The 72089-nt window shown below is 38.7% G+C and overlaps 1 long non-coding RNA gene across 2 annotated transcripts; it reads right to left on the reverse strand.

Moving 5' to 3' along the window:
• Positions 1-11359: 11359 nt before the first annotated feature.
• Positions 11360-22044, reverse strand: LOC101176923. 2 transcript variants are annotated; one of them, XR_177886.2, is made up of 3 exons: positions 12856-12965; positions 11969-12154; positions 11360-11872 (listed from the first exon to the last, which is right to left on the reverse strand). It is a non-coding gene; the product is annotated as an uncharacterized LOC101176923 (long non-coding RNA). The 2 variants fall into 2 exon arrangements; XR_001115225.2 differs by lacking the exon at positions 11360-11872 and adding an exon at positions 21988-22044 and having other exon boundaries at positions 11882-12154; positions 12856-12964.
• Between the last annotated feature and the right edge of the window lie 50045 nt (positions 22045-72089).

Consider the following 72089-nt stretch of genomic DNA (forward strand, 5'->3'; position numbering starts at 1 on the left):
ATGCTAACTGATTTTCCTCTGCTCAATGATCTGGTAAATTGTATTAGGGTAGACTTCACCCAAGGAATCCATTACCATGAGGCACTGGCATAACCCCTAGAAGGTTGATCTGTGACACCATCTTTGAAATCATGAATGGCAAGTTTTTATTTAACAGAGGAAGGGGAAGAAGTGGAGAAGGGAAGTCACAGAAATGTTATCAAAGTCAGAGTGAAGCAGCATGGTTTGGCTGTGATATTAGTATTTTTCCTGTGGTTCCAGAAAGTGTGAAGATCGTGTTCTTATTATTTGATGGAGTTAGTGGGTGCCCCTTGAAGCGGGGGTGACATCCTTTTTTTAATTCCATAACCTTATCTGTAACTGACATGTGATTATAACACCACAATTCTCTTTAATGCAGTCTGTAAAAACACATTGATTTTATAGCTCCCCAAACCGATTACATTAATATCTGTGCATAATTAGTTTACACATTACTAAATTACTGACAGATTAAAAGTGAAATAGTGCAGTTCATACTCAGCCACATAACTGCCAGAAAGGAAATTAATATGGATTCAAATGGTCCTCGGAGACCTACATTGAAATAGCAGAAATCTATAAAGACTGCTTGCATTAGGAAATTTCTATCAGCAACATGTTTGTGGTTGATGCTTTCCTAAGTCTGCTAATATGAGCTGAGTGGTGCAGGAAATGATATGTGAATGATGCTTTGGCTTTTACCAACTCATGACTGTGTTTATTAAAAAGCAAGTTTTTAATTGTGGCATTTGATGTTCAGGAAAGGCTAGCTTTTAAGTTGTAAATAAAAACTTTCTGCCTTTTCTTGCTTTTCCTAATGACCTAAGTTCCAGGATTGGAACTGAGTTCCCTGACAATGCCGTCTCAGAGCAAGGGCACATGTTTTGTGATCTTTTCTCCAGCCCTCATTAGACACACACATAGGATTTGTCTCCAGAGCAATGTTTTCGTTCTCCATGTCCACGGGTGGCCAGGAACGTGTGTGTATTTGTGAGGTGGGGAACTGGGAATAGGAAGGGTGAGGCAGTTTCATGTCCATCCATAGAGTAAACTTGTTTTCTGATGAACTGGTAGGTAGACTAAACCTTTTTTTCTATTTTTTAATTCCTCATATACATTAAAGAAGTTTGCTGCCCTTTGAACACTATAAATTATTTGTCCAACTATGAGTTCAAAAACGAATAATTTTTTTCTATCTGACAAGACACCACATTTGAACTCTTTCCATAGGAAAGACACTTGTACTCTGTTGAATTCTGAAGAATGTTAACACATTTGAACTCTTTCCATAGGAAAGACACTTGTACTCTGTTGAATTCTGAAGAATGTTAACACTGAGGAGGGTGTTGGTTATAAAGAGGTTAAAAATGGTGGAACACTTAGTACACTTTTGGTGGGAGTGCAGATCAGTTCAGCCCCTATGGAAAGCAGTTTAGGGATTTCTCAAAGAACTAAAAATAGAATTATTTGACCCAGCAATCCAGTTACCAGGTGTATACTCAAAGGAAAAGAAATCATTCTACCAAAGAAACGCCTCTTCTCATATGTTTATCACAGCGCTATTCACCGTATCATGGAATCAACCTAGGTGCCCATCAATAGTGGATTTGATAAAGAAAATGTGGTACATATACACCATGGAATACTATGCAGCCATAAAGAAGAATGAAATTATGTCCTTTGCAGCAACATGGATGCAGCTGGAGGCCATTATCCTAAATGAATTAAGTCAGAAACAGAAAATCAAGTACCACATGTTCTTACTTATAAGTAGGAGCTAAACATCCGTAGACATGGACATGAAGAGGGAAACAGTAGACACTGGGGATTCCAGAGTTGAAAAACTCGTAAACTATTGGTTACTATGTTCACTATTTGAGTGATGGGCTCAATAGAAGCCCATACTTCAGGATCATGCAATATACCCACGCAACACACCTGCACATGTACTCCCTGAATCTAAAGCTTTTTAAAAAAAGAAAAAATGTAAAGCAGTCACTAGTAGTTATTAGGAACAAGATCCAACATTAATTGAATACCAGCTGTGTTCCAGATACTCTGTGGGGTATTTTATTCATATATAGGTTCTCATCACCATCACCCTCACAGTAGTCTCATCATCTCCATTTTATTAATGATGAAAGTTGCACAGAGCGACTTGACCAGAATATAGTAACTTAACCAACTTCACATGATTAGTAAAATAAGAGATTCAGGTTTTCAATTATTTTCTATTTGCCTCCAAAACTCAAGTAGGAAGTGGGGAGACAGGCAAAAAGGGAAGAGGAAGATTCTGGAGGTGCCAGTGATTTTCCACGAGCCCGGGGAAGTGGCTTCTCTATCTGAAGCTTGGGTTAAAAAAAAAAAAAATCTCTTCCTGAGTACTCAAAGCATGCTATCATATCTTGTCATCTTTATCATTTTATTAGTTATCAATTGCTAATTGCTGAGTAACAAATAGCTCCAAAATTTAGTAGCTTAAAACAATATTTACTATCTCAATTTCCATAGGTCAGGAGTCTAGATGCAGCTTAGCTGGGTCCTCTGGCTGAAGGATTCTCACAAGGCTGCAATCAAGGTGTCAGCAAGGGCTGCTGTTTTTTCCAAGCCAGACTGGAGAAAGACCACTACCAAACTCACTTTGTGATTGCTGACAAGATTCAGTTCCTTGGGGGCTGTTGGACTGAGGGTTGCCCTCTGTTCCTTATCAAATGAGCTTCTTTACAGGCAGCTCACAACATGACAGCTCACTTCATCAGAATAAGCAAGCAAGAAAGAGAGCAAGATGCAAGAGATTCAAGGGGAAAGTCACAGTCCTTCATAACCTAATCTCAGAAGTGACATCCCATCACTTTTGCTATATTCTATTCTTCAGAGAAAGTCATTAGGTTCAGCCCAACTCAAGAATATAAAAACTAGAAGGCAGAGATCACTGGCAGGCAGATTAGAAGCTGCTCATCACAACCATGAATTCATTTCTTCATTATCTAGGTTTATTTATTATATCAACAACTAATTATTGATTCCTTACTGTGTGTCACGTTTTATATTTGGAACTAGAGATATACTGGCAAGAAAACAATAATATTATTACAAAAACTTCCATTAATAATAGAAATAACAAACACATATACTGCCTAGTATGTGCCGGGGACATTATAAGTGCTTTGTATGTATCAGCTCAATCCTCATATGAGTCCTATTAAGTAAATACTATTATTATCCCAATTTACAGATGAAGATAACTAAGATGCAGAAATGTCAGGTAATTCTGCAAGGTCATGAAGCTAGCAAGTGGCAGAGCAGAAATGCAATCCCAGGCTGTGCGTATTCAGATCCAGTTCTTTTTTTAACCCACAAGCTATATCCCTTCCGTCATTTTAATATTATCTGTGAAGGATTCACAGGAAAGTAGATAGGAGCTGATTGGCTATTGCAGCAGAGAAACCAGCCTCAGGTTATTGCAGAAGCTCAGGTAGAGAATATGGGAGACTGGAATGAGGTGGTGGCACAGGATAGGGAGAGATGTGACTTTGTCGAAATAAATGTGAAATGAGAAACAACAGGATTCTTTAAGGACTTGGAAGTTGGGTTGTGGGAGAAAATAGAATGAAGTATGGCACATGGGCATCTGGTATGAATAAAGGCACACAGGAAGAGAATGGCCTTTGAGAGCATGGTGGCCATTTCCTCCGCAGCAACAGGAGAGAAGAGAAGAAGGAGAAGGGATGTTATCTTCTGCTCCCACCATTGAACAGATGGGGAAACTGATGCCCAGGTATGCTAAGTCACTTTCTAAAAATCACAAAATCAATATGATCAAAAAGATCGCTTTGACTTCTTGGTTCACATTTCCTAACCAGTGGAACACATCAGTAGAACAAAAGGTGTCACTCATATCTACCCATGATTGGTAGTCATTAGGCTGTTCACCAAATATTTCCCTATTTCCTTCTTCCAAGCACTTGGCAAGATTGCACCTTCTTGCCTCCTTTGAAGTTAGGATAGCCATGAGATTTGCTCTGACCAATGAAATGCAAGTGAAAGTAGTAGGCATCACTTCTGGATGGAAGCTTTAGGAGCCACTGCGTGATTTACCATGACCCTCTCCCCCTGCTACAGTGATCATGGGAGCACAGGTTGAGGTGAAGCTTCCTTTAGCTCTGACCCCTGAGTGATTAATTGATTAATATGACTGAAATATATATAATATATATACATATATATATATAGAGAGAGAGAGAGAAACAGATTTATTTTGAGGAATTCACCCATGCAAATATGGGAGTTGACAAGTCTGAAATTGTAGGACAGGCCAGCAGGCTAGAAATTCCAGCAGAAGTCAATGCTTCAGTCTTGAGTCTAAAGGCAATCTAGATGCAAAACTCTTTCCTTATTGTGAGACCTGTCTTTTCTCTTAAGGCCTTCAATTGTTTGGCTGAAGCCCACCCACATATGGACCTTGAGTTTGACCAAAACCATAGTCTACCCATAAAATTAACCATCAGAGGGACTGTTTGCTACCATGGCACTAGCCTGTCACTTTTGACTAATACTTGCTCCTTTGCCTCCTCCCCTCCAAAGGGAATGGAGTTTAGCCTCAGTAGAACTGTCATTATGAGGATTCTGGTTTTTAGAGTATTAATTTAGTTCTTCCTTAAAAGTATGAGTTTTCATTTGTCCTCACCCAAGGAACTCTGGAAGGATGCTGGAGAATCACAAGACACACACTCAGCAGGAGACAGATATCCAGATGTCAGTTGATTCTGGTCACAGAATCCAAGTGCCCTCTAAAAACAGTAAACTGACATCCCAAATGATAAATAATCAGCCCGAGAGCCTTCTGCAAAAGAACACTTGGTCCATAAATGGGTTAATGATGATTCAGGTTCTCAGGAGAGTGCTAATGAAATAGTCACAGAAAGGATGTTCAAAAGGATCTCACTGGGCTGTGGTTGCCATGGAAACCCATTTCCCTTATTTGTGTTTCTCTTCCCCCTCCCCAAATTACTAATAGTAATAATTTGGTCAGTTATTAAAAAAGACAAGGTATGGGCTGTGTGAACCCCGGCAAGAAATGAAAAGTGAAAGTGAGAGAAAGGAGTGTTAAATAGAAAAATGGATGCATCACTGAAACAGTTTCAATTAGGTAGTAGGTTAATTCCTTCTCTTGGATGGGAATGTTTGGTTGATGTTGCAGAGAAAGTGCAGGAAATGCTTATAATTCAAGAAGGGAGGTCTTTTTTTTTTTTAAGGCTAAGGTCTCTGCTGGGTGTGCTGGCTCGTGCCTGTAATCCCAGCACCTTGGGAGGCTGAGGAGGGCAGATCGCTTGAGCCCAGGAGTTTGAGAACAGCCTGGGCAACATGGCAAAACCCCATCTCTACAGAAATTAGCTGGGCATGGTGGTTTGCACTTGTAGTCCCAGCTACTCAAGAAGTTGAGACAAGAGGTTCACTTGGGCCCAGGAGATCAAGGCTGGAGTGAGCCATGATTGCACCACATTACTCCAGACTGGGCAACAGAGCGAGACCTTGTCTCAAGAAAAAAAAAAGATGACTAACCCTTCAAAATAAACCTTCCTCATGAAAGATACATACATCTATTTGAATGCGTAAAACTCACTTATGCCCACAAATCATACACACAACCTTATCCATGACCACACCCTCCTGAATTCCATATCAACACACCACTATCTAACTGTGTCTTTCTTGATGTCAGCATGTATGATTTGGATAGTAAGCTTCTAGCCTAATGGATCTTAGATATTTCAGGCAAATAGACTCCCTTGAGAATTTCAGAAAATCAACCATCTCCTCAAAAAATGCACATTTTTTGGCTAAGGTCTCTGCTGGGTGTGCTGGCTCGTGCCTGTTATCCCAGCACCTTGGGAGGCTGAGGAGGGCAGATCGCTTGAGCCCAGGAGTTTGAGAACAGCCTGGGCAACATGGCAAAACCCCATCTCTACAGAAATTAGCTGGGCATGGTGGTGTGCACTTGTAGTCCCAGCTACTCGAGAAGTTGCATATGCATATAGAAGTTGATCTCATGGGGTTTATGGGCCTCCTGAAATCGATTCAGTGACTCCAAGTCGAAAATCAGTGTCTTAAAGGAAATAGTGTAGATATACAGATGTTAGACTGATGTGAGGTTGGAGATAATTATATTTTCTGGTGAATGGCTTTCACTTTGCTCTGAAACAACTTTCCTACCTTAATAAACACATTAGTTATTTTTCTTGGGTGATGATGATGGTAACGAGTTCAGACTCTAAATGCACTTAGTAGGAACATTAGTGGGAGCATTTTAACTAAGGTTCCAAAGGACAGTAGATGATGTAAGTGTATACGGTTGGGCTGTAGGTGATCTCAGCCTGGTAGAGATGACCTCCAGGAGCTGTGAGCACAAAATTCCCTAATCTTTCTCTCCTCTACTCCCCACAGTGTATCTTTTTCTCCTAAAGTTACATTACAGAGGCAAACTTTGTTTCATAGATCTCTTAGGCCGATGTTAGAGTGACATAAACAATGTGTAATAACGTTCCTCAGGGGAAGAGAAATGACTAGTATTTATTAAGCCTCCACTTTGCAGGAGGCACCTATCTCATCCTCAGCCTCAGAATGAGGTTGCATTTTTCCTATTTTATAGATTAAGAAACTGGACTTCTGAAAAGTGAAGTAACTCATTCCAACTCACTTGACTGATAAGAGCGAGGAGTGGTATTTGAGCGGAAGTGTTCCTGGGTCCCATTCTGAGGTGCCATCACACCACACTCCCTTCGGAAAAAGAGGTATAATATCAGCATGGAAGGTGCTTTCATAGGGGAAGGCAGGCTTCTTTAGACCCCTTCTGGAAAAAGTTGCAGACACGAAGATAAAGAATGAGTGGAAAGGCATTAGGTAGAACATAAGATTTGTAGTCCAACAAAAAGAAGTTCTTACTACCATATACATTACTTACCATCTATAAGCCTCAGTTTCTGTAACTATAAAGTAGCAATTATAATAGTACCTAGGTATAGGATTTTTATAAGGTTTATGGAAAATAATGTATTACAGAAAATAAGGTGCCCAGCACCATGCTTTGTTCATAATAAGGATTCAAATATTGATTCATGTTTTTGTTTCATATAGAAGCCTCCTCTGCCAAAGCCATCTCATTAGGATACACTGAAGTCTTGAGGTGAGAGAGATATAGAGAAGGGTGATCTTTGTCTTGCTGAGTTCTGCCGTGGGCAGCAATTGAGGTCCTCTGGCCGTGTGGATTAAACTCAAAAGTACTCCCCAGATGGGGTGTGGTGGCTCACACCTGCAATCTCAGCACTTTGGGAGGCCAAGGTGGAGGATTACTTGAAGCCAGGAGTTCAAGACCAGCCTGGGCAACATAGCAAAACCCTGTCTCCAAAAAAAAAAAAAAAAATTAAAAATTAGCCAGGCATTGTGGCATGTGCCTGTAGTCCTAGCTACTCCGAAGGTTGGGATGGGAGGAACGCTTGAGCCCAGGAGTTTGAGCTAGGATTGTGCCACTGCAAGTTAGCCTGGACAACAGAGCAAGACCTTCTCTCAAAATAAAACATAAAAGGTATTTCCAGCTAGTTGGTAGTAACATTATCCACAACCGCTCAGAATAAGTTTGGAGATTTTCTATATTTTAAAGAGCTATAACTTAATTTATTTAACATGTATTTTAAACATAATTTCCTCTTATTATAAAAGTTATATTTGTTCAATTTTTAAATTAGCTGCCAACATATAAAATTGAGTATTTTATAGAACATAGTCAAATTTCAGGTTTCTGTCCAAAACTTAGAATTCTAAAACTAACCCAGACTTCATTCCCTCAACAAATACATACCCGGAGCTAGTGCCATCACTCCCTACTACCTCTTAGATGCAGTCCACATCTCTCATTCATATTGTCTGCTGGAAATTACAAGAATTTGAATCCTTGCAATTTGAGAGTCACAATTCTTGATTATCAGCCTGATCTTTTTAAAAAATAAATATTCAAGTTACTTGATCAGTAAAAAGAGACATTTGGAAATTTCAGTTACATGCAGGAAAAAAAAAAGTTATTTTATACTTATCCATCCCTGATTTTCTCTCTTGTTTAGCCCAGAAGAAAGTAAAGAAGTAAAGAAGGCTGCTCCTAGTATTCATAAAGTTAAATGTAAGCAATTATATTTTGCCTTACAAAATATACCTAATACATTGTAATGGATTGAATCATTAAAATATGTATAAAGTCATAGAAAAAAGACCAGAAAATAGACACGCATCCCACTTTTGCTTTAAGTTAGGTCATTCCTAAAAGATGCTGCAGGGCTGAGGACAAGTTTCTGCTTTAGGCAACTCTGTATCACCTGAGTTGGGAGGATCACTTGAAGCCAAGAGTTCAAGACCAGCCTGGGTAACAGCAAGATCCTGTCTCCAAAAAAATTAAAATAAATCAACTTAAAAAATTTAAAATTAGCCAGGCATGGGGTTTTTTGGGAGGCTGAGGTGGGAGGATCACTTGAGCCCAGGAGTTCATGGCTGCAGTGAGCCATGATCAAAGAACTTTAGCAATTTCTTAAAATGTTAATGAAAAAAAGTTAAAAGACTTCCTGTTAAAGAGGGCAGAAGAGAAGTATCTAGACACTGTGTCATCTCTGAAATCAACTGAGAACAACAACAAAGAAATGCAAAAGAAGAATCTGCTTCTGTGAAATTATAACTCAGATGACGGTCACCAGGTACTTGGAAGAGAAGGAGGAGGTGGGAGGAGGGATACCACTAGAAAAATCAATCCTCTACAAATCTTGAATGCAATAAAGAGAATCCAGGCCTTGCCAAGGTAGGGGACACACACACACACACACACACACACACACATGAATTTTTTTAATATAGAAAATGTTGGATAGAGAGAAGCAAAAAGAATAAATAGAATAAATTACAATTACTATCTTTAGTAAGATTTTTATTTTGCTTTCTTTTTTTCATTTGGCAAAATATTATGACAATACTTATTAAATATTATTTACTACAGAATCATTTTAAATAATTGCTTAATCTTCTTGTATACATGCAGGATTATTTTTTAATGTTTTGAATGTTGCAAACAACAGTTCGCAGACATCTTTATAGCTAAATCTTATTTATATCCAGGGTTATTTCCTTAGCAAAAACTTCTAGAAGTGGCATGGCTGGACTAATAATCATGCCCGCATCTAAGCTATTATCTGTAAAAAGTTCTACCTATTTATATTGTAATCAGCAGTGTGTGAGAATTCCCATTCTTCCACATCCTAACTATTACTGAGCATTAAACATTTTTAAATGTCGTCTGGTTAGTATGATGGTTAATACTGAGTGTCAACTTGATTGGATTGGAGGATACAAAGTATTGATCTTGGGTGTGTCTGTGAGGGTGTTGCAAAAGAGATTAACATTTGAGCCAGTGGGGCTGGGGAAGGCAGATCCACCCTTAATCTGGTGGGCACAATTTAATCAGCTGCCAGCGAATATAAAGCAGGCAGAAAAGGAGAGACAGGCCTAGCTTCCCAGCCTACATTTTTCTCCCATGCTGGATGCTTCCTGCCCTCAAACATTGGACTCCAAGTTCTTTAGTTTTGGAACTCGGACAGGCTCTCCTTGCTCCTCAGCTTGCAGACAGCCTATTTTGGGACCTTGTGATCATGTAAGTTAATACTTAATAAGCTCCCCTTTACATATATATCTCCTATTTTTTCCCTCTAAGAGAACCCTAATGCAGGTAGGTAAGTTATTTGTCATTGTGTTATTTTTCTTTTGTAAATTATCCGTGTTAATATTTTTCTTACAAAGTTGTTAAAACTTTTTATATATTAAGCATATTGTATGTATGTGTGTGTGTATATATATATATATGTATGTATATGTATATTTAAATAGTTACCCAATTTGTCCTTTCTTCGTAGTCATAATTTTTGGTATGTTTTGATGGGCAGACACTTTTAGTATTTACGTAGTAAACTTCTTTCATTTATTTTATGATTATTGCCTCAGGACTGATGCTTTCCCAATTCAATGTTGTATAAATATCCACCAGCATATTCTTAGAAAATAATCATTTCCTTTTTTATATGTATAAATATATTACATCTAAAATTTATTCTTGGTTTTTCATACTCATAAATATATTACATCTATATAATTGTTTCCTTTCAATACTTATTATTAAACCTCAAATTTATTCTTTCACTTTTATGACTCAGAGACTACCTTTTGTCTCCTCCCCTAAATGAATAGGCAGTTGCCACAATACCAAATTATTGAATAATATACTACATCTTCCTTATATTTTAAATGCCACTTTTATCATACACAAACTTCTTATATTTACTTGGGAATATTTCTAGGACTTCTATTCCGTTTCATTAATCCTATGCCACCATTACCATAAGATAGTCTCGCTCTGTCACCCAGGCTAGAGTGCAATGGTGCCATCTCACTACAACCTCTGCCTCCTGGGTTCAAACAATTCTCCTGCCTCAGCCTCCAGAGTAGCTGGGATTGCAGGCATGTACCACCATGTCTAGCTCATTTTTATATTTTTAGTAGAGATGGGTTTTCGCCATGTTGAGCAGGCTGACCTTGAACTCCTGGCCTCAAGCGATCTGCCGGCCTCAGCCTCCGGAAGTGCTGGGATTACAGGCGTGAGCCACCACGCCTAGCCGACTTTGTAAGATATTCTAATGGTGGTAGTGAAACTGGAACGTTTCCTTTGTCCCCACTGCAGGGCATGGGCTGGGGGTGTGGCTAGCTTCTTCAGTGCCCCACTCCTCAAAGCTCCTAGGGGACATAGACATGGGCAGACTGTGGGCCTCCGACCCAATGGCAGTGCCTAGGGATGAATGTTTACAGCCGAAACCCGAGTGGGCGTGTGTTACAAGGTGCTCTTTGGGTTTGCTGTCTATAGGCAGCTTGTGTTAACCAGTTCAATTAGACCCCCTTCTTTATCACAAGGACAGAGGGCTTTCTGTATCCCGGGAATGGATCACACATGGGCTTGGAGAATGAGTGTAAGGTTTTATTGAGTAGAAGTAGCTCTCAGCAGACGGGGGAGCAAGAAGGGAGATGGTTTTTCCCTGGAGTCGGGCCCTTTGGCGGCCTGCTCCAGCAAAACTCTGCGTCATTCCGCCGTGTGCTCTCCACTACCAGCTGCTTGTGTCTTCTGCCCATGTGTTCCTCATGAGGTCCAGCCACTTTTGTGTCTGCCTGCTAGGGTCTCGGGTTTTTATAGGCCCAGAATGGGGGTGTGGCAGGCCAGGGTGGTCTTGGAAAATGCAACATTTGGGCTTGAAGGCAGAAGGGCCTGTCCTCACCTAGGTCCCTGGGGGTGGAGCCCTAGCCAGAGACCACGCCTTTCTCTACCCAGCACTTCCCTGCCCCACTTCCTTATCATTTAAAGGGACCACACTCTTCCCTTCCCAGCACTGCCGGATCAGTAGGAGAAATTTCCCTTTTTCTTCCTCTTTTCCAAGCATTCTTGATTATTCTTAAGCATCTTTTCTTCCTCCTGAACTTTAAGATTATTTTGTAAAGTGAAAAAATCATGAGAAATCAAGATTCATTTGTAGTCTGATTTGGGGAGGGTGTAATGATTAGTGTAATTAAATGATCTTTCTCTGGCTCTGGACAAAGGGGAGTGCTCTTCTTCAAAATCATCCATGTTGGACAGATGTTTCTTTAAATTAAAAAACTATATTCTTCTCTTGAGTACTTTTTAATGTCAGAGAAACTGTGAATATAGAATTGTTTTAGTTTTAGATTTCTTCCTTTTTACGAGCTTTCTTATAGCAAGGCATGAGGAAGCGGCAGACACCCACTGGAAAGATTAGCGAGAGAAAATTAAGTTTTATTTAGGAAAGAGAAACTTTAACAAAAAGACCTGGAAAGAGATCCCATTTGGTGCGACAGCTACCTGGACAATACTCTGTTCTTAGGATGTGGCCGTCTGGTCCTCTCCCTTTCTTCTTGCTATGCTCCAAAGAGCAAATGTTTGGCATTTAGGAGTCTTTTTTTTTTTCCTTTTTCTTGAAAAGGCGTACATCAATGATTTTACCATCGCTTTGAAAACTAATCTTCTAAGGCCAGAGAAGAAATGCTTCTGAAAAAAAAAAGCAAATTAAATTGTACTTTTAAAGATTTTATTATTTAGGCTGTTATTTAAGAATGGTGAGAAAGTTTTACAGCCTCGTGGAAAAGAGATGTAGCATTTCTTCCACAAACTATCAAAAGTAGTGAATCTATTTAAATCGTAACATGATACTTTCATAATTGTGTGGATGTGTGTGGAGAGGAGAGTGGGTAAGGCCGCTTTGAATCTGTAAAAGGAGTGGAAACCTTCTAAGGCATAGATAAAGATGTATCACATGTAATAACGTTATATCCTGTGGTAAAAATCTATTATGAAAAAAATTACAAATAATACTTCTGGGAATAAAATGATTGAGAATGCAACCTTTAGGTTTAAAATCAATTTTCCACAGTTATTTTAGAATAGATCCAATTAAAATGCAAAATTCTTCAGCCAAGAGAGATGGTTTAGTATTAAACCGAATGCTAAAAGCTCTTACAATGCATTTTATTTATTCAGTTTAAGAAAACTCAGAAATGTCCAGAAGGTTGCATTCTTGATCCTGTCATCATAATGGAAGTCTGATGCATTCTTTTTCAAATCATTTTTTACATATCAACAGGAAGACAGATGCCTTCTTGGTCCTCCCCTGGAAGTTCTAGCCCTACTATGGATGTTTCTGTTTGCTCTGTTTTTCTGAGTGAGAGTAAGTGTCTGACTGTGAAATGTACCTAAACAAAATGCCAGGCATGTCCATCAAGTGATCCCTTTTTCAGTCCAGTAATGATGCCTGATACAGTGTTCACAGGATCATCTTCTGTTTTCTTAAATTGAAATGGCCTATGTAAGAGCAAGAGAGAGATTATGTTTAAGACATTTTGGCAACCATAGTGATGGGTTTGCAATACAAGTAACACTGTACCAATTAGGTTTCTCCACTAAGAGCTGGTTGTGTTAGCATATCAGATTTCCTGGAGTGGGACCAGCCACATTAGAAAGAAACAATCTCTACAAGGTTTTGACATGAGATTTTCTTTGATAAATATATGGGAGGAAAGGACCCTTCTGTAATTTTTCTCTGATGTTTACAGGTATCGCTGGTTTTGAAAGTAGAATAGATATGCAAATAGGAAACACCATCGCTGAATTTGTTTCAAATGTCCCCTGTTTATAGAAATGCAGCATTCGTTTGTTGTACCTGGTGGCTATTAACTGCTGTAATTGTGCTGTAGACTCTTTAACAAGTTTGTTGAAGTTGCACATTATAATTTTAAAGGAGTTAATTGAATACTAATCCAATGAGCAGCACAAAAATTATTTGAACCATTCCAAGGAAAGCCGAAAATCCCACCAGCTGCCTTGGTCCTAGTAAATCCCTACCCCTGTGAAACTGAGAAAATGAATATTCAATATTTTTTCTATTTGAGTCTCTTGACATTCTATTGATTCACTTTATTTTCCCAACAATGTTCTGACAGGTTTCCCAATGTGCATTGTGCACATTCTTTGATATTCATCTTGTGATTGCCTTTGAAAATGAGCACCGTGGCCAACTTTGGGCTAGGGCTTAGAACTCAGGAGCTCCAAGCCCCTTGCATCCCAGAAGCCAGCATATTCATAGAATTTTACTGTATTACCATGCAATCCTCACATCTGAGACACAGTCAAACATCAGAAGAGGAAGGAAGTTTGAGAGTGCATAAAACCTAAAATATGTTTGTGAACCAGGTTACTGCTCTGGGGGACTTAGAGGAGGGGACCAGGAGAAGTGGGAAATGTCTGAACCTAAAGATTGTGCTAGTGGACTGGGCAAGGTGGCTCAAACCTGTCATCCCAGCACTTTGGGAGGCCAAGGTAGGAGGATTGTTTGAACCCAGGAGTTCGAGACAAGCCTGGGCAACATAATGAGACCCCATTTCTACCAAAAATATACAAAAATTAGCCCGGCATGGTGGCAGGCACCTGTGACCCCAGCTACTTGGGAAGCTGAAGTGAGAGGATCACCTGAGCCTAGGAAGATCAAGGCTTCAGTGAGCCATAATCACGCCACTGCACTCCAGCCTAGGTGACCGAGCAAGACCTTGTCTCAAAAACAAAAGAGAGAAAAGAAAAGATTGTGCTAGGAGAGGAAAGTGACAGAAAAACAAATCACTTAGAGATGAAAAAGCAGGAAGTAAAAGTAAATAGATGTGGCAGGAAGGTAGCACCCATTTCAAGCATTTTTGTGGAAGGAATAGTCCATTGGTTGTCAGAGAAGTGGCCTGACTCATATAGAAGAAAGAGAGCACAGGAACAGGTGAATCTCCTGTTGTTGCAGGATCTAAATGCCAGTTGGTCGATATCATCAGTCTGGGGGTGCCACTACCACACAACTAGGTGACGCAGGCTCTTTCTTTGCATTAAAATGGTGTCCTTTGTTAGAAGAGGGGCCTTGCCTCTGTAAAAACTAGATGTTGACCAAGGTTCTTCAGAGTAATGAATGGGGTGTGCGGATTTTCCCCAGAGAGCCTCCTGATCAGCAATATGGTCTTCTCCATATGCTCTGTCTAAGTATTTTGTAACAGGAGCTTAAGTTCATTCATGTTTGCATTTCTTAGCCCCAAGCTATAAGCAATGCATATAGTATACTCTCAATAATATCTGTGAAATGAGTGAGTGAATGAATGAAAAGTACATGGTCTATAATGTAGAAAATGTCAGTTTGGTTTATCTCTCAAACATGATTCATTTCTTTTCAGATGACAAGTAGCTAAGTTAAGCAACTGCCTCTCTATCTGTGTGTAATTAATCTTATTGACTTTAAAGATTAAGTTGCAGATAGATAGATAGATAGATAGATAGATAGATAGATAGATAGAGTGCTAGATAGATACACATTCTTTGACATATCTGTTAAACCCAAGATGTGTTTAAACGATATCTTTGGAATTGCATCTTGAAGGTAGGATATTCTGTCCATTTATCTCCTAACCATTTTAGCAGCTAAGATCTCAGACTTCTCCACAATTTAGGTCCCTGGGTAAATTAAGGAGCCTGTTCAATCAAAAAATATCAAGCTGGCTGTTTTGACTGCTTGAGTACTGACTTCGGCAAATGGGCTGTGAGCTGAAACAAAACCTATCCGATGGCTTTCCTTTCTGCTGAATGTACTTAAAGCAATGCATGCCACGTTTAGAGTGTGATGTGATGATGTTCATGCACGTTTCATTTTTATTATTTTTCTTGAAAAAAATCTGTAAAGGTAACGCAATTTTAATGCAATGCAACTGAATTAAAATTAAGATTTTAATGAAAAATTTTCCTGATTTGTTTTCATGGGGTGGCAGTTGCATTATACAAAACTAAAATTAAACATTTCGAAGGTATGTATTGCTTTCGTCTTTATATAAGAGCTTTTAATCTGTGTGTCACCTTCTTTAATACAGTAGACTCGCATTTAATATTTGTGAATTAATACCTCCCCTCCCCTAATACCCACTATAAGTTACAGGAGGGCAGGCCAGGTGCGGTGGCTCATAGCTGTAATCCCAGCACTTTGGGAGGCTGAGGCGGGGGGATCACGAGGTCAGGAGATCAAGACCATCCTGGCTAACATGGTGAAACCCCGTCTCTACTAAAAATACAAAAAATTAGCCAGGTGTGGTGGCAGGCGCCTGTAGTACCAGCTACTTGGGAGGCTGAGGCAGGAGAATGGTGTGAACCTGGGAGGCAGAGTTTGCAGTGAGCTGAGATCGCACCACTGCACTCCAGCCTGGGCAACAGAGCAAGACTCCATCTCAAAAAAAAAAAAAGTTACAAGAGGGCCGAGATTACATCTTCTTAATTTACTCATAATTATTTGTATACAATAGCTGGTCAGCCTGCTAATGTTACATGTTTTAACTGCTACTGATATTTATTCATTATTTAAATTGATAAGGTTCTGCAAACTATGACCCAAGGGCCAAATCAGGCCCTCTACCTGCTCTTGTAAATAAAGTTTTATTGGAACACAGCCACACTTGTTCCTCTACCTGTTCTTGTAAATAAAGTTTTATTGGAACACAGCCACACTTGTTCCTTTACATATGGTCTACGGCTGCTTCTAGCACGCAGTGGCGGAGTTAACTCTAACTGGTTGTGACACAGACCATACGGTCCACAAAGCCTAAATTATTTTCTATCTAGCATTTTCCAAAAATGTTCGCAGACCCCTAACTTGCAATGTGCTAGGCATTGTGCAGGCTTGTCGTGGATTATCCCTTTCAACTTTCACAACAGTATGTACCACTACATGGTACGTACTGTTGTTATCCCCATTTTATGGATGAGGAAACTGGGCCACAAGGAGGATTTGCAAGGGATTGGGAGAGCAGGAAGCAGAACCCAGTTAGGCATGACTCCAGAGTCCAGGAATCCTTGAGTCTGACTGGAGATGGGTGGTGGGGTGCACCTCTGCTTCTCAAACTCATCACAAGCAGCACCTCCAGTCCTCTGGTTGGGGAGGGGTAACCGGGAATGAGGGCCAGGAGATACTATCCCTGGAAGGACAGGGAGAGGCAAGGGGCCTGTCTGCCTCCCAGGGCTGCATGCTGACACCTGCCATGCCAAGACAGAAAGCAGAGCTGCGGGCTACAGCTATCAACCTCCCTCCCACATGTGCGTCCACGGAGCTTAGTTTGGCACCAAGATGTGAGCTCTTAGGCAATGTGGGAGCCCAGCAAGGCACACTCATGGTCATCCTGGCTCTATAAACACAAGAGAAGGATGCTTGCTTGTTGGCCTTGTGCTAGGACCCTCTGCATTGGGCTTGAGCAGCAGTCTCCCTTAGAGAAACCATTTGCTCTTCCAAATCTGGGATGGAAAACTTTTACCTCCTACCAAGATTGGTGCCCCTTAGTCTGCAGAGGCTCCGATGGAATGGGGGAGAATTTTCAACTTAAGTCCTTAAAAAAAGGGAAAAAAGAGGCTAGCAAACAAATAGCTGTAATATGAGCAGACTTCTTTCATTTGAATTTTTTTAAAAAATATCCCTCTGCTAATGACCTGGTGATTTTCACAGTACTAAATGTGCTGACTTAAAAAAATCTGTGGGAGGTCAATAATTTTCCCTCTGCCTGTCACTGTGCTGATTGTGGTCCCGATGCACCTTAATTACAACACCTACAAGTGGAGTATTATACAGTGTTTACATTAATCAGAATAGATTTACTGAGGGAAATAAACCTGCTGGCTTCCTTAGAGTTGCACTCTCGTCAGGCAGCTACTGGGCTGGCCAGCCTGTGGGTTAGTGCCTGGGCTAGGAGCCCAGACCCCAGCCTCACAGCAATAGATAGTCTCAGAGCATCTCTATCCTAAACTGGTGTGCTGGTGCTTAGCTAATGAATCAACAGAAAGTTCTATTAATAGAAACTGCATTTCAGAATTTTGAGATCAAAGGAGGAAAGTGTGTGTGTGTGTGTGTGTGTGTGTGTGTGTAGAGAGAGAGAGAGGGCAGAGGGAGAGAAGATAAGAGATAGAGAGATTATGCAATTGTTAGAGAACAGACTTCATTCTTTGTGGCCACGAAGAACAAGAGAATCACACATACCTTAGAGGCATACGTTGCCTCCCACCCCAAGTCTTACCTTTATATGAAGAAGAAGAGTAGAAGAGAAACTCTGTTGGGAAATTAAAGAAAGACTAAAGAAGATACACACAGCTGTCCAGTTGGGATGTGGGCAGAGGAGGGGTGGGTTTTGCTGTGTGTTTGTTGTTTTTCGAATTCATTTTTCTTTTGCATTTTGAATGAGACTTTATTGTTCTTTGGATTTGAAGAGAGGCCAACAACCTCCACTGACCCAGATGGTCAATATGGGTGAGTAGCTAAAGTCACCAGCTCTTTCCTTAATCTCTGTCCTTCACTTTCCTCATACATAAAATGGGCTTAATAGTACTACATGTCTCACAAGGTCGTCATGAAGGTTTATTGCAATAAAATGCATAAAGTGCTCACAATTGTGCCTGGCTCATAGTAGGTAGTCAATTACAGTTACCTATGATTATTATTACTATTACTTTTTAGAGATGAGGTCTTGTTTCATCACCAGGCTGCAGTGCAGGGATGCAATCATAGCTGACCATAGCCTTGAAAATTTACCTATTACTGTCAAAAGTCATTGAGAAGATGGACTGTTAGAGTCAATGAGACTTAGTTTCTAGTTCTGCCTCTACTAGTTAATAGCAATGTGATATTACTCAAGTTTCTAAACCTTTCTAAGCCTCAGTTTACGCATCCATAAAATGGCAACAACAGTACCTATAAATGAGATTTGGATGCAAAGTACTTTGCACATAGTAAGCCTTCATAAGTACTAGTTATTATTAGCGGCAAATGTGGGAACTTTCTAATCTGTAAGAAAGGGACACAGCCCTAAGCATTTGCCTGAGCAGGTTGTGAAGTCACTACCTTCTTCTCAAGATAGTGCTTAATTCTTCAGTCATTGAATAGTCAACACCCTCCCCAGCACTCTGTCCCTGGGTTTTTGGTTATGTCTAGATTTGGCCAACAGAGTCCTGAGAGCACATCTCCATTCTAGAAAAGGAGCTTGCAAAACTGTAGCATGTACTTGAGAGGGAAAGCCCCTGGGGATGCTCCAAAGATGAAGTGGAGCCACAAGAAAATATTTCAATGAAAACAATTTGCATAGCATTTTTCAGAGCAAGGTCCTTGAATTGGTTCCATTCATGAAATAGAGTACATGAGGATTTTATATTTTCAAAAAAATTCATCCGTTTGTCTTTGGGAGGCATAGTCCTGCCATTACTGTGAACAGAAGCCTGGTCTCCTTGGTGGGCACCACACCCAGCAGGCACAAAAGCTTCTCCTGGCTCGAGGCCACCAGCAAAGGCAGCCTCTGCTTCTCCAGCATCTTGGCTCTGGGTTGAGTCTCACCCGTGTTGAATGGTTTCTCTGCAGGAGCAATTTTAAGGCTAAAAAACAGTCAAAAGAGGAAGGAAAAAAAGAAAGAAAAATAGGGAAACATCGCTCTTCTATCTCCACCTGGCCTCATTTACTGCTCTTTTACATTCATTAGAAAAACGCAGAGTCCAAGTGGGAAAGAGGGAGTTCCCAGGCAAAACAAGATTTTGCTATCATTTGCCAGGACAGTCCTTCTTTCTGTTGCCCCTGACTGCAGTCTTCCCTTGCCAGTAATAATGAGCCTGTGAAACGCTCATGGAGATCTGTTATTAGGCTGGGGCACTTGGATCTAATTCTAGAAGGTTCAAATCTTCAGCCTGTTACTTCTTATTTCACTGGTCCAGAAAGAGCCGCTCAGATGATAAGACTGGCAGAAAAGAAGGGCATGGTGTAAACACAGCCCCTGTCTCACCTGGAGCCCTTTTTGCCACTTGTAATTAAATGGTTTCATTTCAGTGCTTGCAGCTGAAGCTGACCTTTCTTTGCATTACACCTAGTTTCATTAACACCTTTTTCTTTCCTTCCTCAGTGTGAGGTTTGATAATTTGGTTTTGATGGCCAGATTGCTTTGGGGAGCACAGGCAGCTTGTGCCACCATCCTGGGCACAGTGGATACTTATGAGAGACTTAGATGCAATCTTTTGCTGCTGAATTCCAGTTGGAACTTTAAAAATAGGTGAGGTTAACAGAGTGCATGTCTGATTTTTAGAAACCCAGTGTTTTAGAACCAAAATGGATTCGGGACTTAATAAGGAACTAACTCCTCCTTTTAAAAATAATGTAAGTGAGGCTCAGATGTCATAAGAGACATGAACAAGGACACTTGGTCACAGCACAGCCAAAATATAAGGTCACATTTTTGCCCTGAGGTTGGCCACAATATGGAATAACAGTTTTGCCACCAATCTTGAAGTCTCAAGATATGTAACTAACGTAAGTCTTCGAAATAATACATATTAGAGTATTTGAAGATTAATCTTTTTATCTAGATAAGATGAAATGGCTTTAGAACTTTTGCTTTAATAGGAAGAGAAGGCTAATTGGCACACTCTCTGCTTGTATCTAACTGTGTGCTTAAGAGTGTGAAATCACTTGGTAGAACCAAGTCCTTAAAACAATCATGAACGATGATCATAGAAAAGGAAGCTGTGGGACTCTTCAGCCAGAAAAGGGTCTCTAGGTAAAGATTCACTTTGCCAGGAAACCTCGGAAATTATAAACTAGAGGCATTTCCAAATGAATGGTATTTTACTTTATGGTTCTTTGAAGCGCGCGTGAATCATTCTGAAATGATTATATGAAGAACTGGTTTTATGATGTGAGCTTATGTGGTACCTTAGCTCCCAGTTGGCTATCCTGGGGGAAGCAAAGACAGTGTGGTTAATCAAGAGAACCAAAACTAAATTTCTAGACCTGATTTCTGACCCTAGTTCTGCCTCGAACCAGCTGTGTAACTGGGCAAATTACTTTGCCTCTGTCAATTTTGGTTTCCTGGCTAATGATTTCTACTAGAGGGTCTCTAATAGGTTGCCAGGTTGAGAAGGAAAAAAAAAAAAAAAGGAAGACAGGAAAGAAGGAAAGGAGAAGGAAAGGAGGAAACAAAAAATAAAACAAAACAAAAACAACACACAGGCATCCAGTTAAATCTGAATGTCAGATAAACAATGAATATCTTTTAGTGTAAGTATGCCCCACGTAATATCTGGGACATGCTTACACTAAAATCAAGCCACTATTCATTCTTTTTCTGAAATTCAAATGTAACTGGGTATTCTGTAATTTATCTGGCAACCCCAGGCCTCCAATTCTATAATTAATGATTCTGACTGTATTTGTTTCTAAAAGTGTATGAAGGAGAGAGAGAGAGAAGCAATTCCCTGAAAGCACTCACCAGCCGGTTGCTAGTCTGCAAAAGGACAGCTCATGGCATTAGAGTAAAAGTCTCTTTAGGCTGACAGGCAGCCCCGGAGAAAAGAACGCCCTTTCCTGATGACATAGGCCCCTCCCATGGCTGTCCTGAGAGCCAGACCTCTTTGTGGGCCTAGAGAGCTCTGTCCCCTGAACCGTCTCAGTGGCAGGCAGTGCCGTGCTGAGTGCCCTAAAAGAAAGCCTAGTCCCTTCCATACACAAAGACAATTGCAATTAATCCCTGTTGTGAGCCATCAGGCACCAAGGATCAGAGAATCCTCACAATAGGGGCCTAAACAAATCATCCTTAGGTGGAAACCACGAATGGATCCAGCCTCCCCTTTCTCCCTAAGTGATGTGGACATAGAGGGCATCCACCCCAACCTGTTTGTTATGGGACTGGGTAGGAGTGGGAAGATAGAGCAAGATAGAGAGAGGAGAGGATGTGAGATGCTGGAAGTCAGTGTTGCAGTCAGTTAGCAAAAGGCCGGATAGTTAGAACTGGGATACCGAGATTTCCCCCACAACATTAAAAAATAATTGCAGATAACACTTTATTCTGTGTTACAGTGAGGTCCCTCCCTTAAGCATAATGACTGCTTCTTTGGTCCATTTAGTTTGGGTCTTTTGCAATTTATCAGAGATGAGTTCCCTGGAGTCTGGGATCCCATTCAAAGCAGTGTGGGCGCACGCATAAGTGTGTTGATTGCATTTCCACAATCTTCAGATTCTGCCCTTGAGAGAAGCTGTCCCTCCACTGATTCCTGGAATGGATGGGCAAACAGAGCCCCAATGTCTCCAAAAGCACTTCTGAATCCCCCTCACCACCACCGCCACGCCGCCAGGAAATGAATTAACCTGGACACCCAGACAGCTGCCATTAACTCGACCTCCCCTCCATAAAGAAGCACGCAGAGCCGGAGTGTAAAGAGGATATGGTTAGGATACGATGTTTAACAGAAAGAAAGGAGGAGAAACAACTGTTTGCTTTAGATGCAAATAAACTCAACTTCACCTTTAAAGCTGAAAACCTGTGCCCTTGGCAAGACGTTTGGGGACTGTTCCAGAGATATTAATCTTCCTCCGTTTACATGTTAAATAGATCTTTGGAAACGGTTTCTCCAGCAGTTTTTTCTCTCCGGCGCAATCTCCTTCTCTCTTTCTTTTTTAGTACAGTCAGAACTCCCCAGCAGCGAGAAGCCCTGGGGGACGAAGGTGGAGGCACCAACCCGTATGGATTTCAGAGCCATCCCCGGCTGCGGGCTGTTGGGGCGGCCAGGAGCGGCCTGCCAGCAGATGGCGCTGTGCCGCACGTTATGGACCCTCGTGTGCCCGGCCGGCGCAGGGAAGGAGACAGGCGGCTCAAAGTTTCTAGTGCCATTCCTGGACTGAAACAAATGTTTGTGGAATTAAGTAGTGATTTCCTTTAGTCTGCGCCACTCTTACTGGCTGTGTTTTCAGGACTAGATGTTAACATATGCCACATATTACTTTTTTTTTTTTCCTGGTGAAATCAGGGGTCTCCAAGCACTCAGCCTCATCCTAAGTGTTCATGTCAACTAGCAAAGGTCTGCATTTTCTGATAAAATAACTCATTAAACCTCCATATTAAGAGCTAAAATGGTTTGGAAGACAAAGAAGTGCTGAGAAATGTAAGTAAACAGAGCACCTAACATTTTGTCTTTCTAAATAAACAAAAGGGGGAGGGAGGTGTTCCTTTATTAGGCTCAAAAATTACGCATGAGAGCGGCCAGGAGGAGATTCAAGGCATTCGGGAAAAAGTGTCTCTGGCTACTTGGGGGAAGGGGGTTGCATTATGTGATTGCTGGAAACACTGAGGTGCAATGACCATAAATGTAGAATCGTGGAGAAAATTTAGGATATGCGCGGAACACCCAAGGCACAGCCAGAAGTCTCTGGGTTTTCAGAACCCAGTTAAACAACAATGGGTTAAGGGTGATAGGAATTGCCAGTGCAATTGCTTCACCATGCCAAGTGGCTCCATTAGTTAGGTTCAGTATGTATTTAATGTTGCCATAAAATCCGTCTTCTCAAAGTAAACAAGGCAAGAATGTGTGCATCTGCGACAAGATGTATGAAGCTTTGTTTGGGATAATGGATTTGACATGAGTAAAAACACTGGGGATTAAATGGACCCAGCACGGATAAATATGACTAATTGTCATCTCCTCGTATCAGTGTAAACATCTCTAGCACCGCAGACTAGGGGGAGATGGTGGAGCAAGGGGGTTTGGGGGCGATTAGTCACTGCAGAATTGATTCACAACTGATTGATAAAGCAGGGATGGAGGGGAACATTGAGGCCTTTCCTTCCACATGGAGGTGAATGTCGCGTTTTAGAATTTCCAAGCATTTCTTGCTCAAATTGAACTGTGAGTCACAGCCCTAAAGAGTGAGTACACAGCTGTTCTGTTGTGTGTGTACACGGTAACTTTGGGCTTCTTTTTCTTAAATGTTCATTAATCTTTTAAAACTGGCAGAATGGCCCGAGCATCTTTTACACAAAAGAACAAGATCTGAAGTCTTGTCCTGGACTTTTTAGAAGTTTTCAGCAAGCGACTCAATTCTTGTTTCTCTTAATGTACATAGAGACAATATTTAACTTTCTTCACCTATGTTACTGCTTTATTTTGTAAATATCGCTATGTGGATTTCTTTTTCTTAGATGATGAATACATATACCTAATACTAAAATACATTTTTTCAAAGTAAGCAATACTCCCAGGCTTTGAAACTTTCTCATTTGGAGCAGTAATTATATTTAAGGTCATTAAATAATATGAAAGAGAATATTCATTTACTAACATATGGTTTTTTAACATTTGATTCTGTTTTTTTTTACCCGTTTTCATTTTTTAAGCTAAAGTTCAAAGACATTTTCTAACCAAATGTCATTTATCATATCAACATATGCTGTTTATACCATGAATATAGTTAATGTAGTGAAATGAAACTTTAGTTCTGTGAAAAATAGCAACTTTTAAGGCTCACCAAATATTACAAACACTGCAAATTCTTTCTGTAATATCCAGAAGTTGATTTTGGATCAAAATTTAGAGCTGTCTTTCAAACAGAGCCACATTAAATTTAAAATTAGTCAAAGATTACAGTTTGCTATGAGAAATGTCTCCACCTCCAATATGAGCAAATGTCATCAAAGTGAAAGGGGAAAAAAAGAAAAGAAAAGAAAAGATGCGATTGTTTTGACACAAGTGAGAGAAGCTTAGTGTCGCTTCATTTTTAACCTCATTTCAAATTATCTTTTAACCGCCCTGATATTTCTGCATGGAGATAATCACATCTCATCAGCCTTCTCAAAACCCGGCAGCTACATACCCGGAGCTAACGCTTCTTGTTAAATCATATTGCTAAACAAATTGTTACAGCTCCCGCAGCTGACTGATGGAAATCAGCTTTGCTGGACGGCTTCTTTTTCTTTTCTTTCCATCATTCAATTTTATTTTCTTTCCTTGGGTAATTTTAATCTTCCAGAAGATGTTTGATTGTTTTTCCTAGAGAGGTAGGACATGAGTTTTAAAAATGTAAAAGCAAATCTGCCCTATAGGTGATGAAGATAGAGACCTGTTGCAATGCTCCTGGGAAAATAAACGCATGGATTCACATCTATGTTTAATAGAAGAAAATCTTTCTCAGGAAAAGCAATAAAATGTGGGGACTTCAGGAGAAGAAAAGTTACCCTGGTTATAAACATCCACAATCAATTATTCCTAACATCATTTAAGAATTCACATACTGTTGAGGTTTAACAAACACAGCAAGGAAACTGGGCTTATTTATTTTAGCAGTTTTGCATCTGCAGATGTAAAATCAAAAGCTCCCTGCTTAACATTTGAAAAACTCCTATGTAAATGACTGACCGCCTTATCTTGACACAATTTGCCTTAACTTCACTTCCTCTCACTTCGTCATTTAATTTGTATGGTTTCCAAATCAGAGTGGACTATCATCTATTAGTCCCCCTGGTGACAGAGGGCAGGGTGCTGTTGTATTGGAGTTAATAAAGCAGAAACACAAGCCTAATTACTGGGGAGATAAGCCATGCTGGCAGGGTTTCTGTCCTCCAGGTCTGGACCTATCTGCACCCAGACATTTTGGAGTGGGTCTGTGAGCACAAGGGCAGACACAGACAGCAGCAGACTGGGCTGCATTTGTTTTCATGTTAGAGGTGCTGATACATTTCAGGAATCACTTTCCCTGGAAGATGGGGTGGTAAACTGCATCTACAGGAGGAAACAAGTGTATATTCATGAGTCAAATGAGATAATGGGGGCAAAGGTGTGTCATAACTGCAAGAGGCCAAACAAATAGAAAGTGGCACTTTTGTTACAAGAGCATGGATGTGTATTTAAATATAGTCTAGAGACACATGCATTAAATACCTCCACGTTGAATGTGTGTGTGTGTGTGTGTGTGTGTGTGAGTAACAGAGAGGGAGAGGAAGAGAGAGAGATTGCCTTTCTGATGCCAGCAGTCACATATACCATGGAATGTATCACTGTGGAAAAATTAAAATATACATAAATATGTACTTACAGAAATACACACATAGGTATATATACATCGTATAACGTATAGTATCATACTATACATAGCCTAATGACTCAAAAACCTGATTGAAAATTTGATTTATTGATTATTCACAAGTCCATGTTGTGTTTTTATAGGTTTACATTATGTGCATATGACTGTATCGGACATACGCAAATTGCATACACATATTGAGAAGTTTCACTATCATATATACTTTTTCATATGTATTTATGCAAGACTCAAAGCCTGTCATTAGTGCTGCTGCTCTCCCCAGTTTCCCTCCTTCCCAAGTCAACAAACAAAAAAGCCTACCTGTGTGCTTAAAATCACTAACATTTAAGAGATATTCATAAAAAGAGGAAAAAATGATACAACTTCTGCCTCCTGATTTGGAGGGTTACAATTATCAATGGATACTGTAACAAAAACAGAAAACTATGTTTGGAGAGGTGAATCTATTAACACAGCTTTGCCCAACAAATATTAAAATTGCAAAGTAATTTGCCCATTTGACAATAGCTAATGAACTTAAGTATGCAGAATGAACTTTAATAATTAAGGAAATTGTGCAATTAAACTGAAAGCAGCTGAAAATTACAAATAAAATTAACTCTCTGGCTTGGCAAGAATATTACTGCTTCCAATATCCAACCAGGTTGAATGTCTGGAAAGTTTCAAGTGATTGTCCATTTTATTATGATGACTTACCATAAACATATTGACCTCATTTTTTTTTTTCTAACAGAAAAGACCACTAATAATGCTTTCCATGATATGCTTCTGAATTACCATGTGGTTGGAATGATAGGAAAAGTCTCATTGGCAGGGTGCATTTTAATTTTGATTTGAGGTTTATGATCCTATCTGTGTCTATTTTAAATTTAAGTGGATTACATTCAGCAAAGATCCTTTTACTACCCTGGCTTGGCTGTCTCATACTATTAGGCTCTATATGTTCAGCTTCTACAAATCTGTTAATACATAAAACCATAAGAAGCCTCTTATGTTCAAACCAGGTTAGACCGAAGACATCAGATTAATATTTGTTAATGTAGAAGGGCTCTTAATCAGATTTGCTTATTTCATGACAGAATGTTTCTGCAATTATCATAATTGTTGTGCTAAATATGTTTGTCTTTGTATCTGGCTTTAGGCATAATCTTCTCTCTTGAAAGCCACTCAATGTGGGACTTGAGATTCCTGCACAAAACCCAATTAATATTAAGATGACAAGCCCCGATGAGCTCCCAAAGAGGCAACAGCTGAACAGACTCTAACATTCTTAAGTACAGATACTTGAGTGATCAAGTACATCTGAGGGAGACACACAATTCAATAATCCCTTTCTCAAGAAAGTCAAGAGCCCTGTGAGATGCGCGGGAAATCAAAGGAACACATCAGAAAGAAAATGACGGGTCTGGTCCTGTAGCGTCTCTATTAAAATGCAAAAGTTATGGATTTTTTTCGGGGTGATGGGAACCTTTTCTGTTTTCATTGATTTCTTTTTATAGCTTGATGATTTCTCTAAGATTATCTTAAAAGCTTAAAGAAAAAAGGGGCCTCATCAAAAGGTATCTTACATGACAGGGGCATAGATAGTTTTGGTTAACATGATGTGGCCAAGGCGCGGCGTAGTCTGGGGAGAAAGAGATCTCACTCAGGCCTCAGCCTGGGGGAAAGTCTGCTGTCTCTACAGCAAAATGAAATTTTGCGGCCACATTGGAGGCACTTGGAAAACCCATCCTGCTGGGCCCTTGGCCTGTTAGGAGGGACTGAGTGGCAGGCTGGAACTACCTGGGCCTTCCTCAGAGACCGAGTTCTAAACAGCTGTATTCACAAATGTATTTCCATTTTCATTGTATAAAGCAATTGCCTTTCTGTGTTGACCCCCAATTTCCTAGGCTCATGAGTGACTCCTTGGATTTACAGCTAAATTCACTGTCCGGAGGTGACACCCTAACCCATTGATTTGTAATCAGAAATTAGTTTCCTGTCACTTTAAAAGTGAGGCACTAAGGGGCAGTAAAAACAAGGCTGTCGGAGCTAAATGGAGCTAGAGTGCAGGCTCCGGGCCATGATACACTACCTTTCGAATATATTTATTACATTTAAAAACCTCCATAGTGCACTTTAAATGGCTGGTGACACCCTCTTAGGTGACTTATTGCTCTGTGAAATCAGTTTTGCAGAAACTCTTTCACATATGCCAAAAATAGAAGCCACACACAAAAAAAATACACACACATACAAAACAGCAGGCCTGTGTGTGTGCATTACAATGTACCAGTACCAGCCCATGGAGTATCTGCTCACTTCTGTGTCCAGCATATCAGCGGCAGGAAGCCCCCACGTGGGGCAAGGAGCCTCCCTAGAGCTGATGTGACTCAAAGTGAAACCAACCAACGTGGCCCTTGCTAGTGGCCTGATAAATCTGGAGGAAGCATCAAGGCCACCTGCCCAATTTTGAGGTCTGTCCCTGGCGAAGGACTAGTATATATGATCACATGTCCTCCATAGGCACACACACATCCACACACCTCCCACGTGTACCACCTGGACAGGTCTTTTTAGCTCTCCCCTTTATAGCAAACAACAGAGAATAGGGATAATGATCATTGAAACTACCTAGTCTGGGGTAGATTTAGATTTCCCCAACCTAGCCTGACATTTTCTAAGATGTAAGTGCTAGAGAATTACTGAGAAACTGTTTTTATAGATTCCTCTTGGAAACAAGAAACACATCCTATACAAATCCAGCTCCTGGCCGGCCCGAGAGTCCCCATTTCTTTACCCTGCTTGTCACAAGGCATGATTCCACCCTCACCCTGGGAGTGATCTAGGAGCAGTGCACCGTTGCATCAAAACAGACTCTTTGCCACACAGGCCTGGACAATCCCACTCTCAGAGTGAATTGCCCCAAATTGTGAGATATTTGAAACAAAATGTGTCCCTGTTGCCTTCTGGGGTTCCTGCTAATTAATATTCAGAAGACTCAAAGAGGAAAAATGGATACCTAAATCATACATATGTATATGCCTTTTAAGCTTTATTATAAAGGCAAAATAACCCCTTACTTGGTTAAAATCCAACTTGAGTCAACATACAAAGGTGACTGCACTGTAATCCTAGACATATCTGCATTATGTGGGCATGTTACTGCGCCACCAGAATCTCTCAATAGTAATTATTATGCCAAGCACCCTGTTGGCACAATTACACTAAAGCTCTAATTAGTAGCGGTAAGATTAGAACCCCTACATGTTAAATCTGTAGAAGCAACGCTGAGTGAAGGATTTAAAACAGTTTCAAAACATTGTATTGTCTTTATTACAGTCTTTATACTTCAGTAAAGAAGGGTTTTCTATAAAATGCACTTAAAATAATCTGGTCCTGTCACTAAAAATAGGAAAGATAAGGTAATTGCAGTCAAACCTAGTGAGTCGGCTTGCTACCTAGGTGCATTAAACCGAAAATGACAAATCCAGTGAACTCCAGTGGGAGATACATACTTCCTCCCTGCTGGACGCATTGGTATTTTTCCTACCATCAGCCCGAGGAATGCTCAGGGACCATACTTGTCACCAGCCTGCCTTCCGGGCTTGGCTTTTTCATTACCTTGGAGAAAGAAGCTGGGAGGCAGGCCAGTTGCCTCAGGAGAAGGTCTTCCTCACCAATCTGATTTCAGCACTGGGAGATTTACCTGTCTCCTTAGTGACTGCGACACGCACATCGAACACAACACAGAACACTTCCCTCCTGTGACACGAGGCGCAGCAGGCAGCCTAGCTACCTGCTGGGTATGAAGCTGAAAATCTGGATCCTGGAGCCGAGGGCCCCAGGAGAAGGGGACCCCTGGGGCTGAGGAGCTCACCTCTCACTGCAGAGGTCTCAGACAAGCTAAGAGCAGGCTGGGGAGCATTTAGGAAAAGTAAAACTGCCATAAGGAGTTACGGTCACTCTCAAGGAGAGGAGAAAAGCAGACGTGGCTTGCCAAATGCCAGGTGTATATGTTTGGATTGGGGAATCTTTTGATTGGATTTTCCCTTGAAACTGAATAGTCACAACTTCATAAAATGTTTTAAGGGAGAAAGTCTAGAAGCTCAAGTGGGGAGAAAGAAACAAAGTCATTTCATCTGCCTGGTAGTTTCCCACTCACCCCTTCTAATCCCCCAGCACCTTCCAGAAACAAATGTGTCTTGATCCTCAGCGAAGACTGGCAGTTGAGGAGTTCCAGACCAGGGCAGGAAGCGTCTTCTCTGTGTCCTGTTTCCTGTCCACTGGTTCATGTGCCCACCCTACCCCAGTCACCTACAGTATACCTGCTCTGGTCAACTCATCACGTTTCTAAGTGGAAAAAAACAGAAAATCCTGGGCACTTGAAAAGTATCACGATGGCTGTCAGGATCTGGTGGCAAATGAATCTGAGTTGAAATGTACGCTTCGGCTACCCTGTGGGCAGAACTTGGCCTTCCTAGTTTGAGTATTGCTAGTTTGAGTATGTGACATTAAACACTCTGGAGTAATATATCCATAAACATCTATAGAGAATAGATAAGCGTTTGGAAAATTTGCCTGGGTTTTTTTCCATTGAAGCAAATGCATTATTTATTTTGCTTCCGAAATGCTAAACCAAACAACTTTGGCCATCTTTAAGATGAAAATAGGAGACAAAATTCCCAAAACGTTAACTGCAGTTCTATATTAGCATCACTAAACAGTATTTTTTCCCCATCCACCAGCAAATTTCCCATAATTACAGTGCTACTCAGTGAGGGTATATTTGTATACCACACATATACAGACTTTAGAAATGGGTAGCCTAAAAGCTATAAAACTGTCTCCAAGAATGTACAGTGATAAGAGGGCAGAAGTCACAGGACAGACTCTGAATCTTAATAATTGTGTGTATTCAGCCATTTATTATATCTAGAGTGCTATTTACTGTAAAAATGAAGAACGGGAGAGTATGATACTTTCTGGCTTCTATATTTTATGTTGGCTTCTCTTTCATAGCCCCACACTGGAGGAAGGAAGTGAAAACATCCCTCTGCCTCATAGGTTATCTAATTGCTGTCATAATTCCTTTATTTATACTCATGTATGTTTTATCTACAAAAGATATCCACATGAGAGCTGATCTTTCTGCAACTGTTACAGAACTATTAAATGTATATTAGTATGGTCATTTTTATTTAATGGAAACAAATAACAGTTAATCTTATTGGAAGGGTTAAGTGGGTTTACTTGGTAAAGGGCAAATCCCTTTGGATGCTTTCTTTTTTAAAGAATGGCTGCAGTTGCTGACAGATGGTCTTTGTCTGAATGTAGCTGAGGACAGATACAGTTTCTTTTTACACATTTATGAAAGTTGTAGATATAGATGCTTGGTAATATGCTGTGGCCTAGGACAAAGAGCAAAGCTTGGTGGACAGAGAGGATTAGATTTCAGATCAGTGACAGATGGCTGGCTTAGCAGAGTCAGATAAAATTAAAAGAGGGGGGTGGTGGGTGAAAAGAAACCACTTTCCATGTAAAAGTTGCATCTTTTAAGACAATGGCAGCATGCAACATCTAGCTTTCTTCCCAACCTGGTACTCAGTTCCTGGATTTAAATTTCTCCTTCAAATACGCATTTTAGTTTTGCCTTTGCAGAAGAAATGGATTCTTTGTTGATCGAGCTTATCTAAGGGAAACTAAGAAACAACACAATTAACAATTTGTTTTTCAACTTGGCCAGCAAAGAATACTTCCATTTGCAAAACTACACAGGTTAGTTGCATGTGGGTCCTTACCTACACTACTCCTCCCCAGCTTGAGCAGATTTTTATAAGCCCAGTGGTAAAATCTATATTTTTGCTTACTCCATATGCACCATTTAAACTTATCACATCACTATAACCTTCGTCAAATAACCATACAACATATTTAGTGTTAATTTGTCACACTGAAATTATTCATAGGTGCCTTGAGTAAGTCCAATAATATTTATGGGTTATGCCATTCCATGTTTTCTGGCAATGCAGTTTGCTAGATTTCATAGATTTACTGTGTCTGCTTTTTTATGACTGACATAGCAATAACCAGATTGCAAAGATATTTATGTTGTTTGTGGCTTAGCAAGATAATTAAAGGATATAAATTAATCAAGTGCAATTAATTAGAAACTTTATGTTCACAGCAGTCCTTCTTTGCATGTATAATTTATATTTATTGATTTCCTGGCTTTCATTAGCCTATGAGATAACAGCAAAAAATGCATTAGCGAAGAAAATGTACAATTAGCGTGAGAGTGAACCTTGGCATAATGGATAGATCAGCACATGTTTGGGGCAAATATAAAGCTTTGTTAACTGTCATAAGCAGTTACAATTGATGAGTGGTATTTCACTACATATCTTTCAGCTGATTAACGGCGTTTTTAAAGAGTCCCCTTAATGGGAAGCTGATAGGTTGGCTAAATTTACATTTTAGTCAGAGTATTTATGATGGAGGCAGCCTTAGAAATTCATTGGCAGAGGGCAGGAGATGTTCCCTGAGGGACTAGGGTAGGGAGGAGGCTGTGGAGGGTGTCAACTCCCCTATTCCTTCTCTCGTTATTTGTCCAAAAGTGTCTGGGGTGGGGAGGGGCAAGAACCCTAATGGCCTCCTCATAACTGGCCCCATTCTGATTAATCTTCAGGAGAAAGGGCCAGATGTGTGAGATGCCAGAAGAAGGGAGCCCTGATCACACTCCATGTACAGCAGATCCCAAGCATTTCCACTGAGGACTCCGCCTAGGATGGAGAGATATCTTGTCTTGAGGAAGGACAATGCCTTATGTGAATCTACTTCTATTTCCTAACTGGATTGGAAGCCAAACCAACAAGCTCCAAAAAGATCACACAAGAGGCCACAGTGCCAGGGCCAGAGGGCTGCCTATTCATGCCTATGGATCCAGAGCTGCCATTTTAAACCTAGAGGCAGGGCCCCCTCCTGAATTGTAAGCCATTAAAAAAGTCAGGTTCATTCAAGCAAGGACAGAAGTTAGGTTGTGGAAGAGAGAAAACTTTTCAAAAGAAGTGAAAAGTAGATCCTCATGTAATCATCCCTTCTTTCTTCAAAATAGGCAGAGGCAGTTCTCTGGAATTCCCAGAGAAGACTGAAATGGAATCTTCTATTACCCTTCTGAGCAATTACATGTCCAGGAGTCTTTGAGAAGGAACACAAGCTATTTCCTAAATATACATCTGTTTCTATATCATGAGGCCTGCTGAGGTAGATTGGGTGTCTTTGTTGGTTAAAAGAGACTACCTAAGATGTTATCATGGCAGCACATAACAAAAACACATCAAGTTTGGACAATTAGTGAGGCCGCAGAGTGGGATTCACATCTGGCTGGTGAAGTGGCCCTTACTGGGCCTCTCTGTAGGAGAGGACCTATTTCTTGTTGTCCTCACATGGAGATGAGACAATAGGGTTGGGCAGCCATGTTCTATGCTTAGTGGCAATTCTCAACATGGTCCTTATACTAAAGAATGCCAGGAGGCCCTCTTTCTGGAAAGAAAAACGAAAGAAGGTGCTCATTCCTGATTCAGAGACAAACCAGGGAGAACTTCAGTTAGCTCAGAAAATGCCTGGAACAGAGTGAGACTGGGGGCTTGGCCTTTTCTCCAGCAAGGACAAAAACCGTTGTCTTCAGTCTCACCAGACACCTTTCCCTCTCCCTTTCATTTTGGTTCCCGTGTAGTCGGAGCATTCAAAACCCCCTCTCCTATTTCCTGGTGGAATCCTGTAAGTGTGGATTGAATATTGACAAAATCTTCCATGTTTCTTCTTGCCCTAGGGCAATTAGAGTTGAATTATGTACACCAAAGTCACAAACAAGAAACTATTTTTCATTTATCTTAATGAGAAGAAATCCTTATTAGACCCTAAGCAGAAGAAATGAGCAAATATGAGATTAATATAAGTGAAGGAGGATACAGTTTCTCCTTCGTGTGGTGATAAACCCTTTTTTTCCTTTTCATACTAATTATTGTTATCATTATTAGTATTATTTTACCCCTCAATTGCCTTCGGATGTTATCCAAGAGGAAGAGCTTTATCGGCTGGTGAAAGCTCCACAGTGTTATTTATTTCATGTAATAAAATGTATGTAATGATCATGATTAATGTTTGTTTGTTGTTGTATCATTGTGTTTCCCTTCCAGTCTCAGTGTGATACTGGTTTAATTAAACTTGGGAGAGGGTGGGTGTGGGGTTGGGTGACGAGCTTCACAACTTTATACAATAATAGAGTGTGCATTTTGTTGCATTCACACGTCGACTTAGATGAAGATGTCCCCATAAATGACTGATTCTGTTTGTCCTTTTAAAGGAAAGTCCATTCTCCATCCTTTATTGTGTAATTTACAGATAAATTTGTTGTGCTTCAGACCAAATGCTTTTATGTACAGAAATTGCAATGACAGTAGAAATTATGGTAATTGAAGAGTGCTCTATTTTAGGGTTTTCTCTGATCACATGAAGTGATCATCAGCGTCTTTCGTGGCCATAATCATGCCCCAGATTCCAAATTATTTTTTATTAGTTTGTTATTCAGATTAAGCATTTGTTCAGAGGAGGGAAGGACTGAGAGAGAAAAGCAAAATGTTGTCTTTGCTGATTGATCCTCTCCCCTGAGGAAAAATTATACAGGTCTAGTTGGAGCTATTTTTTTGCATTTCAATGCACCCAAAAGCAGACTGCAAAGACTCCTATTACATAATTTCTTCATCTTCTTGGGAAAATCAAATATGGATCCTAAATGAAAGCCATAGAGCTTTTAAATAAATGAATACATTTTTAAACTTTTTAAAGTGTAGTTTAGATGTGCCTTATCTTAATAACATTTATAGCACTTCACAGTTTACAAAGCACATAACTACCTACTATCTCATTCTAACATTACAATCTTTGAAGGAGCCAGGGCATGACAATTTTTTACCTAGCATACATATCATGCCATGATATACATTTGATGCTATGTCTAATTTCTGTAAGTTGCTTTTTTCCCTTCAATAACATGTTGTGGATATCCTTTGCATCAGCATGTGAAAATTTGGTCTAACTAGAGACATTTAGGGTGCCTTCAGATTTTTCTTATTGTAATAATGCTGAATTAATATTCTTCTGAATGTATGTGTATACATGCATACATTTATACATACATATACACATATACATAACGTGTGCATATGTGTATCTGTGTGTGGATGAGAAAGAGTCAGTGTTAGAGACTGAGAGAAAGAGAAAGTTTATACATGCATTTAGGCAAGATAGAGTGTTTTGGATCAGAATATATATAATTCAAGTTTTTGACAGAGTCTGCTAAATCCTACAAGGAGACTGTACCAATTTACAACCTGCAACAATATATACAGGGCTCATTTTCTCATTCTTCTAGCTCTGGATAATATCAATCTTTAATTTTTGCCAACTTTAAGGAAAAAATGGTATTATTTCATTTGTGTTTTTTCAGTTAGTAATGAATAATAGATCATCTTTTTATAAGTTTATTAGCCACTCATATTTATCTTTCATAGCATTTCCTGTTCACATTATTTGCAAATGTTGATTTTCAAATCATTTCTCATTTTCTTTTTAATTTGTAGAACTTTCATTAATACTAACTCCTTAGTGATTAAATACATTACATCTTGGTCTTTCGTTTGAGTTTTAATTTTGTTTACAAGGTCCTACACAAGTTTTTTTTTATCTTTTAAGTTTTAATGTTGTCAAATCAGAATATGGATTTTATGATGAAGAAAGGAAATTCAGAAGGAAAAGTGACTTGCCCAAATTTATTCTGCCGTTAATTGGGAAAACCAAGATTTGAACCGAGATGTGTTTTTTTAGCCCTATACCATTTCTCTGTGGTGTTATCATGGCCTTAGTTACACATATGCGCCTGAAAAGTGAGTGTGGTTATAGATTTCCGTGTTAATTACTGGGCTTCTTGGCCTCCCTTCAGTTATCTCCAACTCCTCTTCCCACTCCCCTTAAAGGAAGTTTTCTGCCCATCTTTCAAGACTCAGCACCTATCATACATGTATAAAGCTTTCCCAGATACTCTCAAGTCAGGCTTTTCCTGTTCCACTATTATATGGTGGTGGTATGAGCCTTTGGGCAGCATCTATCAAAGTTTCTTTTGTGAGGCAGGTTTTTATGTGATGGCTCCCTCCTGCCCTAGAGAGCGAACTTGCATGAGTTAAGAGCCTGTGGTAGATTAACTGTAGTCATCAGCAGAACTCCTACTGTGACCATGTCCTGGTAATGTATTCTTCACATCAAGAAGTGGATACTGTTTCTCCAGCCCTTGAATCTGGAATGGCTTTGTCACTTGCTTTGGCAGAAGAAAGGACCTTGCCTTCACATTCTGCTCTCAGTACTCTCTTGGTGGCTACCATGGACACCACGGAAGAAGCCCATATTTGCCTGTTGAAGAATAAGAGACCATGTGGGGGAGAGTTGGCCCAGGGGAGGCCATCCTATACAAGCCAATTCCCAACCGATCTATCAAGTAACAGCGACGCATGAGCAATGGCAGCTACAATCTGCTGAGCCTATTCCAGACCAAAAGAAACTCTCAAACAACCCATGCATTTATGAGCTAAGTAAATGTTTATCGTTTCAGCCACAATTGGGTGCTTTGTTACACAGCAATAGATGACTGGTAATAAGCCTTTCTGCAGCAAATTAAGCATGGTCTCATTGAGCACAAGTAAGAACTAGTTCCAACGTCATATTCATTTTTCAATCCTTGAAACATAGCCTAGCACATTACATTGGACATAGTAGCTGTACATAACTGTTAAATTCAGTCTCTTCCTTTAACTGCAATGGATAATCTGAATACTTGCAGGGATGCTTTTGGTAGGAACATCCTATTTCTCAAAGCCAGTTAGACTCTGGCCACATTCATAGTGTAACAAAATTTGGAATAAGCAAAAAACATTATTGAGCGTCTCTAATAGAAAATTATTCACTGTTTAGAAGACACCTATCTGGGTAATCTGATCCTGGCCGTGCATTGACTTTGAGCTGTGTTACAGCTCTGCAAGTTGTGGAGAACTGATGGCAATGCAATTGATTTTTGTCTACGAGCATGCAAATGAATTCTATCCAGTGGAGAAACAACATTCCTTCACCCACACTCCCCACCCACCATCACACTTGTATCATCACTACCATGGAAAAGCCAGTTTTGCATCTGTTTGCAAATTCACTTCAATATTCTTCATCTATAAATGTGACTGAATTCTCGTTTGACCCTGTGGTAACATCTATCTGGTTTCTTCATCTAATGAAATGTTATATAAAATCGTTGACACATGTTCATTTTGTATGTGTATGAGTGCTGTATTTATACCTTTGCTTGAAAATCATATTTTGACAGTCTGCGAGGTACTTCCAGATGTCCAGTGGATTCACCTGTCAGAGCTGATTAAGGTTTATTGTCAAAGGGTGAACTTCATGGCGGCTTAAGCCCATGCATGTCATTGCTTAGCTCTCAGTCTGAATCAGGTGAATCTGAATTGTCACTAATACTTTGCTGATTCTCTTCTTTTCTGATTTTAATTTTCTTCTTTGCTTTATTCTTTGTTTTTCCTTTTAGTGTGTCTATGGCCAATAAGTTATTTCCCATGGGTGGCAATAATGACTTGGGAATTTAGTTTTGTGGTCAGAGCATTTGGTGATCTCTGGATGTAGATTAATGGTTGATTGAGATCTAGTCTCCATTAGGTGAGAGATGACAGAATCTGGCTTGCTAGTCATTATCCTTTGTCTGTTTGTTTATTTTTAGTTCAAATCAAATAAGACTTTTTTGCCCACCAGGAAGGGGAACAGCTCCCTGATAGTCAGACTGGTGAGCTTTTGTGTTCTGGATTTTCTCTTGATCTTTGGCTGAAATTATAGAATAGAAGCTTCAAGCTTTCTACATGTCTCCCTGTCTACATGTTGTGTCTGCAATTCTGACAAGACTTTATTCTAAGTGCATATGTAATGTTTCCATATTTCCCAAGAATATTAATAAATTATATTGTAAGGTGTCTTAAATGAAAGGAATTGTTCTAATTGGTTTATAAAGCTAAATATGTATATGAGCAGATTAAATATTCCTAAAATTCCCAAATATAAGAAAATTAAATTTCTAATACTTAAATTTCTGATACTATTGTATACTTACAAGAAAAATATTCTTACGGAAATAACTCAGAAATACTTTAGTAACTGAATTTCATATAATTAAGGCAAATCTTTGGCAAACAAGACTAGTTTAATTTTTGTTTATTAAAAACCACTGTATCTTCTCTTTTCTTCTATGTCAATTATAATACAAGCAAATATTTTTATTATGCTTGGATATATTTTCCTAAACTTATACATTCTATTATGTTTAAATTATGAAAAATGTAAATATAACTTTATGTTTAACTAAATGGAATCATTTTATTCTCACAAACTACTTATTTCAACAGTAATTATATTCAGTAGTGTGTCAGCTTGAAGATAAATTCCCACATCTTTAGGTAACTAAAAATCTGAGAATGATGTTAAATGGAGTTAATTTAAGGATAACCATTCTATAGTAGGTTATTTCCAACTAAGGTACACTACACTAAAAAGCATTGACTACTAAACATATTTTCAAAGTTGTCTGGTTTTGCTTTCCTTTTTGTTTTTATACACTACAGAGATGCTATATATTTGGACGAGGTTAATGATGAAGTTTATATTTGTCACTTAGGGAAGCTGTATAAAGAATATGAGTGGCTGTTGAATGTCAGTGTGTGACAGACATTTTTCAATTATTCATTCTTCAGTTTTCTTCCTGAAATGGAAGTTAGTTACCTTGATTACAGTATTAATTAGTACAAATATTTGAGACTATATTAAGAGAAAGAGTAAAAGGGAAATATAACTGTACATGCTTCTGCTTTTCAAGAATTTTCAAAGATTCTGTTTTGTCCTAATATCGTGAATCTCCATTCTGTTTATTTCCATCTCCAGACCACTTTACTCTCTTAAAACTTATTTAGGCCTCACAGAACTTTGATTTTTATAGATTATAACTACTGACACTTACTATATTAGAAATTGAAACTGATAACGTTTTAAAATTTTACTGATTGATATGAAAACAGCAATGATTTTATTTCACGTTAATGATATCTTTAAAAAATTGTTTGCAGGTACATAGTATGTGTATATATTTATGGATTACATGAGATACTTTGATACAGGCATGCAATGCATAGTAATGACATCAGGGTAAATAGAGTATCCATCACCTCAAGCATTTATGTTTCGTATTTCAAACAATCCAATTATACTCTTTTCGTTATTTTAAAATGCACAATTAAAATTGTTTTTTACTATAGTCACCCTGTTGTGCCAGCAAATACTAGGGACTTCTTTATTCTTTCTATGTTTTTGTACCTACTAACTATGCCTTCTACATCCCACCGCCATGACTACCCTTCACAGCCTCTGGTAACATCTGTCTACCCTCTGTCTCCATGAGTTCAATTGTTTAATTTTTAGCTCCCACAGATAAGTGAATATATACGATATTTGTCTTTTTGTGCCTAACTTATTTCACCTAACATGATGACCTCAAGTTCCATCCATGTTGTTGCAAATGAAAGGATCTCATTCCTTTTTTCTGGCTGAATAGTACTCCACTGTGTCTATGTACCACATTTCCTTTATTCATTTGTCTGTCGACAGTCACTTAGGTTGCTTCTAAGTTGGCTATTGTGAATAGTGCTGCAATAAACATGGAGTTAAGATATCTTTTTGATATACTGATTTCCTTGCTTTTTGGGATATACCTAGGAGTGGGATTACCGGATAGTATGGTAGCTTTATTTGTTGTTTTTTGAGAAACCTCCAAACTGTACTCCATAGTGGTTGTACTAATTTTCATTCCCACCAACAGTGTATGAGGGGTTTTTTTTCCCCACATTCTCACTAGCCTTTGTTATTGCCCATCTTTTGAATAAAAGCCATTTTAACTGGGTGACAAGATATCACATTGTAGTTTTGATTTGCATTTCTCTGATAATCAGTGATACTGAGCACCTTTTCATATATCTGTTTGCCATTTGTATGTCTTCTTTTGAGAAACGTTCATCCAGGATCTTTTATCTACTTTTAATTGAATTATATTTTTCTATAGAGATTTTTGAGCTCCTTATATATTCTGGTTATTAATCCCTTGTTAGATGGGTAGTTTGCAAATATTTTCCCTCATTCTGTGGGTGTCTCTTCACTTTGCTGATTGCTTCCTTTGCTATATGGAAGCTTTTTAACTTAACATGATCTAATTTTTCCATTTTTGGTTGCCTCTCCCTGTGAGGTATTGCTCAAGAATTCTTTGCCCACTCCAATGTCCTAGAGAGTTACTCCAATGTTTTATTTTAGTGGTTTCATAGTTTGAGGACTTAGATTTAAGTATTTAACCCATTTTCTTTGATTTTTGTGCATGGTGAGAGAGAGAGGCCTAGTTTTATTCTTCTGCATTTGGATATCCAGTTTTCCCAGCACCATTCATTAAAAAGACTGTCTTTTCACTAATGTATATTCTTAGACTCTTTGTCAAAAATTAGTTCACCATAGATGTATGTATTTATTTCTGGGTTCTCTATTTTGTTCTATTGTTCCATGTGTCTGTTTTTATGCCAGTACCATGCCATTTTGGTTACTATGGCTCCGTAGTATAATTTGAAGTCAGGCAATGTGATTCCTTAGTTTTGTTCTTTTTGCTTAGGATAGCTTTGGCTATTCTGGGTCCTTTGTGGGTCCATATAAATTTTTTTTTATATTTCTGTAAAGAATGCCATTGGTATTTTTATAGGAATTGTATTAAATCTGTAGATTGCATTGGGTAGTATGGACATTTTAACAATACTGATTCTTCCAATCCTTGAACATGGAATATCTTTCCATTTTTTTGTGTCTTCTTCAATTTCATGCATTTAATGTTTTATAGTTTTTATTATGGAGATCTTTTACTTCTTTGGTTAATTCATAGATCTTTAATTTCATTTGTAGCTATTATAAATGGGATCACTTTATTGATTTCGTTTTCAACTTGTTTTCTGTTGACACATAAAAATACTACTGATTTTTGTGTGTTGATTTTGTATCCTGCAAATTTACTGAATTTGTTTATCAATTCTAATAGTGTTTTTGTGGAATTCTTACGTTTTTCCAAACATAAGATCATATCATCTGGAAACAAGGAAAATTTGACTTCTTCCTTTCCAATCTGAATGCCCTTTGTTTCTTTCTCTTGTGTGATTCCTCTGCTAGGACTTCCAGTACTATGTTGAATAGCAGTTGTGACAATGGGCATCCTTGTCATGTTCCAGGTCTTAGAGGAAAGGCTTTCAGTTTGTCTCCATTCAGTATGATACTAGCAGTGGGTCTGTCACATAAGGCTTTAATTATGTTGAGGTATGTTCCTGCTATCCCGTTTTTTGAGGGTTCTCATGATAAAGGTATTTTCAATTTTATTAAATGCTGTTTCAGCATCCACAGAAACGATCATATGGTTTTTATCTTTCATTTTATTGATGTGATGTATCACATTGATTGAATTGCATATGTTGAACCATCCTTACACCCCTGGAATAAATCTCACTTGGTCATGATGAATGATCTTTTTAATGTGTTGTTGAATTCAGTTTGCTAGTATTTTTCTGAGGATTTTTGCATCAATATTCTTCAGTGACACTGGCCTGTAGTTTTCTCTTTTTTTATGTGTCTTTGCTTTTGTTATCATGGTAATACTGGCCTTACAGAATAAGTCTGGAAGTATTCCCCCATCTCTGTTTTTTAGAATAGCTTGAATAGGATTGGTATTAGTTCTTTAAATGTTTGGTGAAATTCAACAGTGAAAACTTTGGGTCCCAGACTTTTCTTTGCTGGAAGTTTTTTTATTATTGCTTTGATCTCATTGCTTGTTATTGGTCTGTTTGAATTTTGAATTTCTTAATAGTTCAACTTTGATAAGTTGTATGTGTCTAGGAATTTGTCAATTTCTTCTAGGTTTTCCAATTTATTGGCATATAGTTGCTCATAGTAGCCACTAATGATCTTCTGAACTTCTGAAGTATCAGTTGCAATATCTTTTTCTTCATCTCTGATTTTATTTATTTGGGTCTTCTCTAATTTTTTCCTAGTCGGTCTAGCTAACGGTTTGTCAATTTTGTTTAACTTTTCAAAAAACAACCTCTTTTGTTTCATTTATCTTTTGTATTGTTTTCTTTATTTCAATTTTATTTATTTCTGCTTTGGTCTTCATTATTTCTTTTCTTCTACTAATTTTGGGTTTGATTTGCTGTTGCTTTTCTAGTTCTTTAAGATGTGTCATTAGGTTGTTTATTTGAAGTTTTTTTGTTTTCTTTTTTGATGTAGGCACTTATAGCTGTAAACTTCCTATTAGTACTGGTTTTGTTCTCTCTTTCCCCTATGTTTTGGTACGTGGCGTTTTCTTTATCATGTGTTTCAAGACATTTTTCATTTTTTTTCTTAATTTCTTCATTGATCCACTCATCATTCAGGAACATATTGTTTAATTTCTATGTAATTGTTAGAAATATACATATGTATTTGTATAGAAATTGGTTGCAGACAGCAACCTATCAGATGCTGGAGTAAAGTTACAACAATGCAAAGGTCTGGTTGGTTGCAAAAAGCAACCAGTCAGAGGTACTTTCAATTTCCCATCTGACATGCAGAAAACGTGGGGGTTCGCAAAGGGAGTAGCTTCTGGTCCTTTTGTCACTTAGGTGTGGAAAGTTAGAGTTTTCCTTTCGATTAGTTCTAGGAAGTCAGGGTGGGGCCTTAGGTTCCCTGCCTCCAAATCCTATTCTCCTGTCTCAAATGAATACTCTTGTTCCACGTATGTAAATAATCAGGCCAGTGTTAATGAAATCAACCTTATTTGGTAATCAGAATAATCTCTTTTTGAGAGGAAGAGTAAAAGAAATTTGAAATAAACAAAAAAGATCACCGGGTATCTCTTGTAGAAAATTTTGTACTATTTCGGCACACTCCTCCAGGTTTTCTGGTTCTAGCCATTAATTGTAAGGACTAGAGAACTCATGGCGATGCAAAGGGTTCTTTCTACAAACATGCAACTACATTCTGTCTTGTGGAGGAACAGCCCTCCCTCACTATGGAAAGACTGTTTTGCATTCATTTGCAAGTTCATTTCAATATTACCTAGCTAATACCATGGATGTTCTTCAGATTCTCCTTTGAACTACTTGTGACATCTGCATTATTTCCTCATTTTGTTTAATGACTTAAATACAAATTTTGACATGTGTTTCTTGTATATCTGTATGAGAGTCATGAGTTCACCTTTTCTTTGAAAATTATTTAAACAATAGATAGTAAGCTATAATCATATTTTTTGATGTCTACACCTCGGCAAACATTTCTGCCGTGAAGGTTACTTGGGAACAAATTTGTTTTCTCCTGGTCTTGTCTGCCCAGGGTCCATTTTTCGTCTTCTGATAAAAGCAAAGCTACTACTTCCCAGGTTTTAGTTCCTGTGTTTCCCATGGGTTTCAGCCCCAGTAAAAGCTCATACTTCTAGGGGTGTGCATGATACTAAGACCTGGCTAATCAGAGTGTCACATTCAGCCTGTCCACTGCATTTTGTAAAGGTTGATCAGTTGACCACAGGCAAGCCAGAGTCAGTGAGACTCAATTCTGGATTTTGGGTAGAGAAAGAAATTTCTTTCTGCTGGACTTAATGAAAGAACAAGCTATAAGCCTATAATACTGGTGACCCTCTAGCCACAGCATGGGAAAACCCAACCTGAAGTGAGACCACATAGAGGAAAATGGATCAAGAAAATGAGACAAGCAACCAAGTCGTGACAATTGTGTTTGAGCCAATAAACTGGTTTCTGTCATTTGCAAGAGAGTGCTGATTAATCCATTTCCATAAAGTTAATCCATAGAATCAAAAGTATGCCAACTTAGAGCCAAAGGGGCTCTCATTTTGAATTGATATTGTAGCAAGAAAGCTATTATGATTATTACTCTTTCAGTAAGTAGAGCAGAAAGAAAATTTTTCTTTCAGATCAAAATTCCAGGACTGAATCTTACTGGCTCTGACTTGCCTGGCTTGCAACAACTGGATACCATTTGTATCTGCAGTAGAGTGTTGAGTAGGGCATAACTATAGGAGGGTGCTTTTGAAATGTACTCAGAAGTGCTTTCTGGGCCGGCTCACTCACATTCTACCTTACTTACTCCATCAAAGTCCCAGCCATGGAAGGCTCTGGTGTCAAATCATAAGATCCCACTGCTGTTTTTTTGTTTGTTTGTTTTGTTTTGTTTTTTTGCTGCAGGCATGCAGGAGGAACACAGACTTGGTGTATTGTCAGCTCCTAGGAGAATGGACGAAGCCCCTGGAGAGCTGATTAACAGAAGCAATTTGGCCTTGGGTTTTACTCCAAAGCTAAATTCTAAATCAGAATCACAGAGGAATAAATATTTGATGTTAATGCAGGCCTTCCTTAATTGCACTGTAAAATTGTTTGGAAATTGTAAACAGACGGGGAACAAGGGGAACACAAAGTGGAAGGTGGACTTGGAGATCTGGATTGCCCATTAATACATTATAACTAATAAACAGGACTGTGAGTGTAGAAAGGCACTTCACACTTACATGCTTTTGCTGAAAGATGAGAGATAGAAAAATAAGATTTGACAGTGTCCCCCGTAATTTTGCATGGATGGCTTATATAAGACATAGTAATTTGGATGCAATTATTTTTGTAATGCTGATATTTTAAAGAATTACTGTTCAACTTAGGGTTAACTGTATTCATTGAATTGTTTAACAAACAAGTTTTGAGCATCTTTGCTTAGGAACAAAGTAATCCTGTGTGTGTTTCTGTGTGTGTGAGTGCATGTTGCGGGAGAGAATATTTTAAAAGTTCTATTGTCAGTTTATTATATTGAAATTTTACCTACAAGTAGTTATGTTTCAAGCAGCACAATTTAACTTGTGGTATTGAGAAATCCAAGTAATAATGAATTCAGTAAAAAAATTTATTACACTTAAGAATTATATCCAGAAAATTATAATCACATGTAAAAGGAGGAGATATACAAGTCCATTTTACATATATGCATGTTTTCCAAACTTGCCAGAGCCAAAATAATCTCCTAGGGTACTTGATAAAACATGATGCATTTGGGATTTCTTTTAACAAGTTCTTACAATCAGAAAATTTTAGGAAACATTGCAAATGTGCCCACCTATACAATATTACATATGTAAATATGTGTGTTGATATTCATATATGCACATACATGTATGCATTCTTGCCTTTGTGTAACAATAATGCTCCCCTGTAGTACAGGATAACTGTCTAAGATCTGTTACCTTCCTTGACCAACTTTTTTGAAGAGCACATAACATAACGCAAGAAGAATTAAGGACTCCTTTCTTTTTGCACATATTTCTAACCGTAAATATATATTGATGACTTACATGTCTGTCTTCCCTATATGATTATGAAACCTCTGATGATGGAAGCTCATCTTATCCATCTCTATAACTCTAGGGCTTAACAAAGAGCTGGCACAAAGTCTAAACACAAATATTGATTGATTATAATTATATTGAAATGTTAAACAAGAATGCACAGAGAGAAGTGGAAAGTCATGCTACAGAGTTGGGTAAGAGTTTGAAGTCAGAGAAGGCTGGGTTGGAATCTCCACTACCACCTAGTATTTGGTGACATGGGCAAGTTCCCTGACCTCTGGAGCTCCAATCTCCTTACCTGTTTGATGTGGGGTATTACAGTGCCCACCTCATGAGTTTGTTGTGAAGATTAAATGTGTAAACCTACATAGCACCACATTATTCCTAGCAAGTATTAGCTTTCTTTACCACCATCGTCAACTTTATTAGCTATTTTCATTCACTTTCTTTTTAAAAACAGAACTTAACAGTTATTCATATGTTGACACATTGCCTTGAATTCCAAGTCAACAAATATGTCAAACATTTCTGTTGCAAGCAAGGAACTGAATACCACCTCATAAAGGCTTCAGCAAAATTTAAGACATAGTCCCTCCCTCAGGTGGCTTTCAGAGGGAGCTTTTGATTGAGTGGACTCAGTATGGTACATCTAGGGAGGAGGATCATCTTAAAGAACAGAGGACTGAATGGGGGTGTGAATGATTGAGAGACCCCAATGTGTACTGCTGGGATGGGGGCTGGGGACTACCCAGGTCTCAGAAAATGATTTGTCATTTATTAGGGCATTCTTAATGCCAAATATCTGAGTAGAAGAGGGAGACTGGGATGTGTACATCATTCCTTCTTCACTTGCATCTTTGGTGTCATATAGGCTCAACTCAGCTGGGGCCAGCAGCAGATAAGGACTGAACCCTGTCTACTCTGAGGCTCTCTGTCCATGGGCACTGCCAACACCAGCCTCCTGTGTGCCTCCCTTTTGTGAAGCCTCTGGACCACTCACTGGGTCATAGAACCAGAGAGCATCAGTTGGCAAGATCCTCAGTGGACATGGCGAGAAACTGAGGCCTAGAGGGAGAAAGGAACTTTCATATCAATATTCAGATAGATTCATAAAATTCAGATTACCATCAAAATTCAGATTCACAGCCCAGGACTCCTTTACAGTAAAGGGATAACTGAAATCTCAAGATTTTTTTTTTTTTTTTTTTACCAAAAATGGCACCAAGTAACATTTGCAAATAATAGTAGCAGGAATGCCACGAGTTTGGAGCCCTCAGCCTTGAATGCATATTGGAATCATAGAAAAACTTTAAAAGATATGGTCCTATTCCGGAACAATTAAATGTGAATGTGAAGGGGATAGAGGGTGTCTGGCTATTTCCAGATGTTCCCCTAGGCGATTCTGGTGCACAGTGAGTGCTGAGACACAAGACTTTTAAGACATAGCTGTCATAGAACCCATGACATTTGATTTAATACCAGAAGTCATACTTACTTTTAGAACACACCTGCTTTAAAGGTACATAAAAAGCAATGGGAAGTGTGTGAATATGCACCCTTCCTCATTGTCTGAGGCCAAGCCTCTCGCTTTGAGGCCAGGCAGGATCTCTCCTTTGATAGAATTGAAATGTCACCGAAATTTTATTATTTCTCCAGAAAACTCATCCCAAATTAGGTTCTCATTTTCCGGCTCAGTATTTCCCACACCTTAGTCCATGTCAGAATCTATCGGAAATCTTGTTAGAACACAGATTGCTGGGCCCTAACCTCAGAGTTTCTGATTCTGTGGGTGCCCAGGGGAAGCTGATGCTGCTATGTTCCAGGGGCCATACTTTAAGAACAACTAGTCTAGCTCATGCTAACTGCTAATAGCAATAAACGGAGGCCAGGCATGGTGGCCCACATCTGTGATTCCAGCACTTTGGGAGGAAAAGGTGGGAGGATTGTTTGAGCTCAAGGGTTCAAGACCAGCCTGGGCAACATGTAGAGATCCAGTCTCTACTGTATATCTCTATATCTCTATATCTCTATATCTATCTATCTATCTATCTATCATCTATCATCTATCATCTATCTAGATAATATATCTATCTAGATAGATAATATAATACATATATGTAATATATATTTTATATATATATATATATCTGGGTGTGGTGTCACATGCCTATAGTCCCAGCTACTCTGGAGGCTGAAGCAAGAGGATTGCTTGAGCCTGGGAGGTTGAGGCTGCAGTGAGCTGTGATCATGCCACTCTACTCTAGCCTAGGTGACAGGGTGAGATACTATCTCAAAAAAAGAAAAGGAAGGAAGAAAGGAAAGAAAGAAGGAAGGAAGGAAGGAAGGAAGGAAGGAAGGAAGGAAGGAAGGAAGGAAGGAAGGAAGGGAGGACGGAAGGAAGGAAGGAAGGAAGGAAGGAAGGAAGGAAGGAAGGAAGGAAGGAAGGAAGGAAGGAAGATGTCAATTATTTCAAAATAAAAGAAGTCAGAAAAAAACAATGAAAGATTTCAGTTGGCCTTAAAGACAAATGTTCGATACCTTAAGAAATCAGCAGTGACACTATAAAAACTCCTCCTTTGAAGATGTTGAAAATGGGGCCACTTGTAAGAGATGACTCCAATCTCTCCCAGTAGTAACCATGTCATCATCCAGCCACCTGCATCTGCCCTGCTTGGGTCTGCTTGAAAATACCCATAGAGCTCTGTCTGCCACTGGCTCCCACTTCTGTATCTGCCATCAGGAGAGTTGCTGTGCTTTTGGCCAAATTTATAGAGAAAATAATGAATATAATGCAAAAAGATTGTATGATTTTCTATAGTTGGTTTCTCCCGCCCACTTCCAAGTGAACTAGGTTCATATGTAAAATTGTCAGTAGGTATTTGACTTCAAAGAAAAGATAATTGAATCTGCCTACAGATGTAAGCATGATCATAGACGGGGTCTGTAGGATTTCTGTCTACAGGGCTGTTTTAAAACACAGTGAAATAAAATATTGCTGTTTGTCTAACTTATGGACAAAAATATTTTAAATAAATAAATATTTCCTTGAGTCTCAGCTTACAACACAAGTGCATTTGATGTCGGGGCTGCTGCGTGCTGAGGCTCATTGAATGCATAATGCTGGACTCTTGTTTGATATGATATTGTGGGAAAATTTAAAATCTCCCCTTCTGAATAAAAAAGTCAGTGTTTTGGAAGAGATAGGAGGATTTTGTGCCAAAGTATGTAACCATCTCCTGTGGAAGTATTTTAGGGACCGGATAGTTTTTCAACTAGATATGTATCGGTTTTAATTATAATGTTAAGTAGTTCTCCTATTTTGACTAGACATACTTATTATAAGTAAGCCTGATTCATCTTATGAAATCTCACTCTGAATGGTATTTCGTAATCCAAGATAAGGATTGTAATTTGGTTTGAATTATCATAATGTGCTGGTCATCCTAAACGTTCCCCAAGCGGACTCCTTTCTAAGAGTACCATATGGACATTATGGCATGGTGATTTGCCCCTGTGACCCAGGAAGATGTTCATGAAAAGTTGAAGGGCTAAGCCAGTCAAGATTGCAGACAGGCTGCCGTTTTGGGAGTCCAATATGTCTGGTGTGAATGTGACTCCCATTGGCCAAACAATCTTGTGCAAGTCATTTTGCCTCTGTTGGCCTCATTCCCTCATTTGTTCACTGGGGATAATAACACTCCCCCAGTATGTGCTTCAGGTAGGCTTTGTGGGCATGTGGACCTAGGCAACCATAGTTTAGTGCTCTTCTGGCACCATCTTAAAATTCTTATGTTTTTGCAGTGAGTCCCACAAATTATGTAGCTGGTCCTGACATGGTATTGATGGTCAAATGTGGTGTCAAATATGAGACTCATGGCACACCATAAATAATACTGCTTCTCTCCTTGGGCTGTGGAATGACCTCATAAGCTGCCCCATTGTGTGTCATCAGCAATCTGAATACCCTGGCATGGATTTTGCATCTAGCCCCATGCTCTCAGCCTGGATTTCAAGATACAGGTGCTTGTTCTTGGAATGGAAGACAACGCCTGGAGGATATGCATGGGAAGTCACCTACTTTTAACTGCATACCATTCTGTTCTGTTTATGTTTTGTTCTACGCAAACGGTTACTTCTTTTAAAATATTATAAAGACAAATGAAAAGACAACAGGGCTATGAATTCAAATCAGAATGTTTGGATAGTTAAACAATTATTTTTTAGAATATTGATTCCCCAGTGCCAAAAAAGACCTTCAGTTTTCTCAAAGAGTTTCTGCATTTTTAAGTTAATTTTAGCCCCTCTTGCCTTCAATTTATACCACTGCTTATATTTTTTAAAATACAGTGACAGCAGTAATTCCTAGGTTGGAGAATGTGTCTTTCCCTTTCTTCTCCTACTTCTTTAACCACATCTTTCACACAGAATAGGTCACTCCTTCTACTCATCCGAAATGAGCAGAATGCCAAAGGAAATCAGAAGGAAGTAATAAAAGCTGAGTGCAGTCATTTTGCAGAACTATTTTACTGGATTAAATTCTCATGCTCATGAAGGATGGTATTTTCATCTAAACAGAGGTTCGGTCGAGATCCTGTATATGGTGAGGGGTTAGGGAGTTGGATCATTTGCCCCAGAAGTCTACTCGAATGTCATGGAAATTCAGACAGAGCAAAAGGCATGGTTTTAACCTACTTTATCTGCCAGAGCTTCAATGCATAGCGTATTCATATTGAACCCAATCATTTGCAAGTGAGCAAAACTGCATCCTCCACTTTCTGCATCTTTCATGACTCTGAGAACTTTCAAGGCCGAAGAGTGTGCTACAGCCAGCATTGTTCTTCCATGGTTATTAACTGTGTCATTTGCACTTTTCACTTGTAAATTCAATTGCCATCATGCTCTTAGATTTTTTCAGTGTTTAAATAGATCTTAGAATCTGCAGGGTATCCAAGGATCAAATGAAACCCAACATTTAGATCCAATTCTCTTGTTTCCTATATCTCTTTCCTAATTTGAAGAGAGGGTTTCATAGTTGCTGTTTAAATCAAGTCACACAGAGATTTTCCATCCATGGCCATAGATGTCTGAGGCTGCACCTGCTGAGGAGCCATTATCTAATCTTTCTGGGAAGTTTACACTCTCTCTAGTAAACCACTTCATGTTTACCCAGAACAGTGTTTTATGGTGTAAGAGATACTTTGCCTCTGAGTGTTAAAGCCACTTTGCACCTGGCATAAAGAAGAGAGTTTTGGAAGGAAGAGCCTTATGAGTTCGCTGAATGCCTTTCATGTGAAATTTCCTACAATTAAACATCAGATTTCTCCCACTCCCACTAAGCTTGAACAATCATTTCGTAAAACATCACATAGTTCAAGTTCTGAACATGAAGGCTCTTCAGCACTGATTTAATTGCCAGCTGACAGAGACCGAGACTACTTACAAAGTTGCCTCCAGACACCACAGAACCCAGGCACCAACCCGCAGCCAGAGAGGAATCTTATGTTGGTGCCAAATCCCATCAAAATATTTGAGGAGCTGGGTTTTGACACAGACTTCAGGGAATCAGAGAAGAGCACACATTTTGTTAAAAGATGATTTGGTTCTACGGACACAGTTGCAATTTGCATCTCGGCATGGACTCCACTTTCATAAATAACCCTATGGGCAGCTTTTCCAGGCTGGGGGTAGGAAGTTGAGGAAAAGGGAGATCACTTGATGGCTATTAAAATTCCCAGTCTCAGAAGTTTGCAGACAAAATGTGCATAGAAGTTTTCCCATATTTGGAGCTACATTAATTCTGTCAATGGAGCAGGAAAGAAATCTGCAATCAAAAAAGATAAAGACTCTAAGGTAGTATTTCTTGAATTTGGTTGCAATGTGGAATCTACCAGGGAACTTCAAAAAATCCTGATGCTTAGAAATACCAGATGATCTCAAAGTCTGGAAGTAAGGACTGGACAATGGTATTTTTTAGAAGTCCCCAGGTAAGTCTAGCGGGCCACCATGACTGAGAACCAGTGGTCAGTGGGTTTTTGATGGGAGCTTCCCCAACTTACTGCCTTATGTGTGCCCAGGTATGATGTACAGCTCTGATAAAAGCTGGCCTCCCTCAAATTGGCCCAAGATAGAGGTAACAATCTCAATGGTTTATGGTGACAGTTAGTGCTCTGTGACCTGGTGACCATAGAAACTGTGACCCAAGTAGAAGAATGTAAAGAAAGTGTGAGGTCCCAGAGGAGAGGAATCATGGGGGAATATCTACAAAATTAAGACTTATAAATCACTAGGATTTAGACAGAGGAGATAAGTAATTTAGATGTCATAAAGCATCTATTGTAAAATGTTTGCCCCTCCCCAAAATGAAAAAAACAAAAAACATCAGAGAATAAAAGTAAAAGTACCTGCAGTGGCGTTTTTTGTTTTTGTTTTGTTTTGTTTTAGATGGAGTCTTGCTCTGTCACCAGGCTGGAGAGGAATGGCACGATCTCTGCTCACTGCAACCACTGCCTCCCAGGTTCAAGCAATTCTCCTGCCTCAGCCTCCCGAGTAGCTGGGACTACAGGTACATGCTGCCATGCCCGGCTAATTTTTTTTTCTTTCTTTTTTTTTTTTTTTTTTGTATTTTAGTAGAGTCAGAGTTGCATCATGTTGCCCAGCCTGGTTTCGAACTCTTCAGCTCAGGAAATCCGCCCACTTCAGTCTCCCAAAGTGCTAGGATTACAGGCCTGAGCGACCGCACCTGGCCTGCAATGGCATTTATTAATTTCTCTCTGTCATTCTGACTGTGTGCCTAAAATTTTACAGGGATTCACTTTCTGCCTAGAATTCTACATTTATGAAAAAGAAAGGAGAATGTGGGAGAAAAAAATTATTCTATGCTGTCCACAACCTATTTGTTGAGTGCTTCAATGAGAGACCAAATCAAAGTAAATTTAAGAAAAAAATTATTTCATGAGTAAATAAATTCTTCTCAAAATAATGGATCTTCTTTCTTTTGCTGAGCCGTAATAATAAGGAAAGACAGGTGTTTAATTTTAAACACAGCTATTGTTATAAAATTAGCAGAAAGGGTGACTTGGTCCTATTTAATTTGCAAACTACAATTTGGAAAATCATTTGGGATTTTCATTTCACCTCAAGACTCTCCAAGCTACAGAGATAGGGTGAGCCCTCTAAATGGTGGAGTTTGAAAAATGATTTAGGGATGGGATTGGAATTGCTCATCCTTTCAGGCCCCCAAATAATGGCCACTTCCATCATATAGTTGGAATCGTGTGTCTGTCTCCTTATCTTCTTTTAAATCTCCAATCCTTTTGCCTTCCTTCTAGAATATCTTCAACTCTGTTCTCCTCTGTGCAAAACACAAAGGAAAAATGTGTTCCTGAAATTGGCATTTGATTCAAGATCTTAAAAACAAGATGAATGCCTAAAAGAAAATTAAAGGCTTCAGAAGAAATGTGTTTTCATTTTCTACTCACTCCTGTGCCGCCAGTTGGACCTGGAATTTCTAAAGTACTCCATAGTGCTTGATTTTTCAAGGGTCCTAGCATCTCTAGGGATGATGCTACCTATTTCCTTAGGCAAAGACTGTTGAATTTTGAATGACCTAGGAGGCCACAGGGACCGGTGTCTCACACTCAATGATCTGAAGGATTCCTTTCCCTGGAAAACCCCATTCCCTGTCCACTCCAGAAATTCAGCTAGAGATTAATTTCTCTAATATGGCATTGCATTGTCTTTTGGACATATACTCTAAGGAAAATTGCTTCTGCCTCTCCTTAATTCAGAAAGAAGGGAAAAAATTAAAATCCTCAGTATCTTCTTCTAACACTAAGTAATCTTAAAATCTTTTTTAAATTTAAAAGGTAGTAATAAATCTACATCCCCAAACTGAATTATTTGCACAAGCCCTGGAATTCTAAACCTCTGCGGGCCTGGAATCTGGGGCAATTACACCTAAGGGCCAGACCTGCAGTAATGCCCCAAATTACTTTCTGGAGGGGGTGGCCAGGGGGTTCCCATTATTTTAAAGTTAAGACTTCAAACCAAATGTTTCTCTCTTTATTGATCTTCTTTCATCTCCCTTCATTGCATTTCCTGTTTGGCTTTTACCTCTTCTTCTCTTTTTTTTCCACCCTGGTGGTGAACACCCTCAAATTGGTGATTGAAGACCTTGAAGGTGCTGTTTACAAAGGCTGTTAATGCCCCTGTCCTCATTTCCTGTGTTCCTGCCAACAAGCCTGACACAAAGACCTCCTCAGTAGACACACTAAAATATCGGAGAGGCCCCACTGAGTTTCTCAGTTTGCAGATAGCTTACGGTTGAGGACCAAAGGCGCCTATTCTTTCCTCTGGCATGGAAGGCTCCCTTTTGTAGCTATTAGAAGAGATATTTTAGAATCACTGAATTATTAAGCTGGAAGGGATTTCACAGATCTATGGGATCCAGAAGAATCCACTCTTCCTGGTAAGACTTGAAGATGGAGCTCAAAAGATTAGAGAACCCCTGGCATCATCTGCAAATTATGCATGGATGTGTACACATGCACTTCCTTCCGGGGAGAGATACTGTGACCTGAACAGCTTAAGAATCACTGATAGTCCCATGCCCTCTTCTCTTTAACAGATAAACCATTAGGAATCAGCTGAAATGCTTTCTCCCAGTTTCATATAATCTCTTTTTCCTGCCATGCTTATCATTAATTGACTATTTGGGGGTCTTAAATTGACCTATGTGGCAAAATTACCCCCATCTTAGGGTGCATTCATCTCTAAAATAATGATGTTTTATTTGAATGGAGCTTTTCAACTCCTGAGAAAGGAAGAATAGGATGAGGGCCAGACAAATAGGCTGTAGAACCAGCCAGATCTGAGTTCAAACCCAACTCAGTCACTCGTGAGCAAAGAAAACTTTGGTAGATTTCTTGACATTTTAAGGCCCACATTTCTTCACCAATATAAAAAAGAGAATAATAGTACCTGAGAAAAGAATTTTATCTAAGGAATGTGAGTCCTTTTAAATAATCAGGCCCAGAGAGACATTAAAATGAGACAGCAGTCATGTCCTGCTTCCCCTTGAGCCATGTATTCATCTCTTGAAACTGCACAGGAAGCTATAAATTAACCTAATAATACGGTACTGGATGCCGTACCCACACCCTATAGCCTCACAATGTATGGCCAATCACTAATCAACGTTATTTCTGTAAAACAATGAGAATTCCTGACTAACAATTTTGTATAAACCCACTCACAGTCCCCCTTTTTTGCCTTTAAAAATCCACTTGTAACTGCTCCTAATGTAATCAGAGTGTATATTCAGGGCAACTTGAATCTAAGCTCCCAGGTTGCAATCCTCAAGCTTGACCCAAGTCAAATTTCTACTTATATTGATTTTGCTTCGACTTCTTCCTTTTAGGTCGACATACCTATCTCATTAGGCTATCATAAAAATTAAATGAGATCATGTGTTTCACTGCCTAACATGATATTCAATAAATGTTAATCCCTTTCTGAATGACTACTGTTATGTCAAGGTGAAAAAAATCGATAATATATACTCATGCAAAGCATTTTCATGGATGCACCCAGAATCTGAAAGAATTCCAAAAAAAAATTTTAGGAAAATCCATGTAATTATGCATCTAAGCATCTCAATTGTTCAAGTTTTACCAGTTATAGTAGGTCATTCCAAGGGAGGCATAGCAAAATTGGCCCTGGGTTAGGCATGATTCCTGCTGTGGCTGTCTTCATGCCTTGTTCAAAGCAGATGATAAAGCCAGTCTGTGAACATGATGTTACAATAGAAAGAAGTTTGATTCTGCTCTAATTGATAATTTTTGAAGGTAAACCATTTGTCAACTTTGGTATATTATTACTAGAAATAAACTTCTTAGTAGCATGGCATAGAGAAAGCCACTATTATTGTCATCATCATCGTCGTCATCCTTTTAACTGACTGTTAATGAACCATTTGAGAATCACTGTAGAAGATTATCTTTGACATCTGTTTTCTTTCAGTTTTTGTCTTCTTAAAGACACTTATGTTTGTATTAAATAATTCAAAATAGTTATATTGAATTTTAAGAATAAGGAAAATAATAAAGTATATATTTGTATATTCATCAACCCATTAAGAAATAGATTAGCAATGTGTTTGGTACTCCCATATTCTAAATGGTGTGTGATCATTCTCTTGTTGTCCCTTGTGTCTTTAATCTATTCAATCTTGTATGTTTTTGAGCAAAAGTATTTTTATATTAGGTAATCAGCTGTGACGTTATTCCCACAGCATTATATCTTGAACTTCATCAATGTTAACGTTTAGCTATCCACAAAAAATGATTAAAGCCATAAAAATATAATTTGTCTTCAGAGTTTTCTATAGATTGGTTGTAGTTTCACTCAAAATCCCAATGGAAGTTGAAAATCAACTTACTTTCCAAATATATATGGAAAAGTAAAAGGCCTAGATTTAATCCTATGTATTTTACTTTAAATTGCTGTTGTAAATAATATTTTTGTTGCATTTTCTAACTGTTGATGGTGTTTATAAAAGCTACCGACCTCTATATATTGGCTATTTTGAAACTGGCAACCTTACTAAACTCTTTAACTTTCATAATTTTTGGTAGATAATTTCAGCTTTCCTATATAGACAAACTACATCGTCTACATAGAATGGCATTTTTATTTGCTTAATAATCCTTCCATATATGTTTTTTCCTGTCTTACTTTGCTTTCTAGACTCTGCAATGGAATGTTGGCTAGAAATTGTACTAGGAGCTGGCCTTACCTTCTTTGTGATCTTAAATAGAAGTCATTTGTCATTTCAGCATTCAGTAAAATGCTTGTCTTAAATTTTTTTTAAATACATCCTTTGTCATATTAAGAAGTTCCTTTTTTTTTCTGAGCACTTTTTAACTAAATGGACAGTAACACATATTGAACACTTATTTTCTGCATCTAATAAGATGATCATGTAGTTTCTCTCCTTTAATTTATTAACATGGTGAATAATTCCTTGAATTCCAGATGTTAATTCAAGCTTGAATTCCAGGGATAAATCCGACTTGTCATGATGAATTATCTATTTCATGCATAACTAGATTCTGTTTGCTAATACTTTGTTTAGGATATTTGTTTTTCGTTAGTGAGATTGGCCTGTGTTTTTCTCTATCATATTTTCTTTGGTTTTGGAATCACAACTTACTAGTCTCATAAAATATGCTGGAGAGGGTTTTTTTCTTTTATTCTTCTCTGGAAATGTTTGTGTTTGTTTGGAATTGTTCTTTAAAAGTGAGTAGAACTCACCAGAAACCTGTTCAGAACTGGAGTCTTTTTAAGGAACAATGCCTAACTATGGATTCAATTTATTTAGTGATTATGACTTCTAATTTTCCATTTCTTGGAGCGAAAGTGATAGTACAACTTTTGGAAAAAGGTCTATTCATATGTTTTGTCCACTTACTAGTTGGGTTATTTGTCTTTTATTATTGAGTTGCAAGCTTTCTTTATAGTCTAGATACAAGTTCCTTATGAGATATAAGATATATGATTTGCAAAGTATATATTCCATTCTGTGAGTTGTCTTTTCACTTCCTTTTTAAATTGTATATATTTATGAGGTACAATTAAGTGTTAATACATGTTAACTATTATTGTTGATCAGTTGTTGATTATGTGATTCACATGACAGTATGATGTAAGCTTTTAAAAACTGTTAGTACTAGCAAAAAGAAAAACAATGCGTGGCCAGGTTCCAAAAATTTTTAGTGAGTGTCATTTAGTGTACTGTTTTAAATTTGAGGATTCATTCATCTATTTAGGTCCCTTAGATCAAGCTTATTGAATATGCTGTCCAAATATTCTACAATTTAAAAAATATTTTGGCTGCTTCATTTATCACTTATTAAGAGAATGTTAAAATTCTTCACAATGATGCTGGATTTTATTAATTTCTCCTGAGAGTCTAGCTTTTTTATTCATGTATTTTGAAGCTATGTAATAAGCACTTATAATTTTAGAAATTTTGTGCAAGATTCTTACTAATTTGACTCTATTATTCATATGGCAGTTATTATCTTTATCTCTGGTAAGTTTTTTGCCTTAAATTCTAATTTGTCTGAAAGAAAGATAGCCTCACAACTTCCTTTTTGACTTGCTTTTGTTGGGCATATCTTTTTTTATCCTTTCACTTTCAAACTTTCTTTGTTCTTATAGATATGTCTCATAAAAACAGCATACATCTGCATTTGCTTATATTGTTTTAATCTGGTTTGTCAAGCTTTTTAAGTAGGGAATAAATTTAGTACATTTACATTTATTGTGATTACTGATACACTTGTATTTATTTTTACCATCTTGTACATGCTTTTTATTTGTTCCATTTTTTCCTGTTTTCTCCTCTGTGTCTTCCATATTTTTGTTTCCCCCATTAATTCCATTATTTCATTCATTGCTTTGTAAATTATGCATGCTTCCTCTTTTTTAAAACTGTAGTGGCAACTCTAAGGTTTTTGCCTGCATACTTACAAAACCTAGAGTTGACCAATATCTGTATTTTTCTCCTAAAATTTTAGAATGCTACAAATCCAGTCAACACCTTCCAACTGTAATTTTTCTAGTATTTTGTATCTATATATTTTAATTTCTCAAAATAACATTATCATTTTTAATATGGCTAATGATTACCTAAATTTAAATTTAAATGCAAATTCCTTTTGCTTCATAGCAAAACATATTTTTTCTTAATTGATAATCTTTTAGTGTTAAACTCAATTTCTGTTTAACTGAGTATGTCTTTATTTTGCCTTCATTCTAGATAGCTGTACATTGCATGCAATTTTAAATAGACCATTTTTTTGTTTGTTTGTTTTGCGTACTGAAGATTTTATCTCACTGTCTTCTATGTCACTCTTGAGAAGTCAGTTGTCAGTTCAATTGTTTTTCCTTATAGATAATTTGTTCTCTGCTTGAATTTAAGATCATTTATAGTTTTAGTTTTTGTTATAAGGTGACTGCATATAGTTTGGGGTGGATCCTTGTGTTTCATAAAAACTGAAGTCTTGTGTCTCATAAATTTTGGAAAAGTCTCAGCCTTTAAATATTGCCTCTCCCTCAGTTTCTCATTTTGTTTTTTGGGGGAACTTGGTTAATCATACGTTGGACCTTTTCTTTCTTTCCTCATAACCTCTTCTTGTATTTCCTATTTCCTTGTCACCCCGTACTGCAGTCCGCATAATTCCTTCTGATTGAGAATCCAGTTCACGATATCTTCGGCTATTTAGAATTTACAGTTAAAAACATCCATTAAGTTTTTAACTTCAAGTATTATATTTACTTTTTCAGTCTTAGAAGTTCTATTTGGTACTTTTTCAAATCTACTGTATCATTTGTATCACCTCTTACGTCTAATTCATATTTTAATCTCCTCTTATATTTTCTAATTATAATAAACATATTTTGTTTACATTTTGCATTTTGTTATTTCATTACCAAAGGCTTCGGTGTTGTGATTATGTCTTTTGTTTCTATAAGATCACCTTCCATTTGTTGCTTGTGATTTTTAGCTGTGAGCATATACTTGGAATTCTGTTTCTGCAGAGAATATTTGATTTTCTTCTGCTAGTTGTCTGGGAGCTCCATAAACCTGCCACCACTTTAAAATAATTTTTCAGCTTGAGGAATTTTCAGACAACAATGAGAGCAGTTTCATGATTAAAAATTATTTCTATCCAGTTTCAAGGTGGAGACAGTGGAGTCCAGTTTCCGTGATGCTTCCTGGTGTGACATGTGTATGTGGAGTGCTTCTCTTTCACCCTTACGGTAAGGATGAGGTGCAATGGTGTCTTCCATGTCTTGTGCCCTCTGTAGCCATTTAGAAATCAAAAGCCAATTTGAGTACTATCTTCCTTCTCTAGATTTGTCTTTTCCTTCTCCAGATTTGTCTTTTCCTTTTGTTTTCTTCTCCCTGAGGATTCTTTACTTAAACAAAAATGCAGAGCTCAGTAATGTGTTAGAAAATACAAGAAGTTTTTTTTCCCATTTTTTAGCAGTCTTTTTTTAATTGTGTGAACATCTGTGTGGTGGAGGTGTGTGTGTGTGTGTGTGTGCAGTGGGTAATCTACTCCGTCATATTTATAGAACCAGAAAGCCAGAAAGACTATTGTTCTCCATATTCCTCTATCTTTTTTGAAAGTATGCCTTCCACTGCAATGTTTGACATTATTTTCTTATACCTCATAGAAACATGTTCATGTATTCTCATTTGTCCAATGAGTTGGGAGAAAAATTAAACTCTCATGCATTCTTAACACTATTCGTTTTTTAAACAATTTTAGTTTATTAAGCTGTTTTTGCATTCTAAGTCCATGGGAAGACCAAAAAAAGTACTGATTAGAAACAAAACTGAAATGCCCTATTATGACATCAAAGAAACAAAAGAGGAGATGATACAGGGTAATATAAACTGCACACCAATATCATGAGCCCTCACACCAGGTTTCTGTTTAGGATGGATAATTTGCTTCAATGAAACAAATTAATGGAGAATTATAAACAATAGCTTTACAATGAACTTTTAGCCATTAGTAATTTAGAGTTTGGGACAATATTTATGTGCCCTTCTTGGAGACATTATACAATACTGGCCCAGATCATGGACTCTGGAATCAGATGGGCCTGGGTGTGAATCCTTTATTCTGTGGTTTGACCTCTGTAAGCCTCAGTTTCCCATTCTGAAAAAGGCAGAGATTAGCACCTACTTCATAGGGCTATTTTGACAATAGGCAAACTGTATTTGGCAATAATTGACAAGTACTTACCACAGTTGATGACACATTGTGAAAACTAAAAAAAAAAAAAAAATCGTAAGTTCTATCATTGTTGTGATTCAGTACTTTTGTCCAGGATGAAGTGATACAGCCAGTCAGCACCTTCCAATATGAGCCAGCCATTCAGAAGCCAGGATCAATTTCCCCTAAACCCGCACAAGTGGATAAGGGTGCTGGGAAATCCCCCAAACACTCCTGGAATAAAAGTGTTTTCAATTCATAATACAAAACAGCCATATTATGTAACATTGTGCTTGGAAGGAAGAAAAGAATTGAAGGGAATTTCAAAAACAAACATCTAGATCACATACCAATTTCCAAATATTAGGAACCACTCCTACACAGACAGGAACAAGTTGATGTCCCAGTATTTAAGGGAGCCTATGTTAAGCAAATAAAAGGGGCAGATTTCTACTGTTGAATGACAAGGCTAGTTTGAAGAGCATAGCAAAATGTATGTTAAGAAATAGAGAGGCCTAAAGTGTGTTTAATTGTTGAGATGCTAAAAGCATGGCAATATATGTGTGCCAGTAGTGCAACTTGATCCAAACTACATTTGGACTGAGCCTGTAATAAATTGTCAGAACTGGCCTTTGCATTCACTTAAGCTAATACTGAGTGTCTCCTTTCTACAAAGTAAATCACAGTGGCTTTGTTACTTTATTTTCCATCTTGTGTATAAGTAAACTGCAGGATCAATTGGGAGGTAGAATCAATCTGCTATTTATTACCTTGAAATGTGACACCCTATTTTAAGTGCCCTATTCCCTTATGGCTTCACTTGAAAACAGTATTATGTCCAAACAATATAGAAACCAGCTTTACAGCTCCTGGGTTTTTTTTTTTTTACTTCAGCCCGGATGGATTTACATTATATACAACTTTCAGAACCTAAATAACTTACTTAGTGGATTTTGAAACAAGCATGTAAAGGAGGAAGGGTCCTTTGCTTTACTTTTTTATCTTAAATCTCAGCAGAATGCATTCATGACCAGAGCATTTTTTTAACTTTTTTTTTTTTTTTAAAGCAGTACTCCCATTGACCCACTGATCGTAGCTTAACGTTCCAAAGAAAATAAATAAAAATCTCATGTCTAGGGAAAAGAGTTAGGCTTCATGGGGATTCTGTCATCTTGTCATTATACTTTGCAAAGAAACCTTGGTCTCTAATTTATGGGTTTCAGAAAGAATGCCTCTCACACTGCTGGAAGGTTGAAAGGGCAAGAGATCTGATGTATATCAGGAAGGTTAAACCTAATCTCTGTGACCTGCCACCCGCCTTTCCTGATTAAAACATGAGGGACTGGGGCCCAGCAAAGACCCCCCCTCTCTAAAGCACTATCCCTATCTTAGTCCCTGATCTGAGTCCTCGGTATTGGCTTATTTCAAAACACTCATTATTTGGCTTGCTGGTGACTACACCAAACGTCTCTACTAAATGTGATAAAACATTTTTAAATGCCCCAAACTGAGTTAGATGAAATTGAAGGGAAACTGGCAGTAATGAAAGGCTGGTGACAAGCTTGATCCCCATAAATTTGGATTTTATTAGGGCTTAAACTTAAGGTTAACCAGGAAGCAAAGGAAATAAAGAGCCTAAAACTTTAAAGGTGGTCTGAGAAAGATCGTGGCAGCATCTCATTATCTCCCTGGCTGAGATGACAGCAGAAAGGTCTTCTTTTCTTTCTTTCCTTCTTTCTTTTTTTCTTTCTTTCTCTCTTTCTCTTTCTTTCTTTCTTTCTTTCTTTCTTTCTTTCTTTCTTTCCTTTCTTCAGATCCTTCCTTGTTTTGTTTCTTTCTCTTTCTTTTTTCTCTCTTTCTTTCTCTTCTTCTTTCTTTCTTTTCTTTCTTCTTTCTTTCCTTCTTTTCTTTTTTCCTTCCTCCCTCCGTCCTTTCCTCCCTCCCTCCCTCCCTCCTTCCTTCCTTTCTGTCTTTCTCTTTCTTTCTTTTCTTTTTTCTTTCCTTTCTTTCCTCTTTCTTTCTTTCCTGTCTCTTTGCCTTTCTTTCCTCTTTCTTCCCTTTCTTCCTTCTTTCCTTATCTCGTTTTCTTTCTGTTTATAAATGTGTGCAATTCATGTGTGTGCTTTCTTAAACCTTTCAAGCTCAGCAGTGTCTGATATGGTATCCATCCCGGGCTTCTTAGAAAATAAACTTCAAAAGAAAAGATGATTTCTTCCTTTGTAAAAGTAAATTAATTAATATTAATTACACTGATAGTTCAGGATACAACTAATCTCAACTTCCCTTTATCCCCCATTAAGCCTGAACTGTATATTCTAAGCTTTTGGCATCAACTCCAGGGAATCAAAGCCTGTAGGACAAAGCATAAATAAAAATATCATTAATATATATGCTGTGATGAAAATTTAAGGCTGAGCACAATTGTGTGTGAATATGAAAAAGTTCCTCCTCTCCTCCTCATTCCTTCAGGCCCTCAAAAATTTGTCTACAACAGTTAATATGTTCCAGGATTTATAGGAAAATTTATTATCTTAAAGATAAAATAAAATTTTATATTGTATACAGCCTAGGACAGACTTTGAGAATAAATGGAATTCTCTTAAATTATAAGGAACCATAACTTCTGAGTAGGTTCTTGTATCATCAGCCATGTAACCTTCAGTCAACCTGAAAATCACAAGGGACTTTAGATTCTAAACAATAAAGTTAGAGAGAGACTTATATCCAGAGGGACTAAATTCATAGGTTTACTTAAAGACAAATGGAGAGTGGGGGTTGGGAGATGGACAGAAAAATAGACAGGAAAACTATTCATTTCTTATCACAGTCAGCCAGTGTTAATTAAAACATCATTGCAAATGTATATCAGCAAGGAAATTTCTGCTAGCTCAGGAGGCAACTGCCTATATAATCATAAAGATATCTTGGTTATTTATCTGCTGTTTGGATCTTATCCTTTGCCTCAGCAAGCAAGTCCTACTTCACCCCCCTTCCCTGCCCTCATTTTATTACAGACCCTCTGTATATTCTACCATAAAGAGGAGGGAAACATATGGGCTGTTGTTTGAACTTCTGTAATGAATCTTTCCAATATACTATTTCCTTCAAAAGTTATTTTTAATTTTATTGCAGTCTGTTTGTGTATTCCCCCTAACAATCACTCGGACAATATTCGTATTGGGAAAAAATGGCTTTGGAGGGCTCTTGCCTCTGCGAATACTTCTAATTTATATGGAATGCCTACAGTGAAGGGTACTGTTGTGAGGCTGGACCTCCCTGCCATGCTGGCAGCTTCCTTCAACAGAAGAGAGTCGGGTGGCTTCCTTCCCAGGGCCCTGGACTCCTCCCTGTTGTTGTTTTGATTTGTTTTCTTCTCAAAAAAAATTTGCCACTAATGATTCTCACTCTCTGTCTGCCCAAATCCCCTTAACTCTTGTCCAGTAAACACACCAGAGATCTCAAGCTGATGGCCCACATGCCAGGTTTGGCCCACAGTTGGGTTTTGGTGGACATGCACAGTTGGAAAACATTCTTTAAAGAATCGGTTAATGTTTAAAAATTGGAAATTTTCATATACAAATCTAGGCTTCTGGAATAGTTGATGGATTTTTCCCTGAAACCAGAAACCACTGTGTGAAGATATTTTTCTTGGAAACTTAGGAGAACTGGCAAATTGTGTCCACCTTCCCATATGGCAGCCAAGTCCATTCTCCCCATTGGAAGGGATTCTAATGCAGGTCAGTTGTTCAGGCTGGTTGATTGCACCTGCCTGGCCCCCTCCTAGTTTCTGAATTTGACACCCTGAAATAACCAGTTTTACAGACACGTTATCAGAAAGCTTGTTTTTGAATTGGCAGGAGGTTGAGCAATGGGTGTCTGAGTTTCAGTTTGTTTCATGCTTCCTTAGAAGGCACTGAAGACTTCTGACTCTCCTAGAAAAATGTTTCAGCTCATAATAATTAGTAATAACTTACTCATCTTTCCCCTCCCCAACCCCAGCTATGGTGTCTACTTTTATAACTTACATCTATTTTATGATTTGTTGAATGGATGAATGAGTGAATGAGACTCTTGTCTGAGGCTGACAAAGTTTACTGCTCATGGGTGCATGGAAATGTATTACTTGAGGCTCCATTTTAGAATTGCATTCCATATCTTGGTCTAATGATGGTGATCAGAACTCCTTTCCCTCTAGGACCCACTTCCCTGAAACCCCAGTGACAACAATAGAGATGGACCATAGGAGGCATGACATTCATATTTGTTAAACAGATTCATTAATTCATGTAATTTCAAGAATAGTAGCTTTTATGATTGAGCACTTATGCACCGGGCACTGACCTAAGTACTTTATATAAATTAACTCAAAACTTTATTCACATTTTACAGGTGAGAAAACCAAGACTACTATTGCAGGTAGCAAAATTTGGAGCTGCCGTATGAACCCAGGCAATCTGACTAAATAGTTCACAATTTTTGTTGCTTTGTTTTGTGTTTGATTTTTAATTGAAGTGTTCTTTTCTTGGACTCAATAGTATACTGGCTATGCATGTTCCTAGGAGAAGCTATGCTTCTGAAAGCTTGATTTCACTTTCTGAAGCCAATTTAATATTATGAGTAGGAAATCTATATCTACATAATGTGCTTCAAATTTTAATTTCAAGAGGATTTTTGAGAGTTAGTGGACAGTATGGGCGGGGATCACAGGAACCCAGAGCATCTGGCCCTTACAGAGTTGCTGTCTTTTGATATAAGTGAGCTTCACTTGGTAACAAATAGACCCAGTCATAAGAAATTGCTGAAATTTAATGGAAGTGTATTTTTTTCTCAAATAGAGTTATGCAAGAATTCCTGGTGGAGGTGGGCAGCTCTCTTCCATGCAGATATTCAAGGATTCAGGCAGATGGAATCTCCTTCATCTTCAACATGTTGCCTACAGGAATCTTATGGTTTCTCCATCTCATCCAGCCAGAAGCAAATAAAAGCATAGGCAAGCCCACAGAGGAGGATTTTATGGGCCAAACCTGGGAGTGACTCATCATATCCCTCCCCATAATCCATTGACTAGAATGTAATTATTTGCCCATACCTAACTTCAAGAGCAGCTGGGAAATGTGAGCTTGCTGCGTGCCCAGAAGGAATAAGGAAAAAGGACTTTGGTGGGCAATTATCAGTTTCTCACTTCTCTTTGTGCTAAAGAGCTTTGTATTAGGAAGATTTGCCCAGACTATTTGTTGCATAGCCAATCCTCAGATCATCTTGAAGCCTGTAGAAAAGGACTAAGGATTGGAAATTGAGTTAAACGGTATTATTGGAAGACATTTTTAGTATCAGCAGCATCTGCTGGAAAGTTTATACTCTAAACTCTAGAGAACAGTTTTGTTTAGAGGATATTAGCAAATTTTTAAAGAGAATATGTAAAGAAAGCTGAGAATAATATTTTCAAACTCTTTCCTTATATCCCAAGTTAACAGACAGCACTAGGGTCAATACTAACATGATCAAGGGGTTAGTTTCTGTTTCCTTTTTTTTTTTTTTTTGGAAACGGAGTCTCACTCTTTCACCCAGGCAGGAGTGCAGTGGCCCTATCTCAGCTCACTGCAAGCTCCGCCTTCCAGGTTCACGCCATTCTCCTGCCTCAGCCTCCCAAGCAGCTGGGACTATAGGCGCCTGCCACCACGCCCGGCCAATTTTTTGTATTTTTGGTAGAGACGGGGTTTCACTGTGTTAGCCAGGATGGTCTCAATCTCCTGACCTCGTGATCCACCTGCCTCGGCCTCCCAAAGTGCTGGGATTACAGGTGTGAGCCACCGCGCCCGGCCTTCTGTTTCCTTTTTAGGAGGTGGAGATTGCCAAATAAAATTTAACAAATTTGGCTTTTGAAATTAATAGTGCTTTCTTTGAGAAATTTTTAATTTTTGTTTATTTGCTTTGTTTTCTTTTTCATGGAAACCTTAATGGTGAAGCAAGGAATGAAAGAGGAAAAATCTTAGCAACTTGGTGAGCTTGAAAATGCACCTAGGTGGCACCTCTTCTTTATTTCAAGCAGAAACTAAACCCAAATGGAAAATATTTTAACTGAGCTGCAGCTTGGTATTTTTATGCCACTATTTACCTCTAGAAGAAGCATGGAAAACTTCTCTAGCTTTTACAGTACACTTTCTAAATACCATTTCCCACTGGAGAAATGGCTGATTCTGGGTCAGGAGAAAATGTACAAGGCAAATGAGAATATCTTGTCATTCCAGATAACAAAAAAGATATAAAAGACTGCAATGCCAAAATGACTCAGGAGCCAAAAGAACTCAGAAGATGCCCATGGGTCAAAAACGGAACAAGTGCACCATTAAATTGAAAACAAGTGCAATAGATTAAAATACATCACATGTTCAAATCTTTGAGTTCAAAATGATAAAAAAGCAACATACAAACAAACATATAAACAGCAATAACAACAACAGCCTCAATGTTCATCTTTGGAAGTTGATAGGAAGCAAATTATTTTGGAAAATAGTAAAAAAAAATTAGAGGATATGTCCTATATTTCATCTATAAAATATTCACTGAGGTAACCAAATAGTTAATAGTAAAGGAAAATTTGTCTTCATGGAAGTATTTCAATTTATAGAATAAATGAAGAAGGAATGATAAAATTAGAACATTACCATTTGGTGGCCCCTAATGAGACAATGGGTCCAGGCAAAAAATCTTCAATGGCTGTTGAGATCACAAAAAGAAAGACCCCAGATTTTAAGTGCCGGCTATTGGAAAAATACGATTTTTCCTGAGAAGTAAGTTTGACAAAAAAAAAATTTTTATATTGAATTCGAATCAAGCCTCTAGAAATAACAACCAATCTACTAGAAATACAGAGATCAGAGAAATATGTTCAAAGACACCATGGGCACATAAACTACAAAATCCAAATTGTAGAAAACATCATAGGACGGACAATATGATTTCTTCCACAAATACATTGCATGATAAAAAAAGAGAGGAGTTTTAAGAGACTTAAAGAGCAATCAAATGCAATATTTGGATGTTTCATGGATCCTCATCTGAACAAATGGTTATTTATTTTTATGCTGCGTTTATGAGATAATTGGGGAAATGTGACCACTGACTGGATATTGGATGATATTAAAAATTATTGTTAACTTTAAATGCAATAATGGGATGTATGTGTGTGTTTAGCGAGCCCTTATATTTTACAGTTACATGCTGAATTATTTATGGATGGAATTACATGTGCTTGGGATTTGCTTCAAAATAATTGGAGATTAGAAAAGAATAAGAGTACTATATAGATAAAAGATTGGGCATGAATTTAAAATAAAAGAAAGGAAAAGAAATAACAGAGAGGTTAAGAGGGTAGGCTCAGAGCCAAACTGCCTGGGATCAAATCTTCTTTCTGTCATGACAAGCTGTGCGATCCCAGAACAAGGAGTCCAGAAAATTATCTGAGCTTATGGTGACTTGGTTTCCTGATCTGTAAAATGGGCTCAGTAGAGCAACCACCGCATTAGGTTGTGCAGATGAAGTGAGCTAATAGATGGAATGTGATTGGTATATTTCTGACATGGAACAGTTAGCTCTCAATAAGCACTTGCTATTATTGTAACTTTTATTCAATGGGCCTTTTAATTGCCCGGAAGCTGATTGTGCCACTGGGTGCATATCTGTGGTATCAGTGCAGGCATCTGTGATCTGACTTGGATGGAGACCCCCTGGGCCAAGTATGTACCAAAATCTCCTCCTAGCCCAAGATGACACACAGAGTATAGGCCTTATTTCCAAGATAGTCTGCCTACTGGCTTCACAATATTTCAGCTTGTCAATGCAATCTACTTCTAGAAAAACAACTTTTCTTACCCATTCCTGTCTTTGTGGCTTTGCTTTGATTAACATCTTTGGCCCAAAAGCCCCTTTCTTCCTTCTTTCCAAATTTTGTTCTTCCTGGATGCCTGCTCACATTCTTCCTGTTCAAGAAGGCTTTTCCTGAATTGAGAAAGGATACTCTGTCCTCCTTCCCCTCTGAATGACAAGACACTTACGGCACATACCACACATGCTAAATTTTGAGTATATTCAGTGGTCTGCTGTGGCTCCAGCACTGGCTCTTTCATATTGGCCAGCAAGGGTGTGTCTATTGTGCAATCTCTTTCCAACTCCCAAGTTCACTGATGCTACTTTGGTAGCTTGAAATTGGCCATGTTGGGAGTATTTACACCACAACAAATATAACAAAACAGGGATTTTTTTTCCCCCTGTGAGCCCGTTGTTAAAAGCTTACCAGCACACCACTAATTTTATCTACCCATAGCTATTAATCCATCTACCCATTTCTACATCTGTCCTGTGCCTAGCATTGGGTATGGCACATAGTAGGTATTCAACAATTGAATGAATGACTGCAGAATGCTATCATATAGTTTTAATCTTTTCCCTCAAGTTTAAAACACCTTGAAAGCAGGAAATCTGTTACATTCTCCACAATGCCTAACCACACTGGGCACATAATAGGTGGTGGATTAATTATGGAAAGGAGTTAAATAATATCCTCCATTTTGAAGCAGAAAATCCACTTTTCTATTTCCTTATGGTCGATAGTACCCAGAGACTCAAAATCAAGATGTGAGGGACAGTTTTACTACTCTTTAAAGTAAACAAAAAGCCTCTTTCAGCAGCATCTTTAAAAATCTTTGAACATCTCAGTGAGGTTTCCTCTACTCCAAGCTGTGATCAACTTGGGGAATTTATGGTGAGATTCCCTTCTCATAATTGCAAAGCTGGACTTGAAGCACTGTCCCCCTGCAAAAGCCTTATATGTTTTGGAGGGTTTATTAATCTTAGAAAACGGCAATGAAGCCAGAAGCAAGGGCTGCAGCTAAGGGCCAGTGGCCTCCTCCCTGTCCCTTTAGACTGGAGAACAGGCTGGCCAGCTTCAGCAAGGTGGGGGAAGGGCAGTTCTTTCACATAAGGCCTGTGTCCGGTCTAAACCCCAGACCTGGCCACACAGGGAAGCAGTGGGTGGCTGTCCCTTAAAGAGGCCATTTGCCTTTAATATTTCACATGAGAGATCTTTCTTTAATGTTTTCCTATGATATATGGAATGTGCAGAGTTTATGAAAGAAACAATTAAGTGGGCGGAACCTGTAAATCAGGCTCATATTTAAAAGTATGCTCATTTACTGCTATGCCATTATAATTATTCTCCTTACCCTCTCTCCACCCTACCCCCTTCCAATCCCTGGGGCTCCTCAGGGGAACAGGGTTCCTGGTGCCAATGCCTCCTCCCAGGGAGCACAAGAGGGCAGCCCCTCCTACTTCATGTGCCTGAGCTTTAGAAAGAGCTAGAGCCAGGATGTTTCTGCAAAGGGTGAAGTTGTCTTGCCTGGTCCTGTCATTGTCATTGTCATTGTCATAATCAGCCTCTGTACATTTCCTTAAATATTTATAAATCTGTTCAACTCCATGAGTTCGTCAGATCTTCAAAATCTCCTCAAACTCTTGCAGTGTAGACAGAGTTTTCAAAAGATTCTGGATGCTTTATAAAGATTAGGGGCCTTTAGGGGGAGGGGTCTTTCAATGTCCTTTATCTTCCAAAAGTAGGACACTAGTGAAGTTTTCTAACATTGAGCCACAGTTTTGTCATTAGTTAAATAGCAAAATGGTGGAGAAAGGGCAGAATTAACCTTTCTAAGAGGGCTGTTAATGCATTTAAATGAAATCCTGTGTTTATTCTTATAATTGGGATGAGTAATGGTCACTGCCATAATCAGGTTCAAAATCACAGTGACTTAGCCAAATAGAAGTGGATTTCTCGTTTACATGGACTCTAATGGAGACTTTGGTGGGCAGTTTCCATGTGGTGACTCGGGGATCCAGGCTGCTTTCATCTAGTTATTCCCACATACCCTAAGGCCTTGAAGTCCTCCATGGAACCCTTTGCAGATGAAGGGACAGAGGATGTGGAGGAGCATGGTGGTTAGGATCAAGCCTGAAGTTGTATATACCCCTCCCATCTGTATTCCATTTGCCAAATCAGTCACTTGTTTCACCTAACTGCAGAGGAGCTGCCTGGGGAATGTTCCTTTACTACATAGCCAGGAAGAGAAGAAAATGAGATTAAGTGAGGATGTAGCATTGCTTCTGTTGCAGGATGGACAAAATGTTAGTTCCTTCCCTTCCTATCTATAGATGGCTAAGCAATAGCTCAGAGGAATCCAGACAAATAATCCAAAGTGACACAGCCAGGAAGTAGTGAACCTGGGACTCAAACTCAAGTCATCTGACTGCTGGAGATCTCTACCTAGAGGCTCTATGCACTATTCCAAGGAGGGTGAATTGATTGCATTTCATTCATAAACTCTCATCTGTTGTCAGTGGATGGGAAAGTGCTGGATTGAAAAAATTTTGAGGAAATGCTGTTATTGATTAGTAATGTCTGCTATGAGTTCAGAAAGAGGGAGGGGCATCACACATGCCGCAGACATGTCATTCTTGCTCTACTCTCTTCCTTCCACCTAAAAGTGCACACTTCCAGTGCCCCATTTCCTCAAAGCTCCTTTATAAAGTGCCCAAAGGTTTATAAGTCTGAATATAGCATCCTTGCCTGGTTCTAGACTATCACTGTAAATGGACCTTCTCATTCTTCACCTGAAAGAGTAATTAAAGGTGGACAATAACAGGGACTGAGGCAGGCCAGCAAGGGAACCATAACCCATAACTGGGATTCACCCAAGATATTCACTTTCCCGCCTCCACACCTTTGCCTGTGCTGTACTTTCTGGCTTGAATGCTCTTCATATTATTGCTATCATCATCATCATTGTCATCATCATCATCATTATCATCATTTTACACTTCTCCACCTACCAATATCTGAATTGTTCTTCAAAGTCCAATTCAAATACCAACTCCTCCTTCAGGAATTCTCCTTCAAGCCCATGAGAAAATCAATTAGTATTTCCTCTGGTGGGAAGAACCTGTTTGGCCCTCATCATACTGTATGTATTAGTCCATTCTCATACTGCTATAAAGAACTGCCCAAAACTGGGTAATTTATAAAGGAAAGAAGTTTGACTCACAGTTCTGCATGGCCAAGGAGGCCTTAGGAAACTTACAATCATGGCAGGAGGCAAAGGGGAAGCAAGGCACCTTCTTTACAAGGTGACAGGAAGGAGAAGTGTGAATAAGCGAAGTGGCAAGAGCCCTTATAAAATCATCATATCAAACTTCTTAGATTTCTTTGAGAACTCACTCACTATCATGTGAACAGTATGGGGGAAACAGCCCCCATGATTCAATCACCTCCACCAGGTCCCTCCCTTGACATGTGGGGATTATGGGGATTACAATTCAAGATGAGATTTTGGGTGGGGCACAGCCAGACTATATCACTGTGCCTAATATTATTACAGTTGACTATATTTATCTTTTTTCCCCTAGACGTCAGGGTCCTTAGGGGCAAGAATCACTTTGTCTTTGCTTTTCTTGCTTCTCCATCCTAATTCACAGCCCATTCTCTCTCTCTCTCTCTCTCTCACACACACACATACACACAAACACACACACAGAGGTCACTCGGGAAGTGTCCTCAATGGTTTATGTAAGAGATAGAGAGCTGGGTGGATGAGGGTGGGTGACTGGGGGAGTTGCTCCTTAGTGTTCTGCAATTTATATCCATTAGGACTCTGGGTCTCAGGGAGGCCACCTTCCAACAGCAATCTGCTGGTGTGGAAAGCCTTTGCCTTTTGATGGAAGATAACAGGAAGCCCAGCAATGGCAGCCCCTTTAATAAGATAGCCTCATGCAATGGAGAGAAAACAAACTTAGAATCAGGTAGACTGGTGCTTTGCCATTTACTAACTCTATGACCTCTGACTACTCACCTCTTGGGGGTTCAGCATCCCCATCTGAACAATGGGAATAATATCTCTAGTTCATGGTAGCCATGGGGGCCAAATGAGACCAAAGGTATGTTTATTTATAGCACAAGGCTTTGTGCTCAGTCAAGAGTCACTGCCATTATTAACAGAACACGTTAATATCAATTAATAATTTAAATACTCTTAATCTCACAGACATGAACAATGGACAAAGGAGCAGGTGTCTGCTTGAAGGGACCACAGCTGGACAAAGACAAGCCTGGCAGCTCTGCCGAGTCCCTCTTCACTCTTAGGCTTTCTTCTAAGGGTGATGTCA

The sequence above is a fragment of the Nomascus leucogenys genome, chromosome 2, assembly GCF_006542625.1.
Source record: "Nomascus leucogenys isolate Asia chromosome 2, Asia_NLE_v1, whole genome shotgun sequence".
Taxonomy (NCBI): Eukaryota; Metazoa; Chordata; class Mammalia; order Primates; family Hylobatidae; genus Nomascus; species Nomascus leucogenys.